Source organism: Gracilinanus agilis, chromosome 2 (genome assembly GCF_016433145.1).
Source record: "Gracilinanus agilis isolate LMUSP501 chromosome 2, AgileGrace, whole genome shotgun sequence".
NCBI lineage: Eukaryota > Metazoa > Chordata > Mammalia > Didelphimorphia > Didelphidae > Gracilinanus > Gracilinanus agilis.
In genome coordinates this window covers 431,193,946-431,254,893 of record NC_058131.1, presented here as the reverse complement: position 1 = coordinate 431,254,893, position 60,948 = coordinate 431,193,946, and the positions used below count along the sequence as shown (strand labels likewise).

At 36.0% G+C, this 60,948-nt stretch overlaps 1 protein-coding gene across 1 annotated transcript; it reads left to right on the top strand.

The window, feature by feature from the left end:
* Positions 1-718: 718 nt before the first annotated feature.
* Positions 719-36,534, top strand: SAR1B (secretion associated Ras related GTPase 1B). The gene is made up of 7 exons (XM_044664690.1): positions 719-807; positions 21,349-21,424; positions 24,977-25,096; positions 27,936-28,001; positions 32,706-32,809; positions 33,847-33,978; positions 35,884-36,534. The coding sequence occupies exons 2-7, from the start codon at positions 21,367-21,369 to the stop codon at positions 35,998-36,000; spliced, it is 597 nt and encodes a 198-aa protein (XP_044520625.1). The 5' UTR covers positions 719-807; positions 21,349-21,366; the 3' UTR covers positions 36,001-36,534.
* Positions 36,535-60,948: the final 24,414 nt, after the last annotated feature.

Sequence of the window (60,948 nt, the reverse complement as noted above, 5' to 3'; positions counted from 1 at the left end):
TAATTTATACAAAGTGTTTTTTTTTTTAAAAGAAATTCAAAATATTCTTGTCACTAATACATTTATATACGGTTTTCAGTGAGAGATAGTGTTGAACAGTGGAAAAAACCCTGGTTCCTTCACTGGTTCCCAATTTCCTCATCTGAAAATAGGGGGTTTAGTTAGATAATCTCTGAAGTCTCTACAGTTTTCAAAGGACTAGGAGTTCAAAGGTACTATGACTACTGCTGCTAGTACTGCATCTACTACTACTACTATTGCCACTACTACTACCACTATTACTGTTAATTACACCTTCCACCATCACCACCAACACTACTCACAGCTAATATTTACATAGCCCAAAGCACTTTGGAAATTTTATCACATTTGTTCTCACTTCAACCCGAAAAGGAACATGCTCATTATTCCCTTTTAACAGAGGGAGAAGAAACTGAGGTGCAGTGATTTGCCCACACCACTGGTATGTGAAACGGCATTTAGATTATGGACTTCAGGGCCCTGGGCCTCCTACTTGGGAGCCTAATAGGTGAGTACCGTAAGAAAGAAGGTCGTGAGAGGGGGTGGAACAAGGCCTATGTAGAACCAGGGTCAGACACTAGTTCTGCCTCGGGATTGGCAGGCGGAACTGAGGAGGCGGAACGGATGTTGCGGCTGCTCCGGGCGCCAGTCCGGCGGAAGGCAGCGGTTGCAACACCGGAGAGCCGGAAGGTGCTGACAGAGCCGAGGGAGCTGGGGCGGCCATCGCGCTGTGATTGTTGGTAGTTCTCAGAGGCCGAGGCCAGGAATCTTGTTCTCTGCCGTCAGGTGAGGGACTGGGCATGGCCCACCTGGAAGGGCAGTGTGTCCGTCAGCTCTGGCTCCTAGCTGTTCTGAGACAGGGCCTGGGACAGGGCCGAGACTTAGCTCGACCGCAGCAGGGTCAGACGTGCCTCGGACCCCGAGCCTCAGACGTGCCTCGGACCCCGAGCCTCAGTGTGCTTGGGCCCTCGTGCTCGCATCAGGCCGGCGTCTGCGCGTTCGTTGGGGCCAGGTGCGCCTTTCCTAGGCGCGGACGGTGTGCACTCGGTGGCCGCTGCTTTGTTGGCGATCTCGAATCGCAGCTCGGGGCGCCGTAGTGTCCAGCGGGGTTGGGGGCGGAGGGGGCAGGTTGACAGCTCCTATCAGACAGGTAGGTAGTACTCAATTTTGGCAAGTTACTTCACTTCTCTGGGCTGCAATCTACCTGTTTATAAAATAGGGATAACAGGATAATCCCTGCACTGCTTCTCTAGCAGTATTACGGTAGTAGAAGCGCTTTTTAAACATTTTTGCGCAATAGATATGTTAGCATAATATCTGTATAGGGTTTACGAAGCGTCTTATTTCATTTTCTCCTTAGTAACACGGAAGTTGCTTTATCTTGATTACATTTCTTTTAGTTGCAGTGTCTGAATTTCATATCAAATGATTTATACAGCAGGAAATTTGACCTTTTTATTTTACAAGAAATTAAGGTACAGAAAGATAAAATGCTTATGGAACATCGAGGTGCCTGAATGGATGGAGTGCCTAAGAGATGAGCGGTCTTGGATTCAAAATTGGTCTCAGACACTTTCTAGCTGTGTGACTGGGAAGATCTCTTAAACTCTCATTGCCTAGCCCATATCACTTTTTTTGCCTTGGAACCAATATTTTGTGTTGATTCCAAGACAGAAGATAATGGTTAAAAAAAAAATGACTTGTTTAAGATCACACAGATGGGGATAAATAGGATTCAAACCTGAACTCATGAAGTTCTCCGCTACACTTTTCCATTTTAGTCCACTCTCCTGCTTTCTGGTGTGTGGTTTTTTTTTTTTTTTTTTTTTTTTTTTTTTTTTTTTGTCTTTTAGGTATTTCAGTTATTTTGAGGCTTTGGAGGTGGGGGAGGGAAGGGCAGAGATCAGATGTACAGATTTAGTACAAAAGATTTTGCGCCCTCCTTTGACACATTTATGAAACACTATAATGGTTTTAAAGTAGCAGAGCTTCTCAGACTGAGCAGTTGGGAAAGTTGTTTTGAAAGATATTATATGTACCTGGAATTTTGAATGTTTTAAAATTTAAGGTAGAAAAATTATTTGAGTTGAGCAAGAAGAGCTGAAACTTTTTTGGATGCTCCCATAGTAAGGATTTTATTTCCTATGCTTTCTCCACCTGAAGACAGGCATATTCATGTGGGGGAAAAATGCCATTTGGCACCACTGAAAAGTAATATGTCTCAGTGAAAAGTTTTTACATGGGATGATGTTATTTGAAGTTAAGGCTCAGTATCTTTTTGTGTGTATGTATGCATGTGTATTCCAGGTTATGTCTGGTAGATTCTGGTAGTTCTTCTATGAAATTAAAGTTAGCTTATTTTGTTTTGCATAATTAAAAATTTTTTAGATGAATTCATTGATTTTCCCAGTGTCTTGGGATTTTTTAGTTGGAATCCCAATGACCTGTAACCCCAAAGAATCCCTAGTTTTAACAAACCCAGCAAATTTTCCTCATTTTGTAGTTTATAACAGTTTAATTTTAATGAACAAGGCCTGTCTTTTTTGATTAGGAAAATAGAAGAAAACTTATATAAATAATGTTTTCAGGAATTTTATTGTTAAAAAAGATTACTTTAGTGTTTCTTTGAGAAGTTTTATGTTGTAATAGAAATTCAAGTATGAAATATGACTCCAAAAATCAGCCATGGGAAATTCACTTATCATTTGAAGTAGCTTAATAATCAGAATTTTATAGTATGATTTGATTTTCTTTTTCCTCTTCATCTATATATTGTTGTTCAGTGGTTTCAGTCATGTCTGACTCTTTGACCCCATTTGGGATTTTCTTGGCAAAGATAACTGAGTGGTTTGCTATTTCTTTCTACAGCTCATTTTATAGGTGAGGAAACTGAGGCAAACAAGATTAAGTGACTGCCTAAAAATCTTTTTAAGATTTTCTGTGTGTAGAAAAAAATCCCACAGCAAAAAATTTAAAATAATTTTTAGAGATACTTTTCCTGATTCATCTTTTTCTAGTATGCTTTTAGGAAAAAAGGTTTCTGACATTGCTTTGTGTAATTTTTTTTCCCCTGCTCAGTAACAGTAATAATGATGCTAAACTGGCATTTATGTAGGGCTTTAAAGTTCTCAAAGATATTTATATATGTTATTTTATTTGAGGTAGATACCAATACTGTGAGATGGTTATTATTACTTCATGTGTTTATAGATAAGGAAACTGAGACAGAAAGTTCCAACTAATCATACAGCTAGTAAGGATAAGAGTCTTAAGTGAACTATTATCCCTCCTTACTCCCAAGTCCAACATTCTATCAGTGCCACAGCACTGCTCTGTAAAGATAGACAAGCAGTTTATTTGTCTTAGTACTTATTTTTGTAAATTGTGATTTGCATTTATCACGGTTTATTCCTTTCCTTTGTATCTATTTTATAAAAATTAATTTATTATACCAACATTTATTGAGCATTTACTTTGTGTATAGTGTTGTGAATAGATGACAATGGGGATAGAAAAAAGTTTAGCTAAGATAGTCCTTCCTGAATTTTCAAGACTAGTAAGGGGATACACAATGTTATAGCTTAATTAGAGTTGGAAGCACAAAACTAAATACATTGACTTCTAATAGATATGTACTTCAAAGAAAAAGTACTTCATATATTGTTTACATATGTAAATACTTTATATATTAGTATTAAAAGTACTTTATATATTATAATTTATGTTGTTAGATTCTTCCATTCTTTTATATGAGAAATAATCATAATGTCATTTCTCTAAATCTTTAAGTCGTAGAATAGGCACTGATCTATTTTAGTAGAGATATTCTCTCTCTCCCCCCTTCTCTCCTTCTCTCTCTCTCTCTCTCTCTCTCTCTCTCTCTCTCTCTCTCTCCCTCCCTCCCTCCCTTCCTCCCTCCCTCCCTCCCTCCCTCCTCTCCCCCCTTACCTTCTGTCCTAGAATTAAGATCAAATATTGGTTCCAAGGCAGAAGAGGGGTAAAGGCTAGGTAATGGAGGTTAAGATTCTTGCCCATGGTCACACAGCTAGGAAGTGTATAAGGCCACATTTGAATTCAAGGCCTCCTCTCTCTGGACCTGGCTCTTAATCTACTAAGCCATCCCTAGGGTTGTTTCTTAGGACTTTTCTCTACTGATGAAATGACAGGACTGGTCTAGAAAAGAATCTTAGTGTAAGTATGTTACTGGTAGAATCTTGTTGGGGTTTGATATAAACAACAAGGTGACCTGAGCCAATTTAGTTGCATTCAGTTATCATTTCTCTTAAGAGTGGAACATAGTTGCTTATAGCAATGTTTTCTTGGTCTTTTTATTTACTGTAGGAATTATATTAATTAGATTGAGCTAAACTTTGGAGAATGTGTGGCAGAGGTGTCTCAAGCTATTTAAAATCATAAAAGTTTGGACATGGTAATCATGTCATTGAAAACTTCAGAATACTGGTCTACTTTTACACTTTCCATGTTTTTGAATTGTAATATTTTATCATCATTGTCACATTTCAACAAGCTGTTTACAATATATTTTTTTCTGATCAGGTCTTTTTGAATTCACTTGCATTTTAAAATGTTATTCAACTATAATAAATACTTTTTTCCTTTGAAAAGTTTTATAAAAAGGGGGTAGCTGGGTGGATTGAGAACCAAGCCTAGAGACGGGAGGTCCTAGGTTCAAATGTGACCTCAGACACTTCCCAGCTGTGTGACCCTGGGCAAGTCACTTGACCCCCATTGCCTACCCTTACCACTCTTCTGCCTTGGAGCCAATACACAGTATTGACTCCAAGATGGAAGGAAGGGTTTAAAAAAAAAAAAAAGAAAAGTTCTATAAAAATATTGATTTATTTGAAACTTAGAATAGGTCAAAGCCATGTCCACTGACTTATGAATAGGCATCTTATTAATTAACTTACTAATGATGCTTTTTATATATGTAATTTAGTTAAAACACTTAAGTGATTTTTCCAGGTTAATTCTTGATTGTGAAATAAGTTGCTCAAATTAGTTAGCTATTGCTTAAATTCTAGTGATATTAAATTGGTTTTAATCACCTTTACAAAATGTGAATGGAAAATTATCCTTATAGCATGTAATTGAAGCATGACTGAATTTAGTTTCATAATCTTATAATGAAATATTTGTAGTTATGCAAAATTTTGACTCTAACTTTAGGCTGAAGGGCAGTTATTCTTATATCTGTGTTTAGACAGAAAATGTTGGTATATACAGGGTGTCCCAGAAGTCTTTATGTAGTCTCAAGCATCAATAGCTTAAAGCTATCTAGGATATTCTTTATGATGCTTCTGACAACAGTCATCTATCTAGCTTTTACTCAAATACCTTGAGTAAGGGGAACACTGCTTCTGCAAGGCAACCCATTTCATTTTTGGATATCTCAGAAATTTTGCCTTAGATCAAGCCTAAATCTTCCTTTTTGCAACGTCTAGTTCTACTATTTGAGACTAAATGGAGTAAGATTAATCCTGGCAATATGACAGCTCTTCCTAAAATTCTCCATAATTCTTCTCTTTTCCACCTTTAACCACTTTTAATTGCATAAACCAATCATCATATGGCCCTTCAATTACACTGATTAACTGCCTCTCCCCTCTCCCCCTAGCCCCTTACCTTCTGTCTTGGACTCAATACTGTGTTTTGGTTCCCAGGCAGAAGAGTGGTAAGGACTAGGTAATGGGGTAGAAAGTGTCTCAGGTCACATTTCAACCCAGTATCTCCCATCTCTAGACCTGGCTCTTAATCAACTGAGCCACCTCACTTTCCCCTGGTTACCTGCTTTTGACATATGCTACCCTAGGAGTTCTTTCCCATTTTTATGTCCTTTTGACAGTCTGGTGAAACCTCCAAGTCCCATCCCAGAATAATATTTTAAATGCACAAAATAAAGTACTTAAGTTGACAAAAGAAAATAAATTGAAATAGTTATCAAAATAGAAAAAAAAATGTTAGAACTCCAGATTAAGAATCCTTCCCTAGCCCAACAAAGCCCTTCTGTGGTATCCAGAACTGAATACATTACTCTAGTAGAGAACAGCAGATTGTCATTTCCTGTCATTTCTTTATAACTAGACCCTCTACCTTGGTTGTCTTGACTGACATATCACATTGTGGACTTATGTTGAATTTATAATGTACTAAAACCCCCACACATTTTTTATGTAGTCTACTTTCCAGCCTTCCCTCTTCCCCAGCTTATATTTGTGAAGTTGGTTTTTTGAACTGAAGTTTATTTAGGGCTTTACATTTATCCCTCTTAAACTTCATCCTAATAGATTTGGTCTAATGTTCTAATTTGTCTAGATCTTTTCAAAATTTGACTTAGCCAGATTATTGGCTATCTCTTTTAGCTTTGGATCATCTGTATATTTAATAAGCACGTCCTTATGTTTTTATCCATATCATTATTAAAAATGTAAATTGTGCTGGGCCAAGCACAGATCCCCATGGTACTCCACTGAATATCTCCTGCTAAATTTACATTGAACCATTAACAAAACTTCTCTTTTAAATTCTTTCCTTCAATTAATTTTGGCTCTAATTGTACTAATATCTTGTTCATGTCTCTTCACCTTATATGCTTGAATAAAATCTTGAAAAACCGTGTCTACAACATTCCTCTTTTTTACCAGTTTAGTAATTCTATCCTGAAAGGAAGGAAAGTTCATTTTGTGTCCTCTCTTCTTGCTGAAGACATGCTGGTTCTTTGTGATTGCTGCTTTCTTTTCTAGGTGTTCATTAACCAAGTCTTTCATAATTTGTTCTAGAATTTTGCCAGAAAGAAAAGTCAAATTCACTGGCTAGCTGTTTGCAGACTTCATTTTCTTCTCTTTTTTTGAAAATTGAAACATTTATCTACTTTAGTACTGTGGCATTCCTGTTCTTTAATACTTTTAAAAGAAATTTTCATTACCATCTTTTTTTATATCACCTGTATTTCCAAAAATATTCTCCCTTCTCTTCTCAGAGAGGAGTTAGTTTATAAAAGAGAGTAAAAAAAAGGGGTGGTGGTGGAACTAACCAATGTATCAACCAAATCCAACATTATATGCAGTTTTTCACATCTGTAATCATCTACTTCTGCAAAGAAGGAATTAAAATATGTTTTCATTTTTCTTCTTTGATGCTAAGCTTAATCATTACATTTTCTTAGCATTCAGGTTCTGTTTTTGTTCTGTTGTTGCTCTTTCCATTTATATTGCAGATGTATATATTGTATTTCTGTTTCTGATTTATTTCTCTTTGTATGAGGTCATATGTCTTCATATGCTTCTTTGTATTCATAGTTTCTTACAGCATGGGAATTTTTATGTACTTTCTAAATGTTTAGCCATTCTTCGATCTATGTGCACCAATTTTATTTCCAGTTCTTTGCTGCTACAAAAATAGTTCCTTTGAATATTTTGGCATTGGATATTTCTTTTTATCATTAATGTTATTTATCTTTTCAAAGTAGCCAGCAGTGGCCCAGTATTCACATCTAACATTTCTTTCAGTACCACATATGATGTAGTTCCAAATTAAAGAATTTTAGATATTTTTGGTATCTAAATATTTCAGTTCATAAGAATATTTTGGTTTATTTTCCAAAATGATATAATTCCATTCTAGTTGAAATGATTAGATTTTCAGCCCTCCATTTTTTCATTTAAACCTTTACTTAAAAGTTTAAAGTTAAGTTTGAAAAGTTAAAACCTGACTGATAGCTAAAAACTACATTTTAAAATAATATTAAAACACTTTAAGATATCCTCCTATTAATGAAATGTTTTTAGTGCTTCAATCTTTGATTTTCCTTTTTAAAACAAATAGAATGTGACTTTTAATTTACAGAGGTATTTTCTAAAACCATTAATGTTTTGACCAAGATTGTCTACCTAATACAACATCTCTCTTTAGAAGAGAGATGTTTTTTCTTATTTTCCATTTGTGCATTTTAGAATGTCTAAACTTTGCATTAGAAAATTAAAATGCCAGCTGTGTGACCCTGGGCAAGTCACTTGACCCCCATTGCCCACCCTTACCACTCTTCTGCCTTGGAGCTAATATACAGTATTGACTCCAAGACAGAAGGTAAGGGTTTAAAAAAAAAAAAAAAGAAAATTAAAATGAAATTTCTACAAGAAATTACATAAACCTATATAGTATTAATGGGGAAATTGCCTGAGTTTTATGTGAGGAGTTTAAGGAAGTTATTTTCACCTTGGTAATCTGAGAAGTTCTTTTTGCCTCATACTGTTTGCATTGATTTCCATGTTACTTGAGCAGCTTGATTTTCTAATCTTCGTAGAAACTTTCTGTGTAGCATTTTATTCCTATAATAAATACATTTTCTAATGTGTATGTTAACTTATTGGGGAAGCTAGGTTGTAAAGTGGGAGAGAGTGTCAGCCAGGCTTGGAGTCTGGAAGACTAATATTTCTAAGTTCAAATCTGGCTTCATGTAGTCACTTAACACTCATTTCATTAACAGCCTCAGTTTCCTCATCTGTCAAATGAGCTGGAGAAGGAAATGGCAAGTATCTTCACCAGTATCTTTGCCAAGAAAACCCGCAATAGAGTCCTGAAGAGTCAGACACAATTGAAAATGATTGAGTAACAGCAATGTTAACTTATTCTTGGCCTTTATTTCTCAGTTTTTTAATTATAAGAATATTCCTAATATTATGTATCCTATTCATGTGTCCAATTATTAATGTACCACAAAGTGTCTTATTTTGTTTTAAATTCAGTATTACTTGTAAATATTTTTAGACAGTTAATTCTCTTTGCCTACTTAGAGGATTCCAGAAGTCTGAGTTTTTATTTGGCTAAATCTTACCTGGTCCCCTCCGCCCTTTCCATTCTTTGTTTGTTTGTTTTTTTTAAATTTTAAACCCTTAACTTCTGGGTATTGACTTATAGGTGGAAGATTGGTAAGGGTAGGCAATGGGGATCAAGTGACTTGCCCAGGGTTACACAGCTGGGAAGTGTCTGAGGCCGGATTTGAACCTAGGACATCTTGTCTCTAGGCCTGGCTCTTAATCCACTGAGCTACCCAGCTGCCCCCCCCCCCCCCCCCCCCGCCCTTTCCATTCTTATGCTTCACTCTTCTCCATGCAATCTTTAGACCAGATATGTTGGCCTGCTTTTGGTTCCTTGACCAGGAAGCTCCATCTTCCATTTCAATACCTTTCTATTGGTGACTGGAATACTCTGCCTCCTCACTTCTGTAAGATTTAAATTAATATCCAACACTCGAAGAATTATATTTTATAAAGTTTATTAATAATCACTTGAAGTAGGAGGAATAAAGGGAAATAGAAGTATAAAAAGACCCAATTACCTAACAAAATTAAGACCACATGACTTAAGTTCTCCTTGCTTGTTTAAAAGGCCTGCTCCACAAAGCCACGACAGGAAGAGAAGAGAGCAAGAGGCAGGGCTACACCAAAATTTATATCCTTCCTATGTCAGTATGTAACATGAGAAAGAGAGTGGGATGCTGGGAGTTGTAGTTTTAGGGTACAGATCCAAATTACACAATCCCCCTGTGATTCCCATGGGAAACAAGCAGGTAAAAATCTCCCAGATTTACATTCCTATTTTCCCCATAGAATCAGTACAGATAACCAACTTACCTTGTTCAACCCCCCACAATTCAATTTCACTACATCCCAAAGTTCATTCTGGATCTTTTGGTGCAGTGTGTGGTTTCTGCAGACATCTTCATGGTGCCTTCTCCAAATAGTTCACTTTCTGGATTCCGGGAGGTAACAAGTTTCTTATCCTAAAATTACTCTCAAACAAGAAAATTTTTATAAATGTAGAATTACATGACAATTATACACTTCTGTCTTTCACTTGTGTGAAGTAAATTATTTAGGGAACATTGATCCCTAGTACAGAGTCTAGCCCTGGATCCCCTGGCATCAGCTTCACTATTACTGTGAATGTCAGTGTGCAAACAGTTGCCACAGAGGGAGGAGCTAATGGGTTTAAAATGTGAGGTGGGGAAGGTAAGAGGGACCTTTTTACTTCTGCTCTTGCACAGACTGACTCCTTGGCCTGGTGTGCTTGGCAAGTGGCAGTGCAGCATGGAGGTGACCATGCTGGGTTGAAAGCTATGACTTGAATTTACCCTAAGTTAGAAAGGCCAAGACCTCTATCAAATTCTCTCTTACTAATAAATGCTTATAACTCTGGTGCTGAGCCTCCAGATCAATTTTTGTGTGTTACACAATTTCTCTAGCTTTCTTCAAAACTTAGTTGTCTTCCCAGCTGCTAGTGTCTTTCCCTCTGAGATCACTTTCCATGTGCTCTGTATGTATCTTTTATGTACTTAATTATTTACATATTGTCTTCCCCATTAGAATATATGCTTCTTGAGGGCAAGGTCTGTTTTTTGTCTTTTTTTTTTTTTTTTTTTTTTTTTTTTTTTGTATTTCCTGCTTGCCAGTGTACTTGGCAAATAGTAAACATTCACTAAATATGGTACTTATATTACTAACTGAAATTATAGCCATTTCCAGCACAAGTTTCTTCTGTATGTTAATCTATTGCTTTCAGCATAAGGTTTTCCAGTCCTGAAGTAATAATGTTAGTTCATTTTATTAGTGTATGCTATTAAGTCCAAAGGCATGGTTTAGGGCCTCTTTTGAGCTGAGTTTTTGGTATATGAAAGAAATTAGGATGTAGAGTCAGACCATTAGTCATTTTATGGATGAGTGACTTGTGTGTATGATTGTAGTCAGATTCATCACAACTGTTTAGTAAAATGTAAATCACTGATGTTGGGTTTATAGCTTTATCTTTATTCATATTGGCTAAATACCATAGTACTATGGCACTCATTAGAATCATTGAACTGATTTTAAATCACTAGCCAGGGCCACTTTCATTATCTATTTTTTAAAACCTTGGAATATATCTTTTACAACACAGAGGATTAATTTTTTTAAAGTATGCTATATTTGGTATTTTTCTGATAGTTTACAACTATCATAAAGAATTGGTTATTTTATTTATTAAAGCTAATAAAAGCAGAAATTTGTGAAGTGATAGATGAATTATGTCCAGCTTCACATATTAATGGTTGATCTTTCAGGGTCATTTTTGCCATATGTACACATGGATGAAAGATATTTAAAGTTTCTCAGAAATTTCTAAACTTAATTTGTCCAGGAAACATTTTTTAGCTTGAAAAATAGACTTTTTGCAAATGTTCATTTAGAGAAATTTTGGAGCAAAAGAGGAACTTTAAATTATTTTTTAATAACAAAAATGGCTATGTATGTTTTTGTTTATAATTTCATATTTAACATTTTAGATAGGAGACTATCACTCAGAAAATTTCTCATTTACTCTTAACTATGATTTGAAACACTGTTTCAAAGACATGCCATTTGGGTATTACCTGTGTATTTTAATTTTTTTTTTAAACCCTTGTACTTTGGTGTATTGTCTCATAGGTGGAAGATTGGTAAGGGTGGGCAATGGGGGTCAAGTGACTTGCCCAGGGTCACACAGCTGGGAAGTGGCTGAGGCCGGGTTTGAACCTAGGACCTCCTGTCTCTAGGCCTGACTCTCACTCCAGTGAGCTACCCAGCTGCCCCTACCTGTGTATTTTAGATATTTTTCTTTGTCTGCATTTTGTGTAGTACATAGGTTCTTGGGGTACAGATATGAATCAGAAATGATCATTTTCTCTGAGAAATCTATAATTCAGTAGAGAAAATAAGACAACTATTAATTTAAGGCAATCTGTGATGAAAGATTGTTGCAAGTAAGAAGGGGAGGAGAGAGAGAGATTACATCAGGGTATTAGAGAAGGTATCATGGAGTAGGCATTTCATTTGGACTTTGAAGAATAGGGTAGGTTTTCAACAAACAGGTGAATGCAGCTAGATTGGTTGTAAGCAGAAGAACAAAGGTAGGGAAGAACAAATTATGTACAATGTTAGGTAGACTAGTTTGACTATTGTAGTATTAGGGAAATGGAAAGTAAAGCTGAAATGGTGTATTGAGGCCATATTGTGAAGAACCTTGAATGCCAGACCAAAGGATCTTAGATTTTATTTTGTAGCAAATAGTTGATATTTGAACTAGAGAGGTTGTGATTCAAGTAGTCAGAATAATGCTATGGAAAGATTATTCAAGTGGTCATGTACAAAACAGAGGAGGAAGAATGTGGCAACACGAGGATGTTTTTACAGAAGTCTACCAAATGTTAGGTAATGAATGGGATCCTGAGTGTATAAATAAAGGAATAAATTTAAAGATAGTTCAAAGGAATAATCAACAGGATTTTATATGATTTAATATGGTAGAGCAGGGGAGTCAAATGGTTTTGAGCTTTGGTGACTTGTTGAGAGAAGGTGGTGGGTTATAAAGGAGAGCATGAAACTTATTTTTATCAAACTTGAAACTCATGAATCAAAAATATGAATCAAAATAAGAATCAAAATCAGCTATGTTTAAGTGCTATCTCCTTCATTTGTTTGCTATATAGTAAGTGGTTCATCACTTTCCCCTCAGGATCTCTTTTTTCCTCATCTGAAAAAAATTACTCTAGGACAGTGATGGCAAATCTTTTAGAGACCAAGTGCCCAAACTGCACCCTCATGCTGCATGTGAGCCCCTCTCTTATCCCACATAGGGAGGGAAGAAGTGCTCCCATTGGGCTACTGGCTGAGGGGCTGATGAAGTGGAAAAAAAGTCCTCAGGCGAAGTAAGAGAGAGGGAGGGGAGCAGTCCCCTCTGGCACATTGTAAAAGAAAATTGTAAACTGTAGGTACTTTGCAAATGTGAAGTATTGTTGTTATAATCATTCCAAGTAAGAACTAAAATTAGACATTTCTGATGAATTACAAAATTTCAGAGTTAGAATGTACCAATGTATAAGAACACTCCTATAACATTGGAAAAATGGTCATTCTCACCTTTGGGCAGTTCTAATAAGGGGAAACTGATTCCATTTTTTGATAGCTCTAGTTTTTTTTTTCCTCCTTTCAGAAAGTTTGTATTTATACTACATCTATTTATTAAAGATATTTTATTTTACAAATTACATGTAAATTATTTTCCACATAAGTTTTTGGGAGGTTTAAGATCCAAATTTCCTTCCTTCCTCCCTTCTCTTCTCCATCCCAAAGATGGTAAGCAATTTAATCTGGGTTACACATGTATTATCATACAGAAGATATTTTCATATTATTCATTGTTGTAAGAGAATATTCATATAAAACAAAAAACCCCAAATAAACTAAAGTAAAAAATAGTATGCTTTGATCTGCAGGCTGACTTCAACAATTCTTTCTCCAGAGGTGAATAGCAAGCATTCTTTGTCATAAGTCCTTCAGAATTGTCTTGGATCATTGTATTGCTGATAATAGCTAAGTCTATCACAGTTGATCATTCTGCAATATTGTTGTTACTGTGTACAGTGTTCTCCTGGTTTTGCTTATTTCACTCTGCATGGGTTCATGTAGGTCTCTCTAGCTCTTTCTGAAATCATCTTGTTCTTTATTCCTCATAGCACAATAGTATTCCATCACCTCATATACCACAATTTGCTGAGCCATTACCAAATTGATGAACATTCCGTCAATTTCCAGTTGTTTGCCACCACAAAAAGGATGCTATAAACATTTTTGTATAAGTAGACCCTCCCTTCCCCCCTTTAAAAAAATCTCTTTGGGATATAGATCTAGTGGTGATATTACTGAATCAAAGACTATGCTGTTTTATAGCCCTTTGAGCATAGTTCCAAATTGACCTCCCATAATGGTTGGATCAGTTCACAACTCCACCAACAATGCATTGAATCCCAATTTTGCCAAATCCCCTCTAACATTTATCACTTTCTTTTACTGTCCCATTGGCAAATCTGAAAGGTGCAAAATGGTACCTCAGAGTTGTTTTAGTTTGCATTTCTCTAATGAAGAAGGATTTAGAACATTTTTTCAAATAATGATAGCTTTGATTTCTTCATCTGAAAACTGCTTGTACATATCGTTTGATCATTTGTCATTTGGGGAATGGGATTGATCTAATTGTTAAGAAAGTTTTCCTAAATAGGATTCTTTGTAACTTTTACTAAGTCTTCTAGGCTTATGAGTGAGAAATGAATGCCATTATTTTTCACTAGACTTTGGAACATTCGTAAGTTTGGGCCTCTAATGTAATAAAACAGTACATAACTTTGTGACATAAAGGAAAAGATGTATGAATATATTGTTATGAAATATAATTAAAAGCTGTCATCTCTATTTTGTCTAGATTCTAGATGTCCTGCTAGCATCCAGACCAGCATGACTAAAGCTATATTTTTCCTTCTCTGAAAACTTGCCTGCCCTGATTTTTCTATCTCATATGTCACTGCCATTATTCTTGCCACCTAACCTTAGTGAAAATAATAACAGCAAGGGTGACAACTAACATTTATATAAGTAGTCTGCAAAGACTTTATAGGAATCGAAATTCCCAGAAGCCTATGAGGAAAGTGTGACGCTGTTATCTCAGTTTTACTAATGGGAACTAGGAGACTCAGAGAGGCTAAGTGACTTACCCTGTGGTTCTGCAACTAGTGTCAGGGGCAGGATTTGTGGGCAGGAAGCCTCTGATTCCATCCTGTCCCTGCTGCTGACAATGGATGCCATTTATTTTGTAGATGAGTTAGAACAAATCACTTCAATTCTTTCTTTGGTCCTTGGTTTCCTGATCTCTAAAACGAGACGTTGGAGTAGATCAGTGGTTCCCAAACTTTTTTGGCCTACCGCCCCCTTTCCGGAAAAAATATTACTTAGCCCCCTGGAAATTAATTTTTTTTTAAATTTTAATAGCAATTAATAGGAAAGAAAAATGCACCTGTGGCCATCACCGCTCCCCCTTGATCGCTGCAGTAGCGCCCACTTCGGGAATCACTGGAGTAGATGATCTGTAAAGGCCCTTTCCAGCTCTGAATTTATGATGCTGCCATTCTTCTTTGTCTTTCACCCTATATATCCAGTCAGTGGTTTAGTTTTCTTAGTTTTCTCTCTGATCTTTCTCTCACATCTAGCATCTCTTTTGTAGTCCCACTGCAATCACCTCAAATCAACTGATTCTCAGAGTATATTCCCAGTACCTCTGGGGTCTGTGAGATTCTTTCAGGAATTCTACAAAGTCAAAACTTTTCACAATAATACTAAATTGTTTTAATTTTTAATATGATAAATATGACTAGATACAACTTTTATAAACAGAATCTCTTTAGAATGCCCTTAACAATTTTTAATAATATAAAAGGGGTCTGGAGCCCAAAAGTTTGAGAATCACTGACCTAGATGGACTCTTTCAGTGACCCCGTGCCATGCCCCACCCACCCCCTAGACTGCGTGCCAGTGCCTGCCTCTCATTGCTTGCTCTGTCCTGCTGACAACTATGTGTTCATGGACTCCCTGACTGTGTGCAGTGATCGATCCACCCCTGCATTTGGGGGTGGGGCTAAGGGAGGAGCCAAGCTCCTAGGGAGGCTCCTCTAGTGCCACATACCCTTCCCTTAAGTTTGGAGGGCTGGGGCTAGGATATCAGCCCTGGGCCAGTTGTACCCCTCCATAATCCCTCACCCCCACCCCCCACCCCAGCGTGGCCACTGAACTCACTGCTGCTGCTTGGCTCCTGGGGGCCTGAGGGGCATGGCCATTGCAGCTGCTGGGTTTGGGGAGGCTGGGGAGTGGGGTGGAGGGGCATGGCCATCCAGGGGCTGAGCTCAGGTATGCTTAGTCCCTGCAATGGTGGAGAGAGGCTAGAATGCCCCACCCCCTCCACCCTCCTCGTGCCCATGGAGAAGTCTCTGCGTACCATCTTTGGCACATGTGCCATAGGTTCAGCATCATGGGACGATTGTAACTGATATTCCAACTGAGCTTTCTGTCTCAAATTTGTTTGTCTTCCACACTGGGTTATTTTCCTAATGTACTTTAGTGATTGTTACTCCTTAAAAACCTTTGTTCTCCATTATCTTCTCCATAAACCCCTGATTCTGGCATTAAAGGCTCTATACAATGTGGTGCCAATCAACCTTTTATACTCCTTTTCTTTGTACATTCTATAGGGATAGTGACTAAAATTGTAATTTCACTGGTATCAGGAACTCCTAGAAATGATGTTTTATGAGTTTTAAGTCACTCATTGTTATGCATCTAGGATATTATTCATTCATGTTTTCTATTTGAATATCTTGTGATAAAATTTGTTATTAGAGATTAAGATTTTTTTTTTTTAATTTTAAACCCTTAACTTCTGTGTATTGACTTATAGGTGGAAGATTGGTAAGGGTAGGCAATGGGGGTCAAGTGACTTGCCCAGGGTCACACAGCTGGGAAGTGTCTGAGGCAGGATTTGAACCTAGGACCTCCTGTCTCTAGGCCTGGCTCTCAATCCACTGAGCTACCCAGCTGCCCTTAACATTTGTTTTTTAAAATAGTAGTTCATATTTTTATAGCACTTTTAAGTTTACAAGGAGTGTTATGTGCATTTTCTCATGTGAAGTTCAAAACAACCCTGTGAAATAGGTGTTTTCTTATCTTCATTTTATAGATGAGGAAACTGAGGCTTAGAGAGGTTTTGTTATGCCCAGGATTACATGATTAGTGTCTGTGTCAGGATTTGAATCAATATCTTCCTGAAATAAAATCTAACACAGTATCTTCTACACTATTCTGCTTCTTGTTGAATTGTTCTCTTGAGTCTGTGGTAGAGAGTAACGTCAAAGATTTCAACATTTAGTCTATAATCTTTAGGACAACTCATTACCTTATTGACCCTATGTAGGAGAGAAAGGACATCAACAGAAAACCTTTAAATATTTTTTCACAGTCTCTAGGTACATTTCCCTTGTGTGAGAAAACTTTCTTGATGCTCTTAAGCTTGACTCCATTTTCCACTTGGAGCTAGTTTTGTAGGTTTTTAAGTATTTTTTTTTTTCAAAAAGAATTAGTATTAACAGAATTTCAAGTTGAAAGGGACCTTAGAGGTCATCATCTTATTTTACCCATGTTTTAACAGGATCCCTTTCTTCCTTTTTTCTTATTTAAATTTCTACTTTTTATCTTAGTAACAGCTCTGAGACAGAAGGATTTTGGCCACATAAGAAGATATAAGATATAGTAGCTTGTGAAGCTAGGTATATCAAGTGAAGGTTTTATGAGATATGGACATGTTTTTAAGCAGTGGAGAAGCAACCAATAGAGGATAGATTGAAAATGGGTGATATGTTGGGGATCTTGGAGGGTCAACCTTTTTGAGAAGACAGTATAGAATAGACCCCTTGTATAGAGAGAGAGGTTTGCTTTGGTGGGAATGGCCATCTCTTCATATCTCCTTCATGAGTGGAGGAGGAGACAGTGGCAGAAGGCTTCATTATTAATTGAAGAAGATGGAACAAAAATGAACTCTTAGCCAGTGACCTCCATTTTTCCAGTTGGAGTTATTTGCCATTTCCTTCTCCAATTTATTTTACATGAGGAAACTGAGGCAAACAGTGACTTGCCTGGGATCATAGAGCTAGTATGAGGTATATGAGGTAAGATTCTCAGCTGAGATGCTGGGAAAGGGGACAACCTTGGGAAGTTTTCAAGAAGGATGGAAAAGTTTGCAAGAGCTGCTGTATTGAGTGAGACAGTGAGTAAATTAGGGAGGATCACTTGCCAAAGTGAGGGTACAGTTGAGGCTATTTGGAGGAGTTGTGATTTGTGATTAGTATCCACAGTGGGGAGATCACTAATCTGTCTTGAGTTGTTCTTCCTTTGTTTTCTAAATGACATGATGGATGTGTAATAATTAAAATTATTAAAATTAAGCTGGTAGCAGCTTAATAACTTTATTAAATCAAAGTAGCAGCAGCAGCAGTAGTAATGGTAGTAAAAAGGGAAAGGTAGGAGAAAGGAAGAGAGATGCTTAGCTTTCTTATCTGCAAATGCCATTTGGGCCTCTAGCTAAAACTCGGACAAGGGTTCATTTCTCTCTCCATGCTCCCACCAGAAGATCAAGACTGACTCTTGTTCTGACCTTATAAGTTCTTTTCTCCACTCCATTAACTCTTACACATCACATCTCAGGAACCAATCATAGTTTCTTAATTTGCCTGGACCACCCAGGGGGGCAGTGCCTGTGGAATCAGTTTCCTTTCTTGTTGGTTCCTTGGTTCTTTAACTACCTTTCTCTGAATGTGGTTGAATGTGGTCTGGGTTGGGCATCCAGGTGAGTTACTGTGTCAAGAGAGGAATGCTCGTACTGGAAGCATTCAAGGGTCACCTGACTGAAAATGTGAAGAAGAGAATTGCTGAAATGCACATGGACCTATGTAGTTGTTATTTTGAAAGGAATTACGTCACAATTACAAGTGTTAGATGTAGTAATTAATAAGCCCTTCAAAGATCATTTGAGGAAAGAATATATAGAGTGGATGTTGACTGGAAACCATGAATTTACTCTTATTGGGGAAAATAAATAAACTCTTGGTCACCGTATTAGGGAACTGGATCAAAACCGCTTGGGACAACATCACCAAGTCTATTGTGCTTGGATTTAAAAAATGTGTATCAAACAGTATAGATGGTGGGATGGTGTTTTGTGGGAAGAAGAGAGTGACAGTGATGACTCAAATGATGTTTCCACTTCCGGAGATGAAGAAATAGAATAGGAAGGAGAACATGATTAAATATTGGAAGGTAGTTTCTCACTTTAACTTGTTTTCAGGACCTTGAAAAAACTTTGAATATAAAGTGCCTGCATTATTCACGAGTTAAGAGAAAGTTGTAGCTTAAAAGGAGATAATAAAATGGGTGTTTTCTTCTTTCTGAGTTACCCTTCAAAATACTTGGGATCACACTGTATTTGAAGTCATATTATATTTGGGCTAATGCAGTACTTCCTTGTGGAAACTAATATGGAATAGTTATTGTTCACTATCTGTTTGAACTGCTGTTTCTGATTTTGCTTATCACTCAATAAATGGAATCCTATCAAAAATATATATACTCGGGGGCAGCTGGGTAGCTCAGTGGAGTGAGAGTCGGGCCTAGAGACAGGAGGTCCTAGGTTCAAACCCGGCCTCAGCCACTTCCCAGCTGTGTGACCCTGGGCAAGTCACTTGACCCCCATTGCCCACCCTTACCAATCTTCCACCTATGAGACAATACATCGAAGTACAAGGGTTAAAAATATATATATATACTCCAAGTTTTTATATCATGACATTATCTCAATTCATTTCAACAAATATATCAAATACAAGATTCTTAAAGATTTTCTTTTTCACTGTGAGTAGAAATTAACAAAGTATATTGCAGACTGGGTATTCTTATATGAAACTTTTATCGATGAGTGTTTATTGTTATGTATGAGGTGAAAGGTGAAGTGTTTGGATATGACTCAGGTTGGACTACGACCCTTTCTTTAGCTATCTATTATTTTTCAACCAAATTCATGTCATAAAATAGAGACCTTTGTATTGTAGGGATCGAAGAGCAAGATCCTTTTTCTTTATTGGGCCTTAAGCAGTATAGAAAATCAGTTTAGGGCAACTAGGTGGCTTAGTGATAGAGCCAAACTTGGAGATGGGGGGATTCTGGGATCAAATGTGGCCAGACACTTCCTAGCTATGTGATCCTGGGCAAGTCACTTAACCCCAGTTGCCTAGCCCTTACTGTTGTTCTGTCTTGGAACCAATATTCAGTATTGATTTCAAGACAGTAGGTAAGGGTTTAAAAAGAAAAAGAAAATCGATTTAGAATTCACTGGATTAGCTGTACTTAAGACTAATAAAAACTTGTCTTCTCAAGGTAATAAATGAGAAAAGTGGAATTTCAGAAGTTTGGTAGGTCCAAATCTTTAAACATGAGCAACATATTCCTGGCACATAGTAGGTACTTAATAAATACATGTTGATTGATTGTCTCTATATCTTTCTGGCTGTTAATCTCCCTTGCCTGAAGTATAATCTCTTTCAACTAACACCCATTAAAGTTTCTAGTTTCCTTCCTAACCTAATATAGTGGTACCTTGACACATGAGTTTAATTAGTTCCACGGCCAAGCTCATAACTCAAGTTTGCTTGTGTCAAATCTAATTTCTTCATTTAAATTAATGGAAATGCAGTTAATCCATTCTGGCCCCAAAAAAACCATGGGAATTTTTTGTTTTATGTGCTTTTAATATGAAAATATACTTGAGAAGGTTTTCATTTCGTGTGCTCTCATTTAACATAACTTACTCTTTACACGTGTAACACTATATTTAAATGCAAAATTGACCTTACACATTACTTACTCTATGTAACTTTATTGTTAAACTTAATTGCCATTTTTTACTTAATTACCATCATTTTCTTAATTAAATTTTGGGTGTTTTGCCACACTTTCCTCGATTTCACTTAGAGAACTTTTCAACAAAAACCTTTCCATGGAAGTTTGTTTCTTCCTCCCTTTCAGAACATTTTGATAATGTGTGAAATATGTGTGGTCACACACAGCTCCAGTGCAAGACCTGTTGCATCTTTTTCTGGTTTTCTTTTCAATAAACTGTTTGACTTTTCCCCAAATTCTCAACATTTCCTTAATTTTGCTTGTACTGATTACCTCTTCCCATGGGCAGAAGCTTGTGATTCAAATATCCACTTGTGACTTAAAGCATAAAATCCTGATTGTGGCTGCTCATATCTCAAATCACTTAACGTCCTGGATTCAAATTTAGGCTGAGAAACTCCCAAGCTATGCCACTCTGGCTAAATCACTTAACCCCAGTTGTCTAGCCTTTACCACTTGCTGACATTGATTTTGAAACTTCAAGGTTATTTCTATGAAACAGTGAGGAAAGAGGGAAGGACTTTATGTATATGCATGTATAAGTTTTTTCTAGTTACATCTATAGATCACACACCTGTATAATCAGTTTCATATAGGTTACTTACCATTGTTGAGTTATTTTTATTGCACATATTTATGCACAATAATTATTTATTGGAAGAGGTTTATAGTTAATTTTAGGGTAATTTAGGTATGTTATTACTCTCATTTGCTCAGTCAAATCATATACTACAGAATTCCACTACAGACCATTTTAAATTAATCTGGTCCTTCCTTGAACTTTCTACTATGTTAGGTATATTTGCAACAATGACTTTTAAATAATTCAAATGATTATTGCCTGCTGGCATTTAATTTTGGATTATCCTCAACCTATTTGACATGAAATAGTGCATTGGTGATGTTGGTATTTAAAAAATACATATATTAATATTATGTACTTTAAAACTCAGCATTTATTTTTCAGACCCTTTAAAATCTGGATATGTCCTTCATATTTGACTGGATTTACAGTGGTTTCAGCAGTGTTCTACAGTTTTTAGGTAATGTTGACCTCTTTCTTTCTTGGCTGCAATTATTCACACTTTCTGATCTCTGATGAAAGTTAACCAATAATAATGCATAATTGTATACTTTCACAGTGTACTTAGTTATGAAAAGATGAATTGTTGAGGAAGACTTGCTTACTTAGTAGTGCTGATTAGTGACACTATGCCTTAAACTTTTATTCTTTTTTTTAAAACTTAAGCTTTGATTTTTCTTTGAAATTTAAATTCTTTTGATTTATTAAAAATTTGATTTTTGATTTATTAAAAAACAAATTAATGGACATTATTCCTTATTTTAATATTGTAATAATCAGCATCTGAGAGTGTTTCTATCTCCTTTAGAGATTCAAATTATAACCTAAATTTGGTTTTTATAATCTGTTTGTCTCATAATAAACCAGCAAAATAGAGTGGCATTTCATAGACTATACTGGTTAAAAGTTTCATTTTATTCATAGCAGTTCTCAGAAGGATTTTTTTTAAACCCTAATATCTTTATATATATCCTTCTATATTCATTTTATTTGTTATAGGGCTAGGCAATGGGGGTCAAGTGACTTGCCCAGGGTCACACAGCTAGGAAGTGTCTTAGGTCAGATTTGAACCTAGGACCTCCCGCCTCCAGGCCTGGCTCTCAATCCACTGAGCCATCCAGCTGCCCCCTTCTCAGAAGGACTTTAATCTTCATTGTAAATATTTTTCTTGCACAAATAATACTTGGGTTAAATATTAAAATTGGGTTGCAAGTACTGAGGCTGAATTAAAGTGGTAAAAATGTCAAGAGAAAAACTTTAATTATAGCACTATTTTATTGAACTTATATATTCTGAGATGTTTAGAAACTCATAACTTTTTGTTTTATTTTAAAATAAATGTGCATGATAAATGGCATAGGTCTATATCTATAGGTCCAATATCAAATCCTATAACAGTAACTACAAAAAAGAATAACTTATAAAAATTTTTTTTTGTCTTACCTGAAATTTTGTAGAGTATAAAATCCTTGAATGTTGGAATTGGAAGGAACTTCAGAAATGAACTCTTGCATTTGACAGGAGGAAACTGAGGCCAGGGAATGAAAGTGTCTTGCTTCAGGCATGCCAGAGCTAAGATTTAGGATAAAGGTTTTCTGGTTCCCATGATAGGTTATATAATTTTAGATCTGGAATTACAAAAGAGAATCACGCAGTCATTAAAAGATTGCATTTTGAAAGTTCCAGGAATTCTCTTAGAACATAAAAATCGGGATAGTAATGTTAATAGCATTAATGTGGGTGATCTTTATATCTTTATATATAGCATTTTGTTAAAAAATCAAATATTAAAAGAAATTTAAGCTAGGATTTAGAACTGAAAGGGCTACCATTTTACAAAGAAGTTAAACGAATTCCCCTAAGTTGAGCCCAGCTGTTCTTACTCCAAAGCCAATATTCCTTTAACTATATTAAGTTGCTTCTTTCAGTTTAAGTCATAGGATTGTGGATGCAGAACTGGAAGAACTTTGAGAAGGAAAATCTACTTGCATGGATAGTAAATAGCAGCTTGAAAATTCAAAGCCAGATCCACTAATGCCAAATTCAGTATTCTATTATAGTCTGATAATCATTTCATTTCAAATTCATGTTTATGCTACCCTGTGAATAGGCAGCACAGGTAACAACTGAGATGTTGAGAAGTGAAGTGAGTTGTCAGTAATCACAAGGCAAAAAAGTGACTCATGATTACAATGACACAGAATCTGAGGTGAAAGGGGCAACAGAGGGCCTAGTGCCAGCCTCACCTGATCAGACCTGATCACCCCTTCTGCCCTATTGCCAACTGGATATCTTTGCTCTAGTAATACTTGACATTCCCAGTCACCTCCTTGCCTTTTCACACTCCATTCCCATGTTTCTTTTTCAAAACGTAGCTTTTCGGGGGCAACTGGGTAGCTCAGTGGATTGAGAGCCAAGCCTAGAGATGGGAGGTCCTAGGTTCGGATCCGGCCTCAGACACTTCCCAGCTGTGTGACCCTGGGCAAGTCACTTGACCCCCATTACCTACCCTTACCACTCTTCCACCTATAAGTCAATACACAGAAGTTAAGGGTTTAAAATTAAAAAAAAAATTAAAAATTAAAAAAAACATAGCTTTTTGAAGTTTTCCAAAGATTAACTTGATTCTATTTTGATCTGCACTTTATTGAATATATTAATACAGATCATTAGTGCTGAGGCTCTAAACTAGCCAGCCCATTGTATTGAGGACAGATTTGAGGTCTGGAGTAGAAAGAAGAGACTTAGACTTATCAGTGATCATTTAATGAGTGAGTTAGTAGCAGACTGGGGACTAGATCCAGGTTTTCTAACTTTTAGTCCACCTGTACCATCTCTCTCTTTTCACCTTACCCGCTTTTTTTTGAGTTATAATTTTTTTTGCCATTTGGTTTTGTTACTGATAAAATGTCTGGCATTATATGCTATATAATAGGATAAAGAGAAAAGTGGACCTCTAAGCCTGGAGAATGTTTCCATCTTCTCCTGAGGTGGATAGTTGGGAATTTTAATTAGAAGCCTTTAATATAATTATATTATTATTACCAATAATAATAATAGCTAACATTGATATAACACTTTAACGTTTGCAAAACACTTTGTTTATATTGTCTCATTTGATTTTGATTCTCCAAACAACACTGTGAGTTAGGTGCTATCATTATTCCCATTTTACAGATGAGGAAACAGGCCTAGGTTACAGTGACTTGTAAAGGGTTATAAAATTAGTGAATGTTTAAGAAAGGATTCAAATTCAAGTCTTCCTGATTCCAAGTTCAGTACACTAGCCACTGCTAGCTGCCATTATCAAAATTAGTTTGCAGATGACTGGGGGAGTTCTTGGATACAGTATAATTCCTAAAAATATTCTATGGAACAAGACCTGGAAATTGTAAATTTTGCATGATTGGAAAATAGGTGATTCAAAACACTGTAATTGCTCAGTACTCTAGAATGTTCACACATCTGATTATATGGTGATCAACCATATATCGTTGAACTATATTTTCCACTTTTTTTACATTTAGCTGAAACTTTTTAAATTAATAGTTTGATTTTTGATTTCATAATTATATGTAGTTTCATATTGAAAGACTTGATCATACCCTTAAGATAATTTGACATTGTACTTTCTGGCCCTTTTCTCTAATAATCTCAGCTGAACTTTTATTGTCCTAATTATACATTATTTGTATGATAAAGCTTTATTTTGAGATTTGTTTCTCTTTTTGCTTTGCTTTTTTATATATGACAGAGAATAGATTTGTGTGTCTAGATTTTAAAATGTGGTTATTTAAAAGTTGAGAATAGATTTTAATGCTTAAAGATTTCCTTGGAAAGAAATCACAAATGTATAGGTTTTGAGTATGTAAAAAGTTTATTGAACAGAAAAAAAGTTAATTATTTCAGCTTACTAAAAAACTTTTGCTAGCTATAAATAAAAGAAGAAAAAGTTGACTCAAACATATATTTTGGACTTATATCAGCATTATCAATTGTGATTTCTCTGCAGGACTGTACAAGAAATCTGGTAAATTAGTATTTCTTGGATTGGACAATGCTGGAAAAACAACACTACTACACATGTTAAAAGATGACAGACTTGGACAACATGTACCTACATTACATCCCAGTAAGTGAAGATCCTTTACTCCCTGGAAATTTAGAAATGATGTGGGTCAGTTCTGGTCACACTGTTATAACTTACTATGTGATAAATATGTTGAGCCTGCTCATATGGGTTTGGTATGATTTTGATGGAACAGAAATCCATTCTGACAGTTAAAACCACTCTAACTAAAATAATAAGTGTTGTGATGTCTCTCAGGTCACATGTTAGAATCTAAGGTACAAATGGTATAGCTGGGCTAATAAACTAAATCATAGACTATAGTAGCTGGATGGTTAGAGTCATATCCTTAGCTGTTGTCATCATGAATTATTAACCAGTGCCAGTTTCTTCACTGAAACAATCATAATGATGTTTGGTTCAGTAGTTTTGTTTTTTTTTCACACCTTCTCTTTTAGAATCAATGCTGAGGGGGGCAGCTGGGTAGCTCAATGGATTGAGAGCCAAGCCTAGAGACGGGAGGTCCTAGGTTCAAATCCAGCCTCAGACACTTCCCAGCTGTGTGACCCTGGGCAAGTCACTTGACCCCCATTGCCCACCCTTACCACTCTTCCACCAAGGAACCAATACACAGAAGTTAAGGGTTAAAAAAAAAAAGTAGAATCAATATTGAGTATCATTTCCAAGGTACAAGAGTGGTAAGGGCAAGGCAATGGGGGTTAAGTAACTTGCCCAGGGCCACACAACTAGGAAGTTTCTGTAGCCAAATTTGAACCCAGGACCTCCTGTATTCAGGCCTGGTTCTCTATCCACTAAGTCACATAGCTGCCCCTCAGTAGAGTTTTTAGACAAGTAGATTTTAAATGTGATTATGGCATAGTGGATAGAATTCTAGACATGGTGTCAGGTAGACCTGAATTCAAATTCTACCTTATGTACTCACTACAGTAGCTGGGCAGGTCATAATCTCCCTCATTCTCAGTTTTCTCATTTTTAAATGGAGACCATGTACACATGTGGTTCTTACTTAGATCACATGAGATAATGAATGTAAAACACTTTAAAAATTATTTTTTGCCTATTAGATACAAAAACAATTTTTAATGTTTTTTTTTAAGTTTTGAGTTCCAAATTCTCTCCCTTCTTCTGATTCTCCTTCCCTCACTCTCTCTTTGCCCTCCCCTCTGCCTGAGATAGTAAGCAATCTGATAGAGATTTTACATATGTAATCATGTAAAACATTTTCCTGTATTAGTTGTAAAATACTTTTCAAACCTTAAATTACCTTAAATGTAAACATCAACTACTGTTGTTATGAAATTTAAAAATTTACAATGCTACCTTTTTTGAAGCACTGAATATTTTCATTTATGTGGTGCTATATAGCTTACAAAATAATTTTGCATTTTCTAAATCATTTATCCTGACAATAAATTTGTACCCAAATTAGCAGGGCAAGTTTTTTTTTTTTTTTTTTAATGAGGTATAGTGACTTGCCTGCATACAGTTGGTGAGTAGGAGATTTGTCTGTAACTTGTGCTGAGATCTCCAGACAGGAAGTCCAAGCCCTTTCTCCTCTTTTGGAAATCAGTTAATGTATTCCTAATGTCGATAAGGTCTTAAGTCTTACTTTAGAATATAAAGTAACATTCAGTGATGACAGTACACCAAATAGAATCTAACAAATAGAAACTTGCTGACCTAATATCTTTAGTGAAGGACTCTGGACAAGAAGAGGGTACATAGTTCAAAGTAAATTGAGCCACACATTGTGTAATCTTAAGTTTGTATATTGCTTCATTCAGTCTAATATGAAACTGGGTAAAAGTGGAACCATACCAATAACCACATCAATGTAATTACATATCAGTGTAATTACTTAGGTATAGTAAATGTTTATACAACAAATAATATTATGGGAGGAGTTTGGGAAAAGAGCCACAAAATATTAAAGTGAGCTAAATTCTTCCTAATTCTATCATGCTGTGGCTATTTAATCCATCTTTTTTGCTGGCTAAGTAAAATTTTCCAAAATTGTCTTTATTCAGAAGAACCAAAGAGACATCATTCCTCTTTCTCTCCTTTCTGCTTGCTATACATATTTTCATATATTCTCCTTTGCTGTTTTATAAACCAATTTTCACAGTTAGTGTGGAAGGAGTTGAGGAGATAATGGGGAAATAGCTGATATGCTTTAAGGTGTTGAGTTGTTCAGTTTCCTCTCTCTCCACAAACTGAGCTGGAAATACTAAACCTCATTGTCAGCAGCTACAAGTGTGAAAGGGACTTTATAAGAAGTCAGGGACAAAATATAGTTGTCATCTAGTCTTTATTTTTTGTTGGAAAGCAGAATTAGTCCACTAAAGCAATATATAGCCATTATTTTTTCCTTAGAGAACAACTTAACATAGAGGGTACAGAGCATATTTGTTTTGCTAGAATCATCTTGGTAAGGACTTTTTTTAAATAAGATAAGTAAAATACTTATTATATGTCATCAATTGAGATTTGAAGAATAATTGTTATTAATGGAGAACTCTAATGTGAAGCTCTATATGTTTTCCTCTATAAGATAGTTGAAATAGATTATTTTACTGAAATAATTTAAGATTAATTAAATAAGAAATTGGCAGGTTAGGGTGATTTTATAGCAGGAAGAAAAATATTGGGGAGAAATGCGCCCAATCCACAAATGAACAACTTTTCTTCTCAGTCATTTTGCAACTTGGGGACCTGCTATTGACAAGGTAAGAGGATAAAAGCATGGTTAACTAAAAACAAAGTAGATTTGTATTATTTTGTTTAGTTCTTAAATATTTAAAATTAATTACTTTAAGCATTAAATATTGAAGCAGGTCATAAGTATATGGCACAATATGTTTATAAAATATTTGTTGTTTAGCATCTGAAGAATTGACCATTGCTGGTATGACTTTTACCACTTTTGATCTGGGTGGACATGCTCAAGGTAAGCCATCAGTGTCTTTATCACTTTGTCCTATTTTTAATGAACAAAAAGAGGCCACTCATTTTCAGTGCAAAGTGGTTCCTCATTCCATTCAAGAAAGTGGAATAATCTGTTGTTATAATTCAGAATTTATTTTCTCTCCCTTTCCTCAGCAGATCATGCTTTAAAAGTAAAAATTTCATCCCTAAAAATCCTTTTTCTACAATTTTTGAGTTAGTACTGAGTTTCTACTTTATTGGGAACAACATAAATGGAGTGTATTGAAGGTTTGAGTAATGTGTGCATAGTTGAAATTCATTGTAGCATCTTGTGTGGTGTTTTTTATGTAAATAGTAGTAACTAGTACAATACTTCCATTTTAAGTATGAAACAAACTATATGAAATGAACTTCGAAGGTATTTTGATTAGGAAGGGATGGCAAGAGTTTCTCTGAGATCACATTTGAACCCAAGACCTCTCAGCTCTAAGGCTTGGCTTTCAATAGACTGAGCCACCTTGCTGCTCCCTCTTAAATATCTTATTAAAGTCTAAGAGAAACTCTTGCCATCCCTTCCTAATCAAAACACTTTCAAAATTCATGGCTATAAATATTTACAAGGAAGAAAATGGTACTGTTATTTCAATTGATTCTAGAAATTCAAAGTCCGTTGAGGTCAAAATCTTCTTTTCCTGCTATTTCTCCCTGCCCCTGTCAATAATTCCTTATTGCTGAAATCTGCCGGACCTCAGGTTACTTTTGTCTTTCTTAAGGAGTTTAGAACCTGGTCTTTCTTACCACTTCAATCTTGCCTTTGTACTTGATGTCTTCATTAAAGTGTTGTTGACCCTCAAACACTCTAGTTTCAAGTTCATCAGCTTCCCCAACTCTTCATATTATTTTAGCTGTTGGGATTGTTATGTTTTTTTCTCACTATCATGGTACTGTTCCATTTTTATGATCTTGAATTATGAAAATTCCTTCTCATCATAATTGCCTAGGGTTATTGTGAGGGTCAGATGAGATGATATTTGTAAAGAACTTAGCACAGTGCCTGGTATATAGTGGGCTTTTAATACATGCTTGTACTTTTACCGTAAGCTCATCTCTACCTCTCTTTTCTATTTCTATTCCTGTTTTGCTGAATGCTAATGGAGGAAGTCTCACAATATACCATGTTCTACTGAGCCCTCAGAACAATTCTTTTGTTCTTCTTTCATTATTTCTGACACACCTATTAAATGTTGTCCTTGACTCTCCTCTCTCTTCGTATTTCCTAAAATCTATTAACTTCCTTTCTCTCACAGGTGATGTCCTTTATTTGACTTAGAAAATCAAGACCATCATCTTGAGTTTTCTTATCTCTTCTGTTTTATCTCTTAAAACCCTCCCATTTACTTTTTAAAAATTTCAATATCTGAGTAAGAAGTCTCCCTTTTCCTTGATGAGGCAGGCCCCACCCCCTTCTTCTAAGAGGTAGTTCGTCATATACCTTTCTTCTTCTCTTCCTGTCTGCTTATTCCTTCCCTACTACCTCTACACATGTCTATTTATTCTCTAGTCTTTAAAATATGTCCAAACCTTCATTTATCAATAAGAAAGAATGTATTGCCCTATTATCCCCTCAATAAGACAATATTATTGTATTATATATCTCCTCCCTTTAATTGCTAAACTCCTAAAAGAATCCCCTACATCCATGTTGGGCAAACTTTTTAAAGAGGAGGCCAAAGGAAAGGAAATGCTCATCTGTCAGTCTGTTTCTAAGGCAACTCTTTTGAAGTTTCATTGTATTGTATCCTGCTGATTGTATTCGTCAGATTAGGAGTAATGTCTTGGGGATAGAACATTTCAGGGGACCGCATCTGACCCTCGGGCTGTAGTTTGCCCATCCCTGCCTTACATGTATTACCTCTGCTTCATTTCTACTTCATTATCTAAGCCTCTGGAAATCTGGCTACTGACCCCACTGTTTAGTCAGTAAGCATTTAGTAAGTGCCAGGTACTCTTAAGTCCTGGAGATTCAAAGAAAGGCAAAAACAAGTCCCTGTCCTTAAGAAGCTTACTTTCTCTGTAGAAATAAGGATAATATATACATAGTTAAATATGTACTGAGTAAATGCAAAGTAATTGATGGTGGGGAGGACATTAGCAACTGGGGAGATCAAGATAAGCCTCCTGTAGTAGGTGGTAGCTGTTTTATGAAAGAAGCTCATGATCTCAGAGGCAGAGATGAGGAGAAAGAACATTCCAGCTATGAGGGGCAGCCAATTCAAAGGCATGGAAATCGTAGGTGGAATGTTATGCATAGTAACTTTGATAGCAACATGAAGTGTACAAAGGAGAGTATAAAATCAGTCTGAAAAGATAGATTGGAGCTAGATTATGAAGCTCTTTAAATGTGAAGGCATAAGAATATATATGTATGTGTGTATATGTATATGTGTATATATATATATTTTAAATCCTTATCTTCTAAGGCAGAAGAGTGGTATGGGCTAGTGTTATAATAAATGATACTCCTCTACTTGCTGTATGTAGATGGAGTATAGAGAGAGGATGAGATGACACCTCCCTCTTTTATAACAGTGCCCAGGCAGGATCCTTTAGGTCAATGGATGATATCCCTTCAGGACCCACCTGGGGTTAATTGATATTATATAATGGGCTCTTTAGCTGGGTAAGGTTGGTATCTGACTGAGTCTCTTCCTTCCCAAAGAAGCTTTGAATAACCACTTCAGGAAGGTACTTTAAACTTTGATTGTATTTAACAAAGAAGGATAATGGGATTGGATAGAGGTATTGGGAGACCCTAATTAAATGGATAAGGATGAATCTCTAAACTGTAGGCAAGTAAAGGAATTAGGATGGTTAGCTTCTCTCTGGCACAGCCTGGCCACACCACACCAGAGTAGGCAAACTGCTGTATAATATTTCAGCTTCTTCTTCACTAGATGATAAGCCTAACCAGTTTGAGATATCCACCCCTTTCCACTCTCTTCTTCCTCTCCTGCCCACTTCCCGGATCCCTCCTGGGTCCTGGGAAACCTAGATAACTAAGATGATTGACTTCCTAATTTCTAGGGACAGTAGAATCAGAGATGATGGTCGGGGTACAGGTTGTTGATGGTACAGGAACAAACAAGAGGAGCTTACAAGGCTGAGTCTGCAAGTCTCAATCCCACAAAAGACCAAGATCCACAGATCTCAGGTCTCAGGAAAAGAAAAGGAACCCCTGCCAGGGATGCCAGGGTAGTTTTATACCCCCTGGGCCAACTGCCCTCTCCTGTGTCCGCATGCCTCTCTGGGAACATTCCGACTTCTAACGGATCCACCTGTCAATCACAGTGTGAACTCCTGGCTCCCAGAGATTCAATATAACACTAGGCAATGGGAGTTTAAATGACTTGTCCAGGGTCACACAGCTAGGAAGTGTCTGAGGTCATATTTGAACCCAGTACTTCCCATCTCTGGGCCTGGCTCTCAATCTCCTGAGCCACCCAGCTGCCCCCAAGAATATTTTATTTATATTTTAATATTTATATTTTCTACTGGAGCCATTAGGGAATTTTTATTTTATTCTAGAGCCATTAAGGAGCCACTGAAGTTTCTTGAGTCCTTGAATGACACAGTCAGACATTCATTTTAGGAATTTCAGTTTGGTTTTTCTTGGAGAACAGGATAGGCAAGAAACAGGAGGCAGAAAGATCAAGTAAGATAGTAGTTGAGAGGAAGAAGAGAGAGAACAGTACTTATTAGCACCAGTGCTAACTGGGGCCTTTCATATTCCTCAGGTTGACCTTTATAATCTCTAGTTCTAATCTAGTTCCATTTTATCTTTCTGGCTTCGTTTGCTCTTATTTTATTATTTTAATATTAAATTATATTAAATAATATTAAACATCAATATTTATTTATTTATTTTATTGTTCTTTCAGTCCAATGACACTACTTCCATTTGCCTCCTACTATATTCACATAAACTATTGATCTTGGTGCTTGATGTCCATGTTTTCTCTTCATTTTATAGAATCTCTTTTTTCTTCAAAGCTCAGCTCAGATGCTACCTCTTCCACAAAACTTTCATTTGTTTCTGTTGCAACCTGTCCCCCTTAATGTTCTCTCCCTTCTCTAATTACCATTTTAAACTTTCTGTCTACCTTTTGTATTTCTAGTACAATATAAGCTTCTTTAGGACAAAGGCTGCTTTGTTTTCATCTTTTTGTTTTCAGTGTCTAGTGCCTTTATGAGGTAATTAATAAAAGTTTATTAAGTTGAATGAAGAAGACTATCTTATCTTGGTTTCTTCCTATTATTAGAATAAAATTTTTTACTATCAGGAGTCAACTGGTGAGTGAACATTGTAAGCTTAAAATTTCTTAGAGAGGTTTTCCTTAAGCTCAAATTGTTTTCACATGTGGATGGTCCCTTAGCTCTAAAATATTAAAAGTAATTTTAACAAAAAAATATTTCCATTATACATGTAGAGAAACTGAAACAGAGAAGTTAAGACTTGCTAGTGATCTTAGTGTTTAAATGAATATTTCCTGAATCCTCAAATTTATTACTTTGATTATATAATCATATTTGTAATTTTCTATATATAGTAACCATGTATAACAGTAACCAGGTGACATTTATACTTAGATGTATTTTTGCTTGTATTTTCCTATAGTCATATGATAAGTTTAGACAGACATATCTAACTCCTATTTGTTTTTATTAGCTCGAAGAGTATGGAAAAACTATCTGCCTGCCATAAATGGCATTGTTTTTCTGGTGGACTGTGCTGACCATGAACGACTGTTAGAATCAAAAGAAGAACTTGATGTAAGTTCCTTGTTAAAATATAAGCAAAGCATATAGTTCAAGTATTAGTGTACATAGTTTTTTGCTACTGTGGTATGAGACCACTTAACAATTCTTGTGACTGAGAGGCTATTTTTCTCCTCCTAATACTAAGGGGAACGTCAGTAATGGTAGATGGCCATGATGCTTTTATTTCTGAAGATGAACCATTATGAATAATTCTCAAGATTCAAAGAATTTGCCATTTCATGGAGTGCCATGCCAGGCTTAGAATTAAATCATTTTGTCATTTATTGAGAAGATGGCTAGAGCATAAAGAGGTACCACTTCCAAGAGAAAAAAAATCAAGAGCATTTTTAGTCTTTTGTCACAGATGGCCATGATGTCTCAGGCTCTACTTCCACAATTAATGCAACAGACTGAGGTCATTCCAGGCTGGAGGTATTCTGATGTAGTAATGGAACATAGACATAGCTAGGCATTTGTGCACATGGAAGGGGTCATGTAGGGTAGTTTAGGTGCAAAATTCATGTGTCCATGATTATGATTGGTATAATCATTTTTGTCTTGTATATTTTTGCATTGCAAAATTATTGTGAGGATCAAATGGGTTAACTAATATAAAGGCCTTTGAAAGTTTTTAGTGTACTGTATATAAATTTAGCTATCAGTTGCCACTGTGTAACCTATGAAAATCATTTCCATTCTCTGGACTTAATTTTCCCACCTATAAAACGAAGGGATTAGACTAGCTGAACTCAAGTTTCTTTCCATTTCCAACAATATGACTGAATATATTAAGAAGGTCTTGGGGAGGCAGAATAATATTAGAAACAAGATGAATGAGAGAGGAGAGAGTTAAATGAAACAGCATTGATAAAGGGAATTCTTTTCACAGACTTTCATTTAACCAGGTTCAGTTAATCAAGAAATGTGTATGAGTTGACTAAAGATGGCTAGATTGCCTTTTTAGTGTAGAGGCCTGACTACTTCAGTCTCCTAGTAAATTCAACACTTTATGATAGCCCTATCACAACATAAAACTTATTTCTTTACAGTCCCTTATGACAGATGAAACAATAGCTAATGTGCCTATCCTAATTCTTGGAAACAAGATCGATAGACCTGAAGCCATTAGTGAAGAAAGGTTACGAGAGATGTTTGGTCTGTATGGTCAAACAACAGGAAAGGTAATTATTCTTTTTTCTCACGTCATTTTTGTTTTCTAATTCTGTGACATAAATATTGTCTTAATTAGCATTGTCTAACTGCATAAATATACTCATTTAGTTGTTTCTTAACATACTGAGAATTGCCACCTTTGGTAATTCAGTTTGACAAACTTTTAAATTTAAATTAAACAACCAGATTTTTTTTTAACAGTTCCTGTTCTCAAGAACTGAGTCTAGACTTTTAGTATATATTATGACACCAAAGAAGATCATCTTTAGATCATTTTTCTACACCTTATTTTTTAATAAGTAAAATTTGGAACAAATGATAATGAACCAAAAAAGCCTCCATGAAATCTGATAATTAGGGTATTTTCTTACAGCCTTAATTTTTAGTAAGTTTTGAGCTGTACTAGAATCACTGCCATTAAGAAAAATTTAATACTTTGAAGAGTTAATGGAGGAAATCCCTTTTCCCACTAAGGTCTTAATAGTTTGTTTATGTGTAAAGTTCTTCAGGGTAAAGAGCTACCATAACATTAACACATATATATTGTGTGAAATGCCATATATTTTGATCCAAAAAATTTAAGAAATTTTATTTAAGAAATTCATTTGAAAAAATATTCATTTACCCTATTATATTCAAGATATTATATGCTAGGTGCTATAGCTAAAATGATATAAAAGCACAATACAGTCCATGTCTGTAAGAAAATTAGTTTAGTAAGGGAGAAAAAGACTTGTAAATAATTCTAATACATGTTATAGTATATAGCTGTATCAGAGATCAAAAGAATATCCTGAGAGATTCAGAGAGGGAGAGAGCATTTCTAAAGTGGTATGGCAGTAAAATGAGAAGAAAGGTGGAAAATTGAGGAAAGCTTCATGGATTGTCACCTATCAGTAATACAGTCTGTTTTTGTTAAAGAGCAGAGAGCTTTCTGACAATTTTATAAGCTATTCTTAAGTCAAGACAAACAAGTTTTTATTAAGCATGTACTACTTGCCAGATATTGTGCTAAGCACTGGGAATACAAATGCAAGGAGGGAGAAAAATAGTCTTCCCTCTTTAAGGAGCTTCTAATGGGGAAGATAGTACATAAAAGGAAACTCAGAAGCGAGGAGGGTTTGTGTGGGAATGAAGGTACCCAGAAAAGGGAGCATTATAGAAAAAGGCCATGGAGCCAGAGAGCAGCCTAGAGAGGTTATGAGTACATGACTGGCCCAGACTCCAGGCATTCTCTTTAAAATGGATATTCTGGGAGGAACTAGTCCATTGGAGGGAGAATATTTCCAGTATGTGACGTCCAGGGGTTGAATGAGCATCCAGGATAAAGAGGTTTCTTTGGCATTGTAGAAAAAATCTGGAGACTTCCAAATATGTTATAATGTAATGTAATATGAGATTCTTAGAATGCCAGTAATTCTAGTTCTTGTGACTTTATTTGCTGTGATTTTTATTTTATTTTATTTTTATTAAGTTAAAATTTTTTAATTAACAAAAGTTTTTTCTTTATTTTACCCCCATGTTCTGAAAAAGAAAAATAGAATCCTTATAATAAATTTTCATGATCAAGCAAAACAAAGTTCTTCATTGGCCATATCCAAAAGAAATGAGTCCTCACTCTGAGTCTGTCACCTCTTTGTTAGGAGTTGGATTTTGGTATGATTATTTTAAAAGTCATACTTTTAATTCTTATATGGCTTTTTGTCCTTTTAGTTGTTTTCACTCTTATACGGGACTGAATGTAATGCCTACTTATATTTGAAAGTATTATCTATATTGAGAAATGAAGATGTAAGAACCCATTGATTACTTTTGTCTCAATTTTTTGGGATATATTAAGAATATTCATTTTGTTGTATAGACTGCTATTTTGTTGAGATTGTTTCAACCTGATGTTTATTTTTCTCTTCTAGGGAAGTGTTTCAATGAAAGAGTTAAATGCCAGACCTTTAGAAGTCTTCATGTGCAGTGTGCTAAAGCGACAAGGCTATGGTGAAGGCTTTCGTTGGGTGGCACAGTACATCGATTAATGCCAAATCCACATATGTCTATGTCTGAATATTAAGTCTGCTCAGTTATTTGATCACTCAGCATACATAACTTGAATTCAATAGACTTTTGTTGGTTATAAAGGATAAGTTTTTTAGATCATTAATATTATATCAACTATTAATTGTGAGTGTGAGGATTGAACTGATTTCAGGCAAGTTTGGATATCACATTGTTAGCTTTCTAATCCTATAAAATAATTTATGTTCTTTTACAATTTATAATTTGACATTTGCACCCAGCACCATTTTTGGACAGAGTGACTTTCCAGTCCAGTATGTTTGAATGCACTTTTTAACAGCTAAAAACTACAGATATGTGAATGGTATTTAATGCTCATCATGTTAAATTTTTTATGTACTTTTTTGGAACTGGTTTTATAAATTTAGACTATATAACCACCTGTCTTTAAGGTACAATTAATAATTAGCTTATTAATTGCATGATGCCTTACACTTTTTAATAATATTCTTATGCAACGTCATGCAATAAAACAAAATCTAATTTTTGGTGTATTTGGTGGAGAAATGTTTCATTTTAATGTGTCTTAGTGAGGATGTTCTTATGAAAATATAAGTGCGTGATATTTAATGGACCAGAGAAGATTGTTTCATCATACTGATAGTATAAGTGTTGAAATTCCAATGGGCTTTTGAATTCATCTAGAAGGACTTTTGTGACAGAATGCTTCTTTCACCACTTTCTTCCCTTTGAACTCTTTGCATATTCTTCAGTCATTAGTGCCAAGAGAATCCATTTTCAAGTACTGAAATACTGTTTAGACTCCTGAAGGAAAATAACTTACTTTTCTTATCACATACTCAGTCCTTAGTTTATTAGACTCATAGCTCTGTCACAGTTGTTTGATTCTGAAGTACTCTTTACTGTGTTGGTGCTGATTTGAGGAACATGTCCTTATTGTAAGAAAATGTCACTAATTTTTAATATATGACAGGATACCCAAATTCAATTAGAGACAGTCTCCTATGTGCAATTTTAGCTTGGTGGACAACTTGTTTGCCTTAGTTAAGAAAAGCAGCTTGATATTTAAGTCTTATTATCAAGATATTTTATTCATTGTATTTTTTTGCTTCTTGTCCCATACTTCATGACGTTGAAGGATGATGACTTTTTGCTATAGAAGAAACTGAGCACCTTCCTCATCTTCTTACTCTTGTTTTGAGCTGTTTTTTTTATTTATAGCACCCAGGTTTTCATCTGCATGTGTAATGTTTGTTATTCTCTAGTCTTTCTACTAGCCTTAGTGATGATTACAAATAACATCTGATAAGAACTTGGTAGCTTTGTTAAGATCTTTTTCCACTTTCTGACATTCCCCTCATTAGTACAGTAAGACACAAGAGTGAATTGATAATGCTATATACTTCAAGAGAATTTTAAAGCATATGATTTTGTTCCTTATTATACAAAGATCTTATCAGAGTTCAACTCTGGTATAATTGAAATTAAATGGTTTCTTAAACATACCTTTAATGGCATAATCCTGAGAGAAGCCTTATAGTTCTAAAGTAGATAATGTGACCTTTATTCCAGATAAACATACAACAGTGCTTGCTAGTGAAATGTTAGATATTTTTACTCCGGGGAATCTAACTTTGTGGAATCATTTGTTACGTTGAAATTGGATTTTAGACTTTTCAAAAATGCCAAATTATTATTCAGTTCCTTTCCAAGCAAAACTCAAAGGGCTGTTTCCTATGTAACTGATAACCCATGAGTAATTTCTAACTTGCTAGGACATTATATTAGATATTATAGAAGGAGGTTGCCTCTAAGGTGCTAACTGAATCTGAACAAGGCATCAGTGATTACAATTAACTCTCTTTTGCTGATGGCATCTCAGATACATTGAGGACATATCTTCATTCTTTTCTTTTGATATCAGCATAGTTTAAGAAGAAGTTAATCACTGACACTGTAAATAGAAAAAAAAAGTTGTTTCTTTTTGTTAAATGTCTGTTCAAGACTTGGAGTGCTCTTATTAAAGAGCTGACACATGGTAGAAAAGAAGTAGATGGGTTCACTTTATAAAAATGTACATGTAAACCCTGTGAGCCTTTTGCCTAGTGTTTGGGGATTCTTGTGACCTAAGCCTGTGGAAATGAAGCTGGATGAAGCAATGACAACTGAAATTCCCTTTTCCTCCCAGGAAACATATAAAACCTTTTCCTGGCTGATCCATGAGGCAGCTTTGAGAGGGCCCCCTAGTAGCTACTTGTGTTGTTATTTCCATTATATATAAGCAAATTAAGGTAGCAGAAAGGAAGAGCAGAAGAATATGTGTGAGTATTCGTGTGACATTTGGGGATAAATATTAGTGTTGCATATATGCAAATTTTTCATGCCGTACAATGCTAGTTTAAAATGTGGTTATAACACTCTCAAATCCATGAAAATTGGATGCAGACTAATCAGGCAACATTCAGAAAATCTAAGCTAATACTGAAAAATAATATGTATAAAAAATTCAAGTCTAAAAGTCTAAAAAAATGTTTTAGATTGACATTCTTAGCATACTCCCTCACATCTCATTGACTACTATTAAATTTATTTTGAGATTTAAGCTGGCTAGAATGACAGACCCAGTTTCATATTTGAACTCACCTGCTTAATTTTTTAGGTGGAATAGATTATAGAATATTAGAAATTTAAATATATAGACATTTCCTAAAACATGGAAGAATTTTCCCTTCCATCTAATCTCTATTAGTTTACATGAAAACCAGTATTGTCTTATGTGTGCCAAAGATTTTTTTAATAAGTATACTTCTAAACATACCTACGTATAAATCTAAGTTTTAGGGTTATTTTGCACACATGGAGGCACTGCCATTTACAAAATATGCCATTGTAATTATGAGTAGAATTTTGTATTCTTAGTTTTGAACTCACTTCACTGCAAGTTCCACAGGTGAATTTGCAAATGGGTGAATAAGGTGACAGTTGTAATAACTTCCTTAACTTTTGCAAAATGAATTCACTGCTCATACTCAAAATTCAGCATTTTTACAATTTCCAGAATTAAATACCAGTGAAACAGCTAGCAATATTTATAGAATATTTTGATTTCATAGTTTTAGGGTAAATGTTTACATTTTCTGAATTCTTGCTATTTGGTATATTATTGGTAGGCATTTCATTCCTGTTAAGTCACGGGATTAAACTGACATGACTGTACTCCCAAGGAAATGGACAAAAGTGCATTTAGAAAGTATACTTGAAGGAAAAGAAAAAATTCACCTCTCATATGCTTTGTTTCCATTTTTAATAAGAATATACTAATTTTACTAAGAATTTGTTTTGCCTTTTTTTACTTCTTGGAAGTGGTAGATATGTAAAAAGTTTAAGTGAAATTTCAAATCAGCCTCATGGTGGGGGAAAAAGTTTTATAGATAAGTATGTTACCAGATACAAAATAGTTTAAAAAAAAGATTGATGGGGCATTAAGTGTAACTTGGAATAAAACAAAATTAGGTACTATAAGTTTGAATTAATGAGACTTCCAAGAAATTGGAATTTTAAGCCATATACTAAGCTGAATTCTCAAAACCACATGTGTTTGTACCCAGTTATTTACATTAATGCCTTCCCTTTAGAGATACAAATGGCTGCTTTTAAGACTGAGATGGGCTCTTTGAAAAGTTGGCATTCCTATAAAGTATTTAGGAGTTTGCTAGAAATGTTAAAATATCTTCCCTTTATCATCTACCCTTCTTTGCTCCACCTCTATCCCCTTCAGAAATGTGATGGAAAATATTAGGTTTTACACTAGAATGCATTGCCCTGTTCATGGTGTTTGAGTTCTAAATGTGCCCTTAGCACATTATTATTATTGTCCTCTTAAATTAGTACTTTTATGTTCTAAAATATGATTGTGCTGACATCTTGCTTAATAGTACCATTTGAAACATCCTGACTATCACACAGTATCTTAAAATTATCTGGGGTTTTGGCTAATTTTTTAAAAAACAAAAAATAAAACAAGGCATTCTTCTATCTCTTCAGAAAAACCACCTACCATATTGGATTTTAGAGGAGAAATAGAAAGATCTTTTAGGTGGTTTTGTCAAATGTTATTTCTAGAAAGAACATTTGAGTGGATAGACTTTTTAAGGCATGTATTTAACGTAAAAAATTTTTTTTCAACATTTGTGGATACAGCTGGGTGATATTTATACTAATTTTGAATGTAAAAGCCACTTTAAGATGAACTTTTAATTCCTAGAACTTCATACTTGGTTACTTTACTATAACAACTCAACCAATACACACCAGATCTATGTACATATGGCTGAGTTTGTTTTAAGGCTAGAAAGTATTTTTGTTTAGAAACAGAACATTAACAGACACCTGGAGTGGGAAGCCAATGATTTGTTAATCACTAACCTCTTTTGCACTTTTGTATACCACTGCTTGCACTAGTATCTCAGTGTGGAATTTTAATGCTATCATTTTGGAATGTGAATAAATGTTTTAAACATAATTTATATAATTTATTTCTTTGTTTACTTTTATGTATTTTACAGAAGTGTAGCAAACAGATGGTCAAATGTTTTTGAACTTTGTTGTGTTATTTTGATTATTCTGTTCTGTTATCTCATTGCACACTATGAATTTGAGTGCCAGGAATAGCAAAATAAAACTAACCTGGACAATGAAGAATTCTAGTGTAGAGTTCCATTTCTCGTTAGATTGCATAAATTAATATTCTTTATTAGAAGTGAATGAAAATTTCTTGAACTTTGGAACCAGTAATATGAAGGAATATCTTTTTCTTAGCTAATATCTCTGATTTGGCCTTTGAATCTGGTGCCTACTGACATTTACCCAAACACAGATTCCCAGCTTACTTTAAAAAGCTAAGAGCATTTTGGGGCTGAAGCTATACAGTGATAAGTAGCAATTGGAAAAGTAAGACAACCAGTTGGTTTTGTCTGTGCTATAAAAAAACGAGTAATGACTAATTTTCCTGCTTTGCTAAATGGACCATTCATTCAAAATAACCAAACTAATGGTATATATTGATACACATTCCTTAAGTTAGAGCTCAAGAGAAGAGGAAAATTAAGAAAAAAGCAGGTGGTTAATGCCAACCTTACATTTTTGCCCATTTTTCTTTAACTTAGATCTTAACCACTAGGACTCAGGTTGATCCAGTGATGGAACTTTTGTGGTGGTTTTTGTAATTGACACTTTTACTGGGGTCAGTGAAAGTCTAAAAACTTAAAGGAGTCAGGCAGTAGTAATTCTCTTAGTTTCCTGAATTTAAAAGTTTCCAGGTTTTGGACCTGTTCTCTTAAAAATAATTATTGAGTTGAAATTAGGGCTTTTGTTTTCTTGTTTATGTGTAATTTCCAAGTAGCAGACACACTGAAATAACAAGATCTAGAGTTAGGCTTATTTAAAACACTTTGTATAGCTAGTTCCCAACTAAATAATCATATTGCTCAAACCTAAACTAAAAGCAGTGCAAATATTACAGTCCTGTGGAAAAATGGAAATTACTTTGGATGTTATTTAGTGAATAAATGAAATTCCTTGCTTTGCAGTTTAAAGAGCATTATCTGTCATTAACTATTTAATAAAGTAATTATAGGCTATTTTATTAATCCTTCCTTTTCCTCCTATTGACAGCTCTATTAAGCAAATTCTCTGTACTATAACAACCTGGAACTATAAACAAACTAGCAATTCATTAGTAGATTTTTTTTTCCTTAATTGTTTGAAAGGTCCTTCTACTGATGACTTTAAAATTTTGATTAAAAGGATAAATCTTCTGTTATATCCCTTCTATTACATTCCTTCCTAGGAAACATCTGGAAACGCCTGTTAATTTAGCATCATGGGGTTAATATTTCTGGATTGGAATGAAGTCCTTCTCTTATCTTTTCTTGTCAAGAAAATTGTGTATTGATTGAAGGGCAATAACAGAACAGCTTTTAGGGCTTTACTAACCTTTCTCTTATTCCAAGAAGTTAATTTTACCAAACAGAGAAATAAATAAGTAAAAAATTAAATAAATAACCTCTCTCTTCCATAAGTCTGAATATAGATTTATATACTTCAAAAGAGTGGTCAGCTGAAGTCATTAATAAGTGTGTTTATAATGTGTTGGCACAGATCTTATTAACATTTGCTCCATTTAAAAAAGGATGAGTTTTTTCCTGTGTTATGTTAAAGGTTTAATATCAGATCATTTTGACTTCATCAAGGGTACAGCAAGTTCTGCACATCCATCTGGATTTAAGACACTGCCTTTTTAGGATATTTTACTTTAAAAAAAAAACACAAATAAGAATGTATGTGAAAGTACTTAGTTGCCAACATGGTATAATGAAAAGAGTATTGGTTTTCACAGAATTATAGAGTATAAGAATTGGAAGGGCCCACTAATTCCACCTTGTATAGTCTATTTCTGACCAAGAATCCCCTCTACAACATGTGCAACAAGTGGTTATCCAGCTTTCTTGAAAAGACTTCAAGAGGGGGCAGCTGGGTAGCTCAGTGGATTGAGAGCCAGGCCTAGCGATGGGAGGTCCTAGGTTCAAATCCAGCCTCAGACACTTCCCAGCTGTGTGACCCGTCACTTGACCCCCATTGCCCACCCTTACCACTCTTCCACCAAGGAGCCAATTCACAGAAATTAAGGGTTTGAAAAAAGGAAAAAAGAAAAGACTTCAAGGAAAGGGAAAGCTGCTACTTCCCAAGGCAGTTCATTCCATTTTGGGACAGCTCTGATTGCTAAGAATTGTTACATTACATGGAAATGATATCTGCCTCAATCATTTTTGCTCATCTTTTCTTATTTGTCACTCTGGAACCACGCAGAACAGGTTCCTGTTCCATATTAAAATTCTTAAAGTACTAAAGACACCTATCATGTCCCCCAATAATTCTTATCTTATTGGCTAACCATCCTCATTGTTTTCAATTGATCTTTGTATGGAATGGTTTCAAAGCTCCTTGCTGTCCTGGTCATTGAAGTCTTTCTAGTTGATTAAAGTCATTGGCTCCTAGAATTGAATACAATATTCTAAGATGGAGTCTTGACTGGGGCAAGGTACAGTGGCAGAATTTCTTCACTCCATCTCCCAATTTTCTAGATAGTATACTGCCTTTTAATTAAACCTAATAAGATCAAATTCATTTCTTTGGCTACTGTAATAATTCCCCTATTCAATTCAGGAAGCATTATTAACTCCTGTTGTTTTGAGGCACCTCTTTTTTTTTAAACTCTTAACTTCTGTGTATTGTCTCATAGGTGGAAGAGTGGTAAGGGTGGGCAATGGGGGTCAAGTGACTTGCCCAGGGTCACACAGCTGGGAAGTGGCTGAGGTCGGGTTTGAACCTAGGACCTCTTGTCTCTAGGCCTGACTCTCAATCCACTGAGCTACCCAGCTGCCCCTTGAGGCACTTTTTAAAGATTAGTTGGGGGGGGGGGCAGCTGGGTAGCTCAGTGGATTGAGAGTCAGGCCTAGAGACAAGAGGTCCTAGGTTCAAACCCGACCTCAGCCACTTCCCAGCTGTGTGACCCTGGGCAAGTCACTTGACCCCCATTGCCCACCCTTACCACTCTTCCACCTATGAGACAATACACCGAAATTAAGGGTTTAAAAAAAAAAAAAAAGATTAGTTGGAAGGACTGTCAGAGGAGTTTTAGCTTTACTGCTATTAAGCCACCATCTTGGCTCCTCCCTCCTTTAAAATTTTTTCAGGAAATATTAAGAATTAAGTATGTGCAAGGCACTGTTAACTAAAAGAACTTGTAGCCTATTAAAATGCCTAAAACATTGAACACTCTGCTATCTAGCCCTGCCTTTCTCACATCTTGTACTGATATAGTTGGAGGGATATTTTCTCCATTTGTTTTTTGAACCTCAGTATATGTATATTTGGCTTTATTAGATTTTTTTCTTAGTAGATTTTGTTGATCTAGTTAACCCTTTCAAGGTTTAAGAAAAAGATTGGATAAACAATGTCTTATCTGTGACTTCATCTAAATTAGTGATAAATGTTGGATCCACAGTATTAAGGACAGATCCCTGAGGTGTTTTGTAAGAGAGCTTTCTCCAAGTTAACACAGAGACACTAATTACTACTCTCTGCACATTCATTCAACCAATTCTAAATTACCTAATTTTATTGTTGTCTAGTTCACATCTCTTATCTTCTCCACAAGATGAGTATGAGAGATAAGAAAACAGTTAAACTGTATCTTCAGCATTCCCGATATACTTTGTCTGAAAAGGAAATGAGATTAATCTTACATGATTTACTCTTGATTATTGATTAACAGCATCCCTTTAATACTGTATGCCAGTATTTTGCTAAGAATAGAGGGCCATCTCACTGAACTGTAGTTTTGCTTTCTTTTTTTTGAAAACTGAGACTTTGTCTATGTTTTGAAGATCACTGATAGTGGGAAGGGAATGTAGTGCCTACTATATGCTAGGTACTGTGCTAAGCACTTTTTACAAATATCTCATTTGATCTTCATTGCAACCCTGGGAGGAAAGTGCTGTTGTTATTCTTATTTTATAATTGAGAAAACTGAGGCAAACAGGTTGAGCAACTTTCCCAGGGTGATATAGCTAGTGTCAGGTCAGATTTGAGGTCTTTCTAACCCTGGGCCAAGTGCTTTCCAAGATCACTAATGGTGGTGTAGTAATTTCATCAATCAAGCAACAAATGTTTATTAGGCACTAACTCGACCCTTGGCAATATGATAAGCCCTGGGGATACAAACCAAAAATTATTTCTGCATTCAAGGAACTTATATTCAAATAGAGAAGGTAACATGTACATATCTAGGTATAAACAAGATGGTTTGGAGGGAATAGAAGTGGAGCAAATAGTAGGTATATAAGGTTCCCTTATGGGGGAAGGCACTAGTGGTTGGGGATACTGAGAAAAACCTGCAGAAGGTAATGATTGATGTCAGATATTGAAGGAGGTCAGAGATATCTAAATAGTGAAGGTGAGGGAGAGCACCTGGGAGTGGGGTATGCAATGGAAGATGGGATGTTGTAAGTGAGGAACAAATAGCAAGTGGAACAGTATAGGAAGATGGGAAGGGCCAAGGTTGTGAAAAGTTTTAAATGCCAAACAAAAGTTTCTACTAAATGCTGGAGGTTTTATTTAGTAGTAAGTTGATATGGTAAGACTTGTGGTTTAGGACAATCATTCTGGCAGCTGTATGATAGATTGAAGTGGGGAAGAAACTTGAGGCAGGTAGACCAATTAAAAGGCTATTGAAGTAGTCTAGGTGAGGTGATGGAAGATGAACTAGGGTTGTGGCTATAGGAGAAGAAGTGATGTATATGAGAGCTGTAGAGATAGAAGGGACAAGATCTGACACCTGATTGGAAACTGGGGTGACTGGATTGAGCTGAGATTGCAAACATGGATAACAGTAGGAGAGTTTGGAAGAGTGGTTTGTTTGAATATAAAAAAATAATTGTTTTAGATTGTTGATTTTGAGAGGCTTATGGGATATTTAAAAATATTCAGCAGCATTTGGGACTGAAGCTTAGGTGAGTCCCTAATAGGTAGATCTTGGGATAACTTACATAAAAATAATAATTGAACCTGTGAGATCTGATGAGTTCAAAAGAGAAAAGAGAAGAGGGCCTATGACAGTACCTTGGGGTATATCAATTATTAGGTGTGACTCAAATGAAGATCCATCAAAGGAGACTGAGGAGTAGACAGCATAGCCAAGAGAATAGTCATAAAAACACAGAAAAGACAGGGTATCTAGGAGTTGGTCAACAGTGATAAATGCTACAGAGAAGGCAAGGATGAGGGCTGAAAAGAGGTGATTACTATGGAAAGATCAGTTTCAGTTGAATGGTGAGGTTGGACATTAGATTGCAAAGGACATAGAGTGAGAAAAGGAAATGGAAGCATCAAATGTAAATGGTGTTTTAAAAGTAGGTTAGGCTGAGAAGGCAAATAGCTAGTGGGGACTTCTTAAGGATGGGGGAAGATATGTGAACTGGAATGACCTCCAGGAATTGATGCAGAGTGAAAGGAGCAGAACCAGGAGAACACTGTACACAGAGACAGATACACTGTGGTACAATCGAACATAATGGACTTCTGTACTAGCAGCAATGCAATGACCCAGGACAATTCTGAGGGATTTATGGAAAAGAACGCTACCCACATTCAGAGGAAGAACTGCAGGAGTGGAAACACAGAAGCAAAACAACTGCTTGAACACATGGGTTGATGTGGACATGATTGGGGATGCTAAACGATAACTCTAGTCCAACTATCAATAATATGGAATTAGGTCTTGATCAGTAATACATGTAAAACCCCAAATTTTGGATTTGTATGTATGTGGAATTGTACGTCGGCTATGGGTAAGGGGGTAAAGAGGTTTGGGGGAGAGGGAAAGAACATGAAACATGTAACTGGGAAAATATTCAAAATTAAAATTAAAAAATAAAAATAAATTCCAAGTTAAAAAAAGGATGGGGGAAGATGGGCTTGTTTGTAGGCAGTAGATAAATAAAAAATTATAAATAGGAAGGGAATTGTAGTAGGAGCAAATCGTTGGAGAAGATAGGAAGGGATAGGGTCAAAGGTACACATAGAAGGATTGGCCTTAATGAGGATAAGGGCTACCTCCTCAAAGCTTAGCGTAAAAGGAGATTAATAGGAGATATCAGGAAAATGTGAGGTGAAAAGAGGGAACTTGTGAATGGCCTCCATTTTTTGGGAGGAAAGTATGTCTTCAGTTGAGATAGTATGCCGTGGTAAGTTTGAAGACAGAAGAGAAGACTAATGAGTGTCTGGTTGAGATGAGACACTGGTAAGTTTATAGTAGATATGGAAACAGTCAGTACTCTTGATGGGACACACTTTCCCCATCTTTCAATTGTGTGTGAATAGGAGCAGAGGAAAGAGATGAGTATCATCGAGGGTTAGAGCAAGGCATGGGTGGTGATAGAACAGAAGATGAAGGGAGGAATTTAAGAGTCTTTAAACCAGTTCATCAAGATGTCCAGATTGGGATGGGATGGGAAGAGAATATAGTCAAAATAATAGTGATGAGTTGGAAATGTACTGAGGGATGCACAATTTGAAGGTCATGGACAGGATGAAGAATAGTTTGGGAGCTTTAAGGGAATATTAAAAGCATAGTGAGAAATGGAATGATAAAAGATTCTATACAGATGAAAATAATTTTAGAATTCTTATTCACAGAAATGAATCACTTTTGGGTGATGGCAAGAAAAGAATCTAACCATTTGCAAGTGAAGATGAGTTGAAACAGGATAGATAATGCAAGCTGAGTAGACTGAAGAATTGGGAGGTTGGAGTGCTTGAGGTAATGCCAATGTGATATGGAAATCCTTTAGTAAAGAGGGCAAGGTTTGGGAAGTTATTTGAACCTGGTGACTTCAATTCATGGAGGGTATCTAGATCCTCTCATTATCTCTAATTATCTTGGGCTTTCCTCTATTAACTATTTTTGTCCTATCATTTCTAGGACAAGGATTATTCTCCTTGACAGAAAAGAGAAGCAGAATAAAAGTGTAGTACTTTTATCTTTTCATACTCTTATCATCGTCTAATCCATTTTTCTTTGGTCATATCCCTCAGGAAAGCTTAACATATTTACTTTTTTAAAGCATTAATCATTAGCCTCAGAACTTTTTGACACTTTTGAACTATTTTGTTTTGACACATTTGAACATCCTTTCAAACCAACATCTAGAGAGACTTTCAAAAAGTACATTTCCCCAAAATAGTTAAGTAAAAACTATATGATTTCATAATGTACATCACTTTCCACTTTTGAATTTACCAGTTGCTAACAGAAATGATGTGTGGTTTAAATTATGGGTTTAATGAACATCTCATCTGTGGATTCATCTAAGTTGCTGATAAAAATGTTGAATTTGGCAGTATCAAGGAGTATGGTACCAACATTATCTTCTACAAATTGACCTGAATTTTGTTGCCTTTTGGTGGTGTTTGCATTTACATTGTTTTAGTCATTTAAATCTTTCTTCATTTTGCATTGTTGCATTTACGTAATTCATCCATGTCTGAATTCTTTGTGTTTGTCTTTACTTAAAAGAGTTTTTGCTCTTTAGTCATTTCAGTTGTGTTGACTCTTCATGGTCCCATTTTAGATTTTCTTGGCAAATGATGCTGGAGTGGCTTGCCATTTCCTTCTCTAGCTCATTTTACAGATGAGTAAACTGAGTCAAACAAGGTTAAGCAATTTGTTCAAGGTCACATAGCTACTAAGTGTGTGAGACCAGGATTTGAATTCAGGCAACCTTCCTGACTCCAGGCTCAATACTATTCACTGTGCCACCTAGCTGCACATCTTTCTTTGGTTAACCTCCCTTGTAGAATTCTAGGCTATGGAATCATCCTTTTTCAGAATCTTTTTTTAGAACCTCCCCACCCAAAATCCATTTTGGAAAATCCAGCTTTCCTTTCCTTTATTATGACTCTAAGGTAAATTGGTCACAAACAAGAATAAATTCATAATAGGCCCTTGTATTTACCATTAAGGCTACCATTGTTTCAATATCAATAAATAGTTCTTCCCTTGTTGGTCAGAATCAGAATCACAGTTTTCCTTGTCGTTTGCTTTATATTTCGAAGGATGAAATTAAGTCAGACTGCTCTTGTCAGAGAGTTACAGATTTTCAGGAAATTGAAGTTTTTTACCAAATAATATAATATACTTTCATACCAGGCTCATGATTTGCTTTCTAAACTCATCTATTTTCTCTTCTTGTCTAGGTGGTCTATAGTATGCTTAAGTGAAAAGATTGTTTCTGTTTTTTTTCCTCTTTTCATTTTCATCCAGATCTTCACCATACTTCCTTTCTCATGTCTCTGGATTTCCTCACATCCATCTGTCTGTCTGTCTATCTATCTATCTATCTGTCTGTCTGTCTGTCTGTCTGTCTATCTACCTACCTACCTACCTACCTACCTACCTATCTACACCCTTTTCATCTTAGAATCAAGACTATGTATTGGTATCTAGACAGAAGAGTGTTAAGGGCTAGGCAATGGGGGTGAAGCAATTTGCTCGGTGTCACACAGCTATGAAGTGTCTGAGGCCAGATCTGAACCTAGGACTTCCTGTCTCTAGGCCTGGCTCTCAATCTACTAAGCTACCTAGCTGTCCCCAATATATCTTTTTATTTAAAAAGTCAATCAATTAATTTAAAAATATTTCCCAGTGTTTACATGATTCATTTTCTTTCCCTCCTTCCTCTCTCCCCTCTCAGAGCTGACAAACAATTCCACTATTTGTATGAATGATGTCATTTGATACCTATTTCCATATTATTCATTTTTGCTATAGAGTGATTTTTTAAGGCCTAAACCCCAAATCACATACCCATATATACATGTGATAAGTGATGTCATATATTTTGCTTTTGCATTTCTGCTCCCATAGTTCTTTCAATGTAGATAGCATTCTTTTACATAAGTCCTTCAGGAGTGTCTTGGCTTGTTGCACTGCTACTAGTAACAAAGTCCATTACACTAGATTTTTCCACAATATTTTAATTTTTGTGTACAATGTTCTTCTGATTCTTCTCATTTCACTCCGAATCAGTTCATTGAACTTCTGCCAGTCCAGATGAAAAGTCTCCAGATCGTCAATCCTTACAGCACAATAATATTCCATCGCCATCATATACCACAATTTGTTCAGCCATTTGCCAATTGAGGGACACCCCCTCATTTTCCAATTTTTTGCCACCATAAAGAGTGCGACTATGAATATTTTTATACAAGTCTTTTTCCTTATTATCTCTTTGGGGTACAAACCCAGCAGTGGTATGGCTAGATCAAAGGGAGGCAGTCTTTTAAAGTCCTTTGTGCATAATTCCAAATTGCCTTCCAGAATGACTGGTTTAACTCACAACTCCAGCAGCAATACATTAGTGTCCCAAATTTGCCACATCCCCTCCAACATTTATTATTTTCCTTTACTGTCATATTGGCCAATCTGCTGGGCATGAGGTGGTACCTCAGAGTTGTTTTAATTTACATTTCTCTCATTATGAGAGATTTAGAACACTTTTTCATGTGCTTATTTGTTAGTTTTGATTTCTTTATCTGAAAACTGCCTATTCATGTCTTTTGACCATTTGCCAATTGGGGAATGGCTTGATTTTTTTATACAACTGACTTAGCTCCTGATAAAATTGAGAAATAAGACCTTTGTCAGGTTTTTGTTATAAATTTTTCTCCCAATTTGTTGCTTCCCTTCTAATTTTGGTTGCATTGGTTTTATTTGTACAGAAACTTTTTAACTTAATACAATCAAAATTATTCATTTTACATTTCGTAGTGTTCTTTATTTCCTGCTCAGTCTTAAATTCCTTCCTTTCCCATAGCTCTGACAGATATACTACTCTATGTTTACCTAATTTATTTATGGTTTCCCTCTTTATATTTAAGTTAATTAAGTCCTAGAAAAAGAGAAACGCATAATGGACACAAATAGGATAGAATGTTGACAATAAAGAATTGCACACCAGAAAAAATGAAAAAAAAAAAAGTGATCATGAGAGATGTATGGCTACAGGAGGAGTGGGCCGGTCGTGTTGTGTGAGCAGCGGGTAAAAGGAGAGCCTATCTGCTCCGTTTGTGTCTGGGCAACAGCACGAGACCTGGAAGGAGGTCCCCTGACACACTGTGTAGGCCCACTGGGGAGGATTTGTACAAGAATTTAAGAGCATGAGAGAAATGGGATGCCACCTGGATTGCTGGAGGATAAATGAAATCACAGATCCATAGAAATCTTGATGTTTACATGTGTAAAAAGTGAAATTTGGGAAATGTATAAAACTACATTTCCCGTGATCCAACATGGTCCAACTGATTTCCGTCTCCATGTCTTGACGCAGGGGAGAGCTTAAATCTCGTGGGTTAGGAGGGAGTGGTCTCTTTGGCGAGTAGGCGCTTCTGGAGGCGGCAGGTTTGAATGCTTACAAGCGCGTGGTCTAATGATTTTATCTATCAGCATGGCTTTAATTAAAATACTAATTTATATATTTATACAAGCATCTATCATTTTTAATATTTACAATTTGGCGAACCACACGGGAGTAATTCGAACTTTCAATTTTCTGGATAGTCTAAGAGGAAGAAGCCATGCGGCTCTGGGACCCCGAGTCTCAGAAGCGATTTTTTTCCTTGCCCAGTCCTCTCCCGATTTTCCCCAGCCTAGAGGCTGTTTTACGGGGAAGAGAGACAATGGTTTTAATTGCCGCTGGGCTGCGAATTATTTTGCTGAATGCCCCGGGCCTGGTGGCCCTTGCTGGCTCTGATAGAATCCCGGAGCCCAGCCAGACTGTCTCTGCCACTGATCTCCATTCCTACTGGCGATCTCCTGACTTGATCTCCATTCCTGCCGCTGATGCTGCTGATGCTGCTGATCCTGATCGCTTCCAGCCTAGAACCCTGAGCCCCAACAGCGAACCCAGTCCAGACTTGCCGAGATCTTCGGAGACCTCCACCACTACTCCTTAGGATTTGGTATTGTCCCTGCTACCCCCTCTCTTGGTTTGGTAATGGCCTGCATTCTAGCCTTCCACGTGTTTTCTCTACAGACCTAATTTAGCCACCCACACAAGCTCTACAGGTGGGATTTTCTACAATGACCCGACACCACGTGGACCTAGCATTTACCCTTAATGGGGCCGAATGGCCTATTCAGACTTGCTTGTGATTAAAAACTGAACTCAGGGGAAGAACTTTGAACTTTTAGAAAAAAAAAAAAAAAACAACCCCTTAAACTCAGCAGAACTCAATCAAAAGAACCTTAAATTGAAATCAGGGGTGAACTTTTAAAACCTCGGAACTGAATGAGCTTTAATTCTGTTTTAAAAAGACTGTATCTTACTGTATTTTGTTAATTACTTTTGTAAATTAATCCTGCTTACTTCGTTGATTTTCCTGTTGCACTGAATCATTTTACGCTAATGAAGTTTCTGCTTATGATGTTATTATATTTCCTAATTTACTTAAAGCTTACTGTATCAGAAACGATGCGGTTATATGTACATCTTATAGAGCACATGTCTTTTAAAAATTTATTCTGTCTTGGTAATTGCAAAGAACCTTGAAAGTTTCCATGCTTTAAATATTACCTTGTAATTTTACAAGAGAACTTTTTAACTTTTACTTTAAATCCTTAAGAATTGTTGTCTTAAAGGATAAAGCTTTTATATATTTTATTATAAGAGATATTATTGCCTTAAATGGGTAGAAGCATTTCCTATCCAGGATTTTTTTAAATACAGAGAGTCAAGGAGCTCCTGTATATTCTTTGCTATGGAAGCAATAACAGCATTTGCCAAGGGTTAAAAGTTGTAACAAGTATATGATTTTAAACATCACTGTTTATTGTTTTAAAATGTGCTATTGGAAATAATGGTACTCTATTTGAATGTGCATTGTGAATCTGCTTTTTGTAAGATCCATTTTCACTCACAAAATGAAAGTCTCATTTTGGGGTAACATAACCCTTCTAGTTCTAAGCTATATATATATATTTTTTTGATTTTTAAAACATTTTTCTAATGAGCAATTGATTTTCCTTTTTTCTCATCTTGTACTGGAAGTACATATATAATCATTATTTATCCTTTTTCTGATTCTACAGCAAATACCTGAGCCTATAGGACTGTGATTTAAATGCCTCTTTGATTCCAGAAGGGAATATGAAAGCCATTAATAGTGCTAAAGAAAGCACATGGTCAGAGACTTGACTGACTAAGATCTGCAAAATAGCAGTTCTATGCCAATACTTTAGAGCTTGGAAATTGGGGTTTGAGTCCTGGAGTCCCAGTCTTTTCTAAAACTTTAGAGGACGTGGGTCCCCTCGACTTAGATTCCTAGAAAGCACCTAAGATTGGTTATTTATTTGGCTCACTTCCCTAAAAAGCTGATGATAAGTCAGATCAGAGAGAGACATTTTCCTTAAGTCCTGGCCCTGGATGGGTAATTGCACACTGCGGAATTCACTTTAATTAGACCTTCATTCAAAGGTCTAAGTTTATTTTCCCTAGATTTTGCACATTTTACATTTACAAGTTAATGTTTTCTTCTTTTTTCTTGAATTTTATTCTTTTTATTTTGCCAATTGACTTCATATAACCCCCAGGACTCAGCCACTCATCCTTAGCTGACCTGAGGTACTTTTTTTTTTTAGAAAAAAGGTGTGTTTAAGAATTACCTCACGGGGATATCTGTTAAGTTTTTTAAAATTCGATAATGTAAAAATATATGTATATTTATTTAACTCTTTTAGGAGTAATTTCACGGGGAATTATATAAAATCTTAGAAGAAAATGTATGTTTTGTAATCTATAATGTAAGGTTTAAATTCTTTTGAGAATAATTTCAGGATAAGGATCTTGCCATCTCCCCAGAATCCAGATGACGAACTTGTTTTGGTGAAGACACCATGAAGATGTCTGAAAAGCCTTCACTGTACCATGAAGACCAAACTTTGAACTTTGGGGTGCAGTTGATTGAACTATGGGGAGTTGAAATTGAGTTGTATGTATTGTTTTAATTGTACACTGTTATGCCAGTGGGGGACAGCCCCCAAATTGGTTTTTTGTCAATGCGTCTAATTTTAACCATTTGTTCATCTATTTCTTTTATCCCCAAAATTCCTGAAAAATTTAGAAGTTGTCTATTTTTACAGGTCCAGCGAAGAAAAAAGGACTAACCTTTTTTTTTGCCGGACCTCACGGGGAATTGTAAAAAGTGAAATTTGGGAAATGTATAAAACTACATTTCCCGTGATCCAACATGGTCCAACTGATTTCCATCTCCATGTCTTGACGCAGGGGAGAGCTTAAATCTCGTGGGTTAGGAGGGAGTGCTCTCTTTTGCGAGTAGGCCATGGCCAGGAAAGAGGAGACAAAATGGAGGCGGCAGTTTTGAATGCTTACAAGCGCGTGGTCTAATGATTTTATCTATCAACATGGCTTTAATTAAAATACTAATTTATATATTTATACCAGCCTTTATCATTTTTAATATTTACACATGTAATATATATTTTATGTTTAATAATAAACCACATCTGTATATTGCTTTACAATGGGCAAAAACCCTAGGAGGCCATGCAGAGTGTGCACCTAATGGATAATATGATATATCTGTGAGGAGTTCAGCAACTCTGATTAAAAGGAATCACGGGACCATAGATTTTACAGCTAACTGAAAAGGGTCAAAAGTTTGTTGAGTCCACATTCCTCATTTTTTTAAATTAGTTAACTAAGGCAGAGAGGTTAAGTGACTTGCCCAGGGTCACAGAGTTAGCGTCTGAGGCATCAAGGGTATCCGCCTCTCATCAAGCACCCTGTCCTCTCTGCTCCCCAGCTTTTAATAGAAAGAAGGACTTTAAACTGAAAAGGGGAGGGACAGGGGAAATCTGTTCATAGGTCAAGAAGAACAACTTGGAGATTACCAATAGACACACACAGGAATATAAAGGACCCCAAATCCAAGAAAAGAGAATGAATGAGTGAAATTCATTCAATGAAATCTTTATCCTCCAATGTATACGACCAATGCACAAAGCACTGGTAGTAAGCAAGGTAAACTAGAAATGCTGAGCAAGGAGACAAATATGACCTCATAAATGGCACTAAGCCTTGATACAATCTGGGATTCAGAACTCTGAGTTCTGTGCCTCAGAAGGGGGATGTTTGATTAAAAGTGAATAGAACATGGGGGCAGCTGGGTAGCTCAGTGGAGTGAGAGTCAGGCCTAGAGACAGGAGGTCCTAGGTTCAAACCTGGCCTCAGCCACTTCCCAGCTGTGTGATCCTGGGCAAGTCACTTGACCCCCATTGCCCACCCTTACCAATCTTCCACCTATGAGACAATACACAGAAGTACAAGGGTTTAAAAAAAAAGTGAATAGAACAGAGGAGAGGAGAAGGCAGCAAAGAAGCACTATATATTAAAATATAGGGGCAGCAAGGTGGTTCAGTAGATTGTCAGGCCTGGAGTCAAGAGGTTCTGGGTTCAAATCTGACCTCAGACACACTTCCTAGCTTGACCCTGGGCAAGCCACTTAACCCCATTTGCCTAGCCTTTGTCTTACTGTCCTAAAATAGTTACTAAGAAATAGAGTATGGGTTTAAAATTTTTAAAAAGTGAGAGACAAAAAGAGATAAAGGTAGAGCCAATCTGGAAGAGTAGCAGGAAGCACAGCAGGCTTCCCACCCACCCACAACTCCTCTGGAAAGATCTAGAATGTGCACCAGACCAAATCCAGACCACAAAATCCAAGAGAAAAAAAATCAGAGTAAGTCACTTTTCCACACCCAACTGGCAAACCATCAGGGAGGTCTTTGGATACTGGCCACTGGGTCTGGCTAAGGGCATCCCAAATAAAGCGTTTCAGTGAGGGATAAAACATATACCACAGCAAGAAAATGGCCTACGTTGTAATTTACATTCCAGTAGGGGAAGATGAAATGTATTTCCTAAGGATTCTATCATCAGGGGTTATGGAAGGAGTCTAAGAAGACAGATGGCCTGGAAATATTTTGATGTTTTGATGAACTTCAAAGGAAAGAAAGGGAGAAAGACATTAATGAGAAGGGAAAAGAGAAAGAAAGGATGGAGGGAAAATGATCTCACATCGTGGACATATCCAAGCATAAGACTGAAAATTAGGAGGAAAGGGTTGGTTACTGGGTGGCACTTGTACCTTATGTTCATCTGAACTGGTCAAAGGAGGTAAGAATATACGCACACAGCTGGGCTCTTATTGTCAGTCCTGTCTATGACCCCATTTGGGGTTTCCTTTGCAAAGATACTGGAGTGGTTTGCCATTTCCTTCTCCAGCTCATTTTACAGATGATGAAACTGAGGCAAACAGGGATAAGTGACTTATCCAAGGTTCCACCACTAGTAAATGGCTGAGGTCAAATTTGAACTCAGGTTCTCCTTATTCCAGAGCCAGAACTTCTATCTGTTGAACCACTGAGCTGCACAGATGGGTATGAAATACATTTTGCCCAGTATGTAAATAGGAAGAAAAGGAAAGAAAGGAGGGAGTGAATAAAGGAGGGAGGAATTAGTCCCAAGCAAAACAAACCCTAAGGATGTATGAAATATTTATAGTTGCTCTTTTAATTGGGGAATGGCTCATTGAGTTATAGTATATAAATGTGATGAAATGCTATTGTGGTATGAGAAAAGAAGAAGAGGATGGTTTTGGAAAAAACTTTGAAAGGTTTATATGAACTAATGTATGCAGAAGCAAGAGAACAATTTATATAATAAAAACAACATTGTAAAGATAAGCATCTTTGAAGGATTTAGGAACTCTAACTTAATTATAGACAAAATTAGGATCTTCAAGGCTGAAGAAAAAATACTGCAAGCAGACAGAAAAAATTCAATCACTGAGGAGCCACAGTCAGGATCACATAAGACTTAGCAGCTGTGAGGGGGTGAAGGGAGGAAAGTAGGAAAGTTGGATGGGAGAAAGGAGAGAGGAAGGGAAAGGAAGGTAGTGGGTCCCCAGCCCCATCAGGGGAAAATTGACCAGAGCCCTTTAGGGGTTCAAATAAAAGATCTGAGAGCAACTTTAGGGTTTAGAATAGCTAAGTTTTATTTAAATGAGAAAAGGGAAGGTCTAGGGAAAATTAGAAGGTAGATAGGATAAAAATTCTGAGAGCAACTTTAGGGTTTAGAATAGTTAGGTTTTATTTAAATGAGAAAAGGGAAAGTCTAGGGAAAACTAGGAGGTAGATAGAAAGGGAAAAAAGCTAGTGTCAGCCAGCCTCCAGGCTTGAGAGAGCAGAGAGACTCCAGGGTAGAATGAAAGAAAAGGTACCAAACTTTTTCCTTTATACTTTCTCTGACACCTCCCACAAAGGAAGTGGGAGGTGTCAGGGGAAGTTATAGCAGAGAGCCCTGGGAATCGTAGTCTTCCAGGGCTTACAACAATTCCAAATGACACATTCCCCTCTGTGATCCTTTGGGAGACCAGTCTCCCCAATGGATCATAACAAACATAAATAAATTTTCAATCACAATAAAATAAAGGGTATATACATCAATACAAGGGGAGAATGGTAACAATTTTTTTACAATATAAGGAAATGAAATACTTGGAGCTTCTTTTACAAAAAAAAAATTCAGGGGGCAGTCCTCCTCTTTTACAACAAAACATATATATATGCATATATATATGTATATATATAAAACAAATGCATTTAAATAAAACAGATGAATTTAACAAAACAAATGAATTTTTTTCAAGACAAATGAATTTTAAACCAGACAAATGAATTTAAACCCCCCCCCAAGGTTCAAAATTTTGCACATCTGGTTGCTTTCTTAGGCTCCTGGATCATTGCATTCTCCATGTGGTCTCCATGGGCATCTCCTTTTAGATTCCAGGAGGCAGTAAACTTCTTTTCCTAAAACAACCTAATTCTCCATATGAAATAAAAATACATTCCCCCCTGAGGAGGATAGAAAGAAACATTGAAATCACAGGGATATAAGGCCAGGGCAGGAGGCATATGAATCATTGCCAATCCAATTCATCAGGAAAATTTAGCACAAAAAGGCCAAATAACTAGTGGATGAAAAATTCTAAACATCCAATTCTAAAATTTCATGTGAAAAAATTCTAAATAAGAAAAAAAAAGAAAATCACACTAGGTCTTCGAAGAAAATCACACTAGGTCTTTGAATAATGTCTAATTAAAATAATCCATGTTTGATATCATTCACATACCCACTTAGCAGCCAGTACCACAGTCAACCACCATAGTAAATTTAGAAAAAGGACTAGATTTGTATTATTGGTCTGATATTATATCATTTCTTCTTTTCTTCTTTCATTTCTTCTCAAGGATAGAATATGGAGCCAGAACAGCCAATTGTTAAGTATTTGATATATAAATTTTCATAAGGAGTGTGGTTTGAGGAATCCTACATCTTAATGTATGTTAAGTGTTGCAACCTCTATTCTCACACTACGTTCAAGTCATTTTTTTTTAATTTTAAACCCTTAACTTCTGTGTATTGACTTATAGGTGGATGAGTGGCAAGGGTAGGCAATGGGGGTCAAGTGACTTGCCCAGGGTCACACAGCTGGGAAGTGTCTGAGGCCGGATTTGAACCTAGGACCTCCTGTCTCTAGGCCTGGCTCTCAATCCACTGAGCTACCCAGCTGCCCCAGTTCAAGTCATTTTTATTGGCATAGAAGTCTGAGCAATCCTATTAGGATTGGTTTCTCTATTTGACCCGTGTGTTCGTTCATGCAGGTTAGGTATGTGCTTCTTTGGCACTATATAGATAGTTGTGAGTCTTTGGCACTGTATTGATGAAATCTGTGCTCCTTTGTTGATCCCATTTCCTCAAATCAGACATTTGTACTAAGTCCTATAATAGTTAAATATCAATGGCAGTTTCAATAGTTTAAGGCTTTCACAGAAGGGCAAGTGGTATTGGTGTGGAATCATCATGCCCTCTTTCCTGCTTTTCTATTTTATTTCATAATGATTTTAGTTCTTTTTGTATGGTATTTAAGAGATCATTAGTTTGTACCTTTGTCTCTTCATGTCCTTTAGTGACATACACAGCTATTTTCTTTAATTGATCCAGATAATTTTTGGCCATTTGGGACTATGCATCTTAAAGTAATCCTGGACCACTCTGCTAGAATTGTTTACAGATTGTCTCCCCAGTTGTCATATTCCTTGCTCTGTTGATAAATCCAAGTCCAAATATCTAGCTCCCAATTAATAAGCCTGTCCATAAACTGAAAGGGAGTTCTATCATCATTTTGTGTTAGGTGATCAAATTTGGTCCAGTTGTTTGGAGCCATTGTTATAAAGGAATGGAGAGCTTAAATATGATATTCCAGAAGGGAAAGGATGTACAAGAATGACTTACTCTACAAAACTGAGTATAATCATACAGAGGGGAAAACAGACCTTTAAAAATTCAAGAAGATTCATAATGAAAAATGCTGCTCACCTCTGAGAAAGGCAGAGCCAAGATGGCCAGGTAGAGACAGGAGCATCTGAATCTCTCCAAAAAGCTCTTCCAGCAAACCTTAAAATAAAGCTTTAAGATTAATACCAGAGTAGCAGAAAAAATAAAGGGATGGCATGAGGAAACTTTCATGCAGAAAACAACTTGGAAGGTAGGGAAAGAAAGTCTATTTCACTGGAGTAGTCCTTAGCAAGGTCACACCAAAAGCATAGCCTAAGAGTGAGCCACTTTCCTCATCTGCTACTCAAGTTTCTGAACCCAGGCTCAGGCTAGCAAGTGAGACCTTGAGACTCTGCCTAAGTCAAAAGCAGAGTATCCTCATGCCCACCCCTCAAAGTTCTGAGCCCAGTGCACTCTCCTACCTAGTGCTCCTGGTTTGTGGGAAGCCTGTAGTGAGGTCCTGAGCACCAATGCAAGCCCCTGCTGAGGCCCCAAGCCCTGGTGAACCAACTGCAGGTCCTGAGGGACACTCAATCAACAGTGGGAGGCAGCCATCAGAGATCTTAGCTCACAGGCCTTAGAAAACCACCTTAGAAAAACAAACTTGCAGACACCCAGAACTAGATCTGAAAAGAGCAGAAAATAAAAATGGAAATTTCAGACTCTGAAAGAGCTCAAAAAGGATTTCAAAAAGCAAATAAAAGATGTAAAGGAAAAGTAGGGAAAAGAAATGAAAGCGATTCAAGAAGAAAATAACACCTTAAAAAGGAGGTTTGACCAAATAGTAAAGGAGGCACTAAAATCTACTGAAAATATTGTTTAAAAAGCAGAATTGGCCAAATGGACAAAGAGATTTTAAAAATCCAATGAAGAAAAGAACTTCATAAAACGTAGAACTGGCAAAATGGAAAAGGAGGTTCAAATTTTTCTGAATGAAATAATTTCTTAAAAATTAGAATTCGAATCTGGCCTCAGACACTTCCCAGCTGTGTGACCCTGGGCAAGTCACTTGACTCCCATTGCCCACCCTTACCACTCTTCCACCAAGGAGCCAATACACAGAAGTAAAGGGTTTAAAAAAATAAAAAAAAGAAAAAAGAAAAATTAGAATTTGGCAAGTGGAAGCTATTGATTTCCTGAGACATCAAGAAACAAAAAAACAAGGAGAGGGAAAGAAAATGAATCATGTAAACATAGGAAAAATTTTTTAAAATAAAAAAATAAAATAAAATTTTGAATCCTCTATAAAGAATCTTAAAAAAAGAAAACAAATTCAAAAGTATGAAAAAAATATTAGAAAATATGAAATATCTAATTGGAAAAACAACTGACCTGAAAAATAGATCCAAAAGAGATAATTGAGAATTACTGGACTGCCTAAAAGCAATGATGAAAAAAAAAAAGTCTACACATCATTTTACATGAAATTTTCAAAGAAAACCAGGCCAAGGAGAAAATACTGCAATTAGAAAGAAAAAGTTCAAATATCATGGAGCCATAGTCAGGATTACAGAGTATTTGGCACATTCTACATTGAAGGATCATACAACTTGGAATGTGATATTCTAGAATGCAAAGAATCACCTACCCAGCAAAACCAAGTATATCCTATCAGAGGAGGGAAATGATCATTTAATGAAATAGAGGATTTCCAAGAATTCCTGATGAAAAGACAAGACCTGAACAGAAAATCTGATGTTTAAACACAGGACTCAAGAGAAGCACAAAAAGGTAAATAGGAAAGAGAAAACTTAAGAGATTCAATGAAGTCAAACTGATTACATTGTTATATAGGAAGGTGATATTTATAATTCTTAAAAATTATAATTTAAGAATTTTATCATTACTAGAGCAGTTAGAAGGACTATACATAGGGGGTGTGGGTAAGTTGATTATGATGATATGATATTTTTA

Excerpts from the sequence above, each read along its gene's own strand:
- SAR1B (XM_044664690.1), top strand. The coding sequence starts at position 21,367 with ATGTCCTTCATATTTGACTGGATTTACAGTGGTTTCAGCAGTGTTCTA. Across the intron at positions 25,097-27,935 it reads TGTACCTACATTACATCCCA|CATCTGAAGAATTGACCATT; the intron begins GTAAGTGAAGAT and ends TTTGTTGTTTAG. Across the intron at positions 28,002-32,705 it reads TCTGGGTGGACATGCTCAAG|CTCGAAGAGTATGGAAAAAC; the intron begins GTAAGCCATCAG and ends TGTTTTTATTAG.